General features: G+C 43.8%; 4 protein-coding genes across 23 annotated transcripts in view; all 4 read right to left on the bottom strand.

Moving 5' to 3' along the window:
• Positions 1 to 8,378: 8,378 nt before the first annotated feature.
• Positions 8,379 to 20,651, bottom strand: sumf2 (sulfatase modifying factor 2). The gene is made up of 9 exons (XM_035771631.2): positions 18,983 to 20,651; positions 18,741 to 18,888; positions 15,527 to 15,641; positions 15,352 to 15,396; positions 15,117 to 15,267; positions 14,840 to 14,895; positions 12,711 to 12,795; positions 9,548 to 9,689; positions 8,379 to 8,701 (listed from the first exon to the last, which is right to left on the bottom strand). Exons 1-9 carry the CDS (start codon positions 19,068 to 19,070, stop codon positions 8,623 to 8,625), a joined length of 909 nt encoding a protein of 302 aa, XP_035627524.1. The 5' UTR covers positions 19,071 to 20,651; the 3' UTR covers positions 8,379 to 8,622.
• Positions 20,652 to 21,528: 877 nt separating this feature from the next.
• Positions 21,529 to 31,089, bottom strand: LOC118384922 (serine-rich adhesin for platelets-like). Of its 2 annotated transcripts, XM_035771630.2 has the most exons (5): positions 30,909 to 31,087; positions 30,731 to 30,804; positions 26,947 to 27,164; positions 25,065 to 25,453; positions 21,529 to 24,619 (listed from the first exon to the last, which is right to left on the bottom strand). In XM_035771630.2, the coding sequence occupies exons 3-5, from the start codon at positions 27,155 to 27,157 to the stop codon at positions 23,282 to 23,284; spliced, it is 1,938 nt and encodes a 645-aa protein (XP_035627523.2). In that variant the 5' UTR covers positions 27,158 to 27,164; positions 30,731 to 30,804; positions 30,909 to 31,087; the 3' UTR covers positions 21,529 to 23,281. The 2 variants fall into 2 exon arrangements, with proteins under 2 accessions (XP_035627523.2, XP_035627521.2); XM_035771628.2 differs by lacking the exon at positions 30,731 to 30,804 and having other exon boundaries at positions 30,909 to 31,089.
• A 12,518-nt stretch (positions 31,090 to 43,607) lies between these two features.
• LOC118385730 (RAC-beta serine/threonine-protein kinase-like) lies at positions 43,608 to 57,688 on the bottom strand. 4 transcript variants are annotated; one of them, XR_008138865.1, is made up of 15 exons: positions 57,451 to 57,678; positions 54,367 to 54,522; positions 54,036 to 54,164; positions 53,639 to 53,750; positions 53,268 to 53,415; positions 52,638 to 52,769; positions 52,094 to 52,159; positions 50,946 to 51,014; positions 46,998 to 47,120; positions 46,582 to 46,710; positions 45,821 to 46,035; positions 45,236 to 45,323; positions 44,605 to 44,707; positions 43,846 to 44,504; positions 43,608 to 43,775 (listed from the first exon to the last, which is right to left on the bottom strand). XR_008138865.1 is itself a non-coding variant. In XM_052520590.1 (14 exons), the coding sequence occupies exons 2-14, from the start codon at positions 54,410 to 54,412 to the stop codon at positions 44,425 to 44,427; spliced, it is 1,440 nt and encodes a 479-aa protein (XP_052376550.1). In that variant the 5' UTR covers positions 54,413 to 54,522; positions 57,544 to 57,688; the 3' UTR covers positions 43,608 to 44,424. The 4 variants fall into 4 exon arrangements, 3 of the variants coding, with proteins under 3 accessions (XP_052376550.1, XP_052376549.1, XP_052376551.1); XM_052520590.1 differs by having other exon boundaries at positions 43,608 to 44,504; positions 57,544 to 57,688; XM_052520589.1 differs by having other exon boundaries at positions 43,608 to 44,504.
• Positions 57,689 to 66,185: 8,497 nt separating this feature from the next.
• The window catches only part of LOC118384925 (collagen alpha-1(XXIII) chain-like), a 118,276-nt gene continuing 112,921 nt past the window's right edge, over positions 66,186 to 71,540 (bottom strand). For 15 of the 16 annotated variants that reach the window (XM_052520602.1, XM_052520600.1, XM_052520598.1 and 12 more), the window contains 3 exons: positions 70,418 to 70,471; positions 69,205 to 69,291; positions 68,247 to 68,922 (listed from right to left, as the gene is read on the bottom strand). In XM_052520602.1, coding sequence (XP_052376562.1) covers positions 68,851 to 68,922; positions 69,205 to 69,291; positions 70,418 to 70,471 — 213 coding nt within the window. In that variant the 3' untranslated portion in view covers positions 68,247 to 68,850. The other variant, XM_052520605.1, reaches the window with a different exon arrangement.

A 71,540-nucleotide genomic window follows, 5' to 3' on the forward strand; every position in this document is an offset into this window, starting at 1 on the left:
TGAGGAAACACTGGATCCTCTTGCGCTTCATAGTCCATGGGATGATTGTTGAAGGCTTTCCCTGAGACATGTTTCAAGGTACGTCGTCTTAAGATATCTGAGCAGAAGTGTGAGATCCCTTGAATTAATACTCATATTTATACACAGGTAAATCAGAAAATGTGGAGGATTCTGGGTATGAAATGATGTAATAGTGGGACGTACCAAGTATAGGGGAGGGCAAAATGAGTCATTATATGTCAGGGGGTGGGACTAAATGCAGAGTCATCAATCAAAAGTTTGACAGAAGCCGTAGGATACTTCTCTCTCACTGACTGTACTATTGAGATGATCACCTTGTCCTGCTTCACCTTTACTCTCACACCTGACTGCTGTAGCTATTGTGTCCAAACTGACCTACTGCTATCCACTGCTTCCTCTGCTACTGGCCTCCCCTCTCCTGGTGACACTATGTGTAACTTTGACCTCCCATCACATAACTAGAGTATTACAAAAGCAGTATAAATAAGAGACAAACAAGAGCCTTTTGATAAATCGTTATTTTATTGATGAATGAAAATTTGACAAACAACAATTACATCTCGGCAAGTAGGATGTTTTTTATCCCTTGAAGGCTTCCCAGGCTGCAACCCGGTGGAAATCCTAGCGCTTCCTGGCAAACACATAGATGTTTGTCTTTCAATGGATGGCTGTTGTCCAATAAATGGTTGCCATCCAATTGATCCTGTAAGGAGCTACTTGCAATTTCAACTGAAGGCCCAGCACTCCACTGAGGAAACCTTGGATCTTCTTGCGCTTCATAGTCCATGGGATGATGGTTGAAGGCTTTCCCTGAGACATGTTTCAAGGTACGTCGTCTTAAGATATCTGAGCAGAAGTGTGAGATCCCTTGAATTAATACTCATATTTATACACAGGTAAATCAGAAAATGTGGAGGATTATGGGTATGAAATGATTTAATAGTGGGACGTACCAAGTACAGGGGAGGGCAAAATGAGTCATTATATGTCAGGGGGTGGGACTAAATGAAGAGTCATCAATCAAAGGTTTGACAGAAGCCGTAGGATACTACTCTCTCGCTGACTGTGCTATTGAGATGATCACCTTGTCCTGCTTCACCTTTACTCTCACACCTGACTGCTGTAGCTATTGTGTCCAAACTGACCTACTGCTATCCACTGCTTCCTCTGCTACTGGCCTCCCCTCTCCTGGTGACACTATGTGTAACTTTTCCCTCCCATCACCTAACTAGGGTATGGCAGAAGCTGTAGAAAAAAGAGACAAACAAGAGCTTCTTGATACATCATTCTTTTATTGACTAATCAAAATTAGATGAACGACAATTACATCTCGGCAAGTAAGATGTGGTCTCCCTTGAAGGCTTCCCAGGCTGCAGCCCATGTACTCCAGTGAGTTTATCAAGCACTTTCAATTCCAAGAGTCAAGTGTAGCAGATGGCAGCTTGTGACAGCTAGCTTCAGAGTGCAGATTTATGTTGGCGAAATGGTATTGAATCCAACATGCTGATGGCAGATGCTACACAATCAAAATATCTTCAGTGTCTTTGTCAATGGGAAATCCACATCCTGAGACATCCACATCGTCTGGCTTCAACACTCTGGCTGCAAGAGGTTCTGTTGGCCCCCAAACCCCTGTTGAGTATGGAACATTGAAAAACCTAGCAATTTTACGGGCAATGTTAAATGTGATTTAGCAAAGCACCTGAGTGAGTTGGGTAGGAAATTACACAGATACTTTCCCGGAGTGGACACAAGCAACTGGATTCGTTATCCCTGTCATGCCCTGTCTCCAGTCCTCTTACCTATATCTGAACAAGAGATTCTCATCGAAATTGCAACAAGCGGTTCTGTGAAAACTGAATTTCATGAGAAGCCACTGCCAGAAATCTGGATTGGGCTGCGCTCAGAATATGGGTCGCACTGTTAAAACACTGATTCCCTTTGCAACCACGTACCTATGTGAGATTGGATTTTCGGCCCTCAGTAGCATGAAAACCAAATACAGGCACAGACAGTGTGTGGAAAATGATTTAAGACTGAGACTCTCCAATACAACCCAACATTGCAGAGTTATGTGCATCCTTTCAAGCACACCCTTTTCATTAACCTGTGGTGAGTTATTCACAATTTTCCATGAACAAATAAGGTTCTATATGTAAGATTGTTATTAAATAAAGAGCAAAATGATTGATGATTATTACATTATTATTTGTGCCCAAGTGCTATAAGAGCTCTTTGTCACTTCCCACGAGCCGGGTTGTGACAAAAACTCCCACTCATTCTTGTTTAAACTTGATGTATTTTTCATATTTTTTTGTATATTCCAAATTATTATCTCTTTTTCCATGTTTAAATTAAATATACCTTCCAGTCACACGCCTCACTCAATGTGACACGGATCCGCTATTTTTTTAGCCCTATAGCCAAAACTTTCATCAGAAGGTAGCCAGCTAATTAGCTAAGTTACTAGCCATTTAATCATTGTTAGCCACTGATAGCGGCCTTTACCCTCTGCTCAGGTCAAGCACCAGACATTTTTTTAGCCTGGATAATACCTGCCAGCATCGGACTGTTTTTCTCCACTATAACGGCAGATTCCTGCCGACCATTGATCATCACAGCTACCTATGTTCAACTGAGTGACCCAGCCCCGAAGCTAGCCCTGAGCCAGGTGCATCTCCCGGCTAGCAAATTAAATTCCCACAAGTACAATACCTCTTTCGCCATCTGGCCCGGTCCCTTCGTCGACAACGCGCCCCGCCATACCACCACGACTGGTCCGCAGACATAATTCCATCAGCTGTGCCTTCAACCGGCCTTTGCCGGACGATGGAGCAGACGCTTCTCCTTACCCCGGACTGCTAACTTTAAACGCTGTGTCTCCTGCGTGCTAGCGTAGTAATGACTACCTAGCTGCTTCCCTGTTTCATCTATTGCTGTATACTGGACCCTATGATCACTTGGCTACATAGCTGATGCCTGCTGGACTGTTCATTTATTCCGGTACTCTACTTTGTTTATCTGTCTGCCCTAGCCCCGAACTCAGGCTCTGTGCGTAGTTAACCGACCCTCTCTGCCCATTCATCGCCATTTTACCTGTTGTTGTTGACTTAGCTGATTAGCTGTGGTTGTCTTACCCGTTGTTGACTTAGCTAGCTCTCCCAATCAACACCTGTGATGGCTTTCTGCTTCGCTTTATGCCTCTCTCAAATGTCAATATGCCTTGTATACTGTTGTTTACAATAATTATCATTGTTTTAGTTTACTGTGGAGCCCCTAGTCCCACTGTACATGCATTAGATACCTCCTTTGTCCCACCTCCCACACATGTGGTGACCTCACCCAGTATAACCAGCATGTCCAGAGATGCAACCTCTCTTATCATCACTCAGTGCCTGGGCTTACCTCCACTGTACCTGCACCCCACCATACCTCTGTCTGCACATTATGCCCTGAATCTATTCTACCACGCCCAGAAATCTCCTTTTATCCTCTGTCCCCAATGCACCAGACGACCTGTTTTGCTAGCCTTTAGCCGTACCCTCATCCTACTCCTCCTCTGCTCCTCGGGTGATGTGGAGGCTAACCCAGGCCCTGCGTGTCCCCAGGTACTCTCATTTGTTGACTTCTGTAATCGAAAAAATGCCTTGGTTTCATGCATGTTAACATCAGAAGCCTCATCCCTAATTTTGTTTTACTCACTGCTTTAGCACACTCCGCCAACCCCGATGTCCTTGCCGTGTCTGAATCCTGGCTTAGGAAGGCCACCAAAAATTCTGAGATTTCCATACCCAACTACAACATTTTCCGTCAAGATAGAACTGCCAAAGAGGGAGGAGTTGCACATCTACTGCAGAGATAGCTTGCAAAGTTCTGTCATACTTTCCAGGTCTATGCCCAAACAGTTCAAGCTTCTAATTTTAAAAATTAATCTCTCCAGAAATAAGTCTCTCACTGTTGCCGCCTGTTATAGACCCCCCTCAGCTCCCAGCTGTGCCCTGGACACCATATGTGAATTGATTGACCCCCACCTATCTTCAGAGTTAGTTCTGTTAGGTGACCTAAACTGGGATATGCTTAACACCCCAGCAGTCCTACAATCTAAGCTAGATGCCCTCAATCTCACACAAATTATCAAGGAAACCACCAGGTACAACCCTAAATCCGTAAACATGGGCACCCTTATAGATATTATCCTGACCAACTTGCCCTCCAAATACACCTATGCTGTTTTCAATCAGGATCTCAGCGATCACTGCCTCATTGCCTGCATCCGCTATGGTTCCGCGGTCAAACGACCACCCCTCATCACTGTCAAATGCTCCCTAAAACACTTCTGCGAGCAGGCCTTTCTAATCGACCTGGCCCAAGTATCCTGGAAGGATATTGACCTCATCCCATCAGTCGAGGATGCCTGGTCGTTCTTTAAAAGTAATTTCCCCACCATCTTAAATAAGCATGCACCTTTCAAAAAATGTAGAACTAAGAACAGATATAGCCCTTGGTTCACTCCAGACCTGACTGCCCTTGACCAGCAAAAAAACATCCTGTGGCTGACTGCAATAGCATCGAATAGTCCCCGCGATATGCAACTGTTCAGGGAAGTCAGGAACCAATACACACAGTCAGTCAGGAAAGCAAAGGCTAACTTTTTCAAACAGAAATTTGCAACCTGTAGCTCTAACTCCAAAATGTTTTGGGACACTGTAAAGTCCATGGGGAACAAGAGCACCTCCTCCCAGCTGCCCACTGCACTGAGGCTAGGCGACACGGCCACCACCGATAAATCCATGATAATCAAAAATTTCAATAAGCATTTCTCTACGGCTGGCCATGCTTTCCTCCTGGCTACCCCAGGAGAGCTGCCGCAGTCATCCCCCTCTTCAAAGTGGGTGACACTCTAGACCCAAACTGTTACAGACCTATATCTTTCCTGCCCTGCCTTTCTAAAGTATTTGAAAGCCAAGTTAATAAACAGATCACCGACCATTTCAAATCCCACCATACCTTCTCCGCTGTGCAATCCGGTTTCCGATCTGGTCACGGGTGCACCTCAGCCACGCTCAAGGTCCTAAACGATATCATAACCATATTCTTATTGGCAGACTCAATAGCCTTGGTTTCTCAAATGACTGCCTCGCCTGGTTCACCAACTACTTCGCAGATAGAGTTCAGTGTGTAAAATCGGAGGGCCTGTTGTCAGGGGCCCCTGGCAGTCTCTATGGTGCAACCACAGGGTTCAATTCTTGGGCCGACTATTTTCTCTGTATATATCAACGATGTCGCTCTTGCTGCGGGTGATTCCCTGATCCACCTCTACGCAGACAACACCATTCTGTATACATCTGGCCCTTCTTTGGACACTGTGTTAACTAACCTCCAAACAAGCTTCAATGCCATACAACACTCCTTCCGTGGCCTCCAACTGCTCTTAAACGCTGGCAAAACCAAATGCATGCTTTTAAATCGTTCGTTGCCCGCACCCGCCCGCCCGACTAGCATCACTACTCTGGACGGTTCTGACCTAGAATACGTGGACAACTACAAATACCAAATGTCTGGCTAGACTGTAAACTATCCTTCCAGACTCAGATCAAACATCTCCAATTCAAAATCAAATCTAGAATTGGCTTTCTATTTCTCAACAAAGCCTCCTTCACTCACGCCGCCAAACTTACCCTAGTAAAACTGACTATCCTACCGATCCTCGACTTCGGCGATGTCATCTACAAAATAGCTTCCAATACTCTACTCAGCAAATTGGATGCAGTCTATCACAGTGCCATCCGTTTTGTACCAAAGCGCCTTATACTACCCACCACAACGACCTGTATGCTCTAGTCGGCTGGCCCTGGCTACATATTCGTCGCTAGTCCCACTGGCTGCAGGTCATCTACAAGTCTATGCTAGCTAAGGCTCCGCCTTATCTCAGCTCACTGGTCACGATAACAACACCCAACCCGTAGCACGCGCCCCAGCAGGTATATCTCACTGGTCATCCCCAAAGCCAACACCTCCTTTGGCCACCCTTCCTTCCAGTCCTCTGCTGCCAGTGACTAGAACGAATTGCAAAAATCGCTGAAGCTGGGGACCTACATTTCCCTCACTAAGTTTAAACATTAGCTATCTGAGCAGCTAACCGATCGCTGCAGCTGTTCATAGTCCATCTATAAATAGCCCACCCAATCTACCTACCTCATCCCCATATTGTTTTTATTTACTTTTCTGCTCTTTTGCACACCAGTATCACTACTTACACACCATCGCTCATCATCTGCTCATCTATCACTCCAGTGTTAATCTGCAAAATTGTAATTACTTTGGCCTATTTATTGCCATACCTCCTCATGCCATTTGCACACACTGTATATAGACTTTATTTTTTTTCTATTGTGTTATTGACTGTACGCTTGTTTATTCCATGTAACTCTGTGTTGTTGTTTCTGTCGCACTGCTTTGCTTTATCTTGGCCAGGTAGCAGTTGTAAATGAGAACTTGACCTCAACTAGCCTACCTGGTTAAATAAAGGTGAAATAAAAATATATAAAAAGATTACAAAAAATAGTGTGTGTGGCAGACTTACAATGATGGCAAAAAAACACATTTGAGAGTGCGCTGACCCTGGGGCTAGAGGGGATACGCAGCTGGAGGTTGAATGTTTGAAGGGGTACGGGCCAATAAAAAGTTTGGGAACCACTGATATAGACTAACCTACCCGCACAGCCTACCCACACTGTGTCTGTGAGCTGTTGGCTAGTGTGCATGTGCCAAGACTGGAGGAGGCACAATTTCTATTTAACAAAACAGTTTGTGTCAAAACTATCGGTAGAGTTGAAAATGCGATGGAAACACATTGAAAATGACATTTTTATCTCAGTACATGAAAACATAAGTGAAGAAGTACATTTTGTGTGCACTAAGTCAGTTTGGTTGAAACACACCACTGGTGAGAAAATGTGCATATTTTCTTCATGTGGATTTTATGAAAATCTGTTGCCAATCAGATTGGAAACCTAGCTACTGCGCAGTGTAGGTAAGTAGTGTAGGTAGGTAAGGGATGAAGTGAAAACCTATAGGATAGCTCTCCGCGAGGTTGGTTGGGCATGAAATGACAGCAAGCTTTACAATACTGAGCCATGCTAACAGACAAGTGGGGCGGCAGGTAGCCTAGTGGTTAGAGCGTTGGGCCAGTAACCGTAAAGGTTGCTAGATTGGATCCCCGCGCTGACAAGGTAAACATCTGTCGTTCTGCCCCTGAACAAGGCAGTTAACCCACTTGTTCCTTGGCCGTCATTATAAATAAGAATTTGTTCTTAACTGACTTGCCTAGTTAACTGACTTGCCTACTTATCACACAGTTATACTTCAACTATATCTTTATTCACTTATTAATAAGGAAAACATGTCACACCACATACATAAGTGGATGATGTGAGTGCTCTGCAATAACGATGGCTGGTTGACGAACCATCCTTAGATGATTCGTTGAGAGCCCCGACACAAATATCTTTTATAGCAAAGATACACCCCCTTAGTCTACATGACAAACAACAGGTGTGTGGATTGGGTCAAAAGATTAGGATTTGTATGAAATAAATGAATAATTCACAGAAGACAGTATCTGCTGTAAAGACTGTTCTCATTGTGTGGAAACCAGGGTCTGGCCCCCAAAACAAGGTTCCTCTCATCATTATCCATTCCCGAGCCATCTCCACCCTGGTACCTCCTAGCACACAAACACCAACTCATGCTATGGAATGCGGTCTTTTAGGTTATCACCAAAGGCATCGTAAATCTACTGTCAGCATTAAATCTCCCAGAGGCCCTACTCAGAAGACCACGCACAGATGAGTGCTCTAAGAACCCTATGATCGCAAATGGTTAAAAGTAGTCCTTGTGCATAGAGTTGTATGGTTTGTTTCAAACATTTTAAAATGAATAATCTTAGTGTCGGCATCACTCTGTTACCATGGAATTGCCCTACAGCTCGGTTCAGTCCTACATTGTGTCATCACTTACAGCGAGGCTCCAAAAGTATTGGGACACTGACACATTTTGGTTGTTTTGGCTCTGTACTCCAGCACCTTAGATTTGAAATGATACACTTGACTATGGGAAGTTAAAGTGCAGACTGTCAGCTTTAACTTGAGGGTATTTTCATCCATGTCGGTTTGAACCATTTAGAAAATTACAGCACTTTTTGCTCATAGTTCCCCCATTTTAGGGGACCAAAAGTATTGGGACAAATTCACTTACTTGTATTTAAGTAGTCAAAAGTTTAGTATTTGGTCCCATATTCTTAGTGCACAATGACAAAGTGTGAAAAATGGTTGTAAGTAAGTACATTTTACAACATCTTGATGTAAAATCTTGTTTATTGCTTGTATTACAGTAGTTTGTAGAAAAAGACACATAGGTTAAGCAGATTGATTTGAGCCCAGGTCTCCACAGGAGAAAAATGTTCCTGCACATTATCAACATCATCACCACTGTCTGAGTCTTGACTTTACTAAATGCTATGGTCACTGCATAGTACCTATAACTGGTTGCTATCTTGCTCTCCCTTGTGGCATAATTTTTATCGTCTTCGTTTATTGGTCCCTACAGCTCCGTTTTGTCCTTCCTGGCAGCACACCTGAAGCCCAGGTTATCAGAAGCCGAGTCCGGAGTGTTCCCCATCCTGTAGAAACACAGAATCAAAACACAGTCCCATTTCAACACCCACACTTTCCAAGTCAAGTAACAGCAACTGATCCTCAAACCCTCATTCTATACATTGAAAACCGAAAGGTTACTGGATCGAAAACCCAAGCTGACAAGGTAAAAATCTGTCGTTCTGACACCCGGAGCAGGGCAGTTAACCCCCCCCAACAACTGCTCCCCGGGCGCCGATGATGTGGAGATTGGTTAAGGCAGCCCCCTGCACCTCTCTGATTCAGAGGGGTTGGGTTAAATGCGGAAGACACATTTAAGTTGAATGCATTCAGTTGGACAACTGACTAGGCATCACCCTTTCCCTTTCCATGACTTGGGGGTGAAATATATAACATTTCCAAATTTTTTAAAACTGGTATTTTAACAACTGCCGAATAGAAACATCAAATGGCTGCTGAAAAAGTTAATTGGGCCGGATAAACTGAAGTGGACTCGACCCGGGTACCATTAGCTGGAGCTCGGGTAATATAACTCTGACGGACTCGGGAAGAGCTCGGCCTGCATGAACCCCCTTCTGTCCGAGTCCATGCCGAGTCTCGGATTAGGCCTGAGCCCAGCGTGTTGACTGGATACAGTATGCCACAAGACCCTAACCCGCTTTGGTGCGCTCGGCCAGCTGTTTGACAAGCTGAATCATGCAAACCCTGCCCTTAACAGAGAATTACTAAAAAAATGTAATAATTGGAATGTTTCTAGTATATTACATGCAATGGGGGCATAAGACGTCCCGACCAGATTTCAACAAGTAAAATACGTCTTTATCACGTCGTATGCCTACTGGGTAAGCTTTGCATCCTAAACGTTCACTTGCCTGGTCGTGATTCGAGCCTTGTGATTGGCTGATCCATCTTCCGTGTCGATCCAGGAACCACCACGCAGCACGAACATTGGTCGTCCTCCAGGGAAGGGTGTAGATGTCCACTCCCATGCATTTCCTATCATGTCATATAGTCCTGAGGGAGGGGACAGAGAGACAAACTGATGACCAATTATAAATGGACCCCTGGCTCATTGTCCAATGTCTGTGGAGTCACTCTTACGTGACTTTTGTTCTTCAACCGGCAGTCCAGGCAAGATCATTGTGCTGTCACTTACATATACACTACTCCTGGCAACTACTCCTATACACTACCCCCTATACACAACTCCCTATACACTACCCCTGGCCACTACTCCCTATACACTACTCCTGGCCACTACTTCCCTATACACTACCCCTGACCACTACCCCCTATACACTCCTGGCCACTACTCCTGGCCACTACTCCCTATACACTACTCCCTATACACTACTCCTGGCCACTACTCCCTATACACTACCCCTGGCCACTACTCCCTATACACTACTCCTGGCCACTACTCCCTATACACTACCCCTGACCACTACCCCCTATACACTACTCCTGGCAACTACTCCTATACACTACTCCTGGCAACTACTCCTATACACTACCCCTGGAAACTACTCCTATACACTACCCCTGACCACTACCCCCTATACACTACTCCTGGACACTACCCCCCATACAATATCCCTGGCCACTACTCCCTATACACTACTCCCTATACACTACTCCTGGCCACTACTCCTATACACTACTCCCTATACACTACTCCTGGCCACTACTCCTATACACTACCCCCCTACTCCTGGCACTACTCCTATACACTACCCCTGGAAACTACTCCTATACACTACTCCTGGACACTACCCCCATACAATATCCCTGGCCACTACTCCCTATACACTACTCCCTATACACTACCCCTGGACACTACTCCCTATACACTACCCCTGGACACTACTCCTGGCCACTACTCCCTATACACTACTCCCTATACAATACCCCTGGCCACTACTCCCTATACACTACCCCTGGCCACTACTCCCTATACACTACCCCTGGACACTACTCCCTATACACTACTCCTGGCCACTACTCCCTATACACTACCCCTGGTCACTTCTCCTATACACTACTCCTGGCAACTACTCATATACACTACCCCTGGCCACTACTCCTATACACTACCACTGGCCACTGCTACTATACACTACTCCTGGCCACGACCCTGACCACTTCTCCCTATACACTACCCCTGGCCACTACTCCTATACACTACCCCTGGCCACTACTCCCTATACACTACCCCTGGCCACTACTCCTATACACTACCCCTGGCCACTACTCCTATACACTACCCCTGGTCACTTCTCCTATACACTACTCCTGGTCACTTCTCCTATACACTACTCCTATACACTACCCCTGGCCACTACTCCTATACACTACCCCTGGCCACTACTCCTATACACTACCCCTGGCCACCACCCCTGATCACTGCCCCCTATACACTACCCCTGACCACTACTCCCTGGCCACTACTCCCTCCCTATACACTACTCCTGGCCACTACCCCCTATACACTACCCCTGGCCACCACCCCTGGCCACTACTCCTGGCCACGACTCCTATACACTACCCCTGGCCACTACTCCTATACACTCCCCCCTGGCCACTACTCCCTATACACTACTCCTGGCCACTACTCCCTATACACTACTCCTATACACCACTCCTGGCCACTACTCCTATCCACTACTCCCAATACACTACTCCTATACACTACTCCTGGCCACTACTCCCTATACACTACTCCTCCTATACACTACCCCTGGCCACTACCCTGACCACTGACCACTACTCCCTATACACTACCCCTGGCCACTACTTCCCTATACACTACTCCTACTACTATACACTACCCTGGCCACTACTCCCTATACACTACTCCTGGCCACTATCCCCTATACACTACTCATGTTCTGTTATAATCTCCACCCGGCACAGCCAGAAGAGGACTGGCCACCCCACATATGCTCTCTCTAATTCTCTCTTTCTTTCTCTCTCTTGGAGGACCTGAGCCCAAGGAGCGTGCCCCAGGACGACCTGACATGATGACTCCTTGCTGTCCCCAGTCCACCTGACTGTGCTGCTGCTCCAGTTTCAACTGTTCTGCCTTGTTATTATTCGACCATGCTGGTCATTTATGAACATTTGAACATCTTGGCCATGTTCTGTTATAATCTCCACCCGGCACAGCCAGAAGAGGACTGGCCACCCCACATAGCCTGGTTCCTCTCTAGGTTTCTTCCTAGGTTTTGGCCTTTCTAGGGAGTTTTTCCTAGCCACCGTGTTTCTACACCTGCATTGCTTGCTGTTTGGGGTTTTAGGCTGGGTTTCTGTACAGCACTTTGAGATATCAGCTGATGTACGAAGGGCTATATAAATAAATTTTATTTGATTTTGATTTGGCCACTACCCCTGGCCACGACTCCTATACACTACTCCTGGCCACGACTCCTATACACTACTCCTGGCCACTACTCTTATACACTACCCTGGCCACTACTCCCTATACACTCCTCCTGGCCACTACTCCTATACACTCCCCCTGGCCACTACTCCCTATACACTACCCTGGCCACTACTCCTATACACTACCCCTGGCCACTACTCCCTATACACTACTCCTATACACCACTCCTGGCCACTACTCCTATCCACTACTCCCAATACACTACTCCTATACACTACTCCTGGCCACTACTCCTATACACTCCCCTGGCCACTACTCCCTATACACTACTCCTGGCCACTACTCCTATACACTCCCCTGGCCACTACTCCCTATACACTACTCCTGGCCACTACTCCTGGCCACTACTCCTGGCCACTACTCCTATACACTACTCCCTATACACTACTCCTGGCCACTACTCCTGGCCACTACTCCTGGCCACTACTCCCTATACACTACTCCTATACACTACTCCTGGCCACTAATCCTATATACTACTCCTGGCCACTACTATGTAAATCTGAATGAATTGGATATGGATCAAGAAAATGGTGATGCTCTGATTCTCCCATTACTAAGCTGGGTTTAAGGCTGTATAAAGGGATATTTACCAAAACTGTTCTGAGGAGGGAAAGCAGTGACAGGGGCGATACCATGGTAACCGTCCTCTGCTGTGTCTCCATCAGGGAAAAGGCCCTGAAACACACATACAAAACACAACAGGATAATAATATGTCTCATTTATAACAGGTCGTAATCAGTATAACGTCACAATAGTGTTCGATTTGGCTGCTGAGGAGCAAGGAGACCCTCCAGCTCCTCTAAAACAAACTACGTGCCGTTTTCAAGGGATTGTTAAATACATGTTATAGGCTAACTATTTAGGTGGGAATTGTGAAGCAAAAGTCCCAACTTTAAATCTTCATCATACTTCCTCTTATTATTATTCTGCACGCTACTCCTCTTACACCATTTAAGATAGTAATGCCATTCAAACTTAAAAATGTGCAGACTGGAATAGTGTGTGTGGTTGCATACCACTTTTTGCTATTATTTATACTTTTTAAACTACATTTTTTTGTCATTCTTTTTGTCCATCATCATTCACTTTAATTTTACTTTTGAAAAAAGTTCCCCATTGTGACATCATCACTTCCAACTTCCATTCACTGTAAATGCAACAAATCAGCAACTTTGACCACTTTGCTAAACACAAGCCGGATGGTATGACATCTTCCTCTACCTCTCTACTATTCAAATCAGAAATAATAACTGAATTATCTGGTTCCGATCAAACGTTACAGCCGTATAAGTGACCGCATCAACAACATTTTCTGGAACTTTTTATAAACAACTGACATTTTGGCCACTTTCTGAACAAGTTAGACAAAACGTTAGAGGTTATGACATCTTTGTCTACATTTCTGTTATTCACATCTGGAACAGAAATATCTTGTGCAGATCTAACGATATAGCTGTTTTAGTAATCGCATCAACAACTTTGTCTTAATTTTCTCAAACAACTGCCATTTTGACAACTTTCCCAACACTTTAGACAACAACTTAGGAGGATATGACACCTTGGTCTACTTCTCTGCTCTTCAAATCTGAAATAAGAACAGAAATATCTACTACCAATCTAGAGTTACAGCTGTTTTAGTAACCACATCAACTATTAACTGCTATGGAACTTTTCAGAACTTTCAATTTATAACAATGGGGGAGCACATTCTAAGCATGGAACTTTCAATTTATAACAATGGGGGAGCACATTCTAAGCATGGAACTTTCAATTTATAACAATGGGGAGCACATTCTAAGCATGGAACTTTCAATTTACAACAATGGGGGAGCACATTCTAAGCATGGAACTTTCAATTTATAACAATGGGGGAGCACATTCTAAGCATGGAACTTTCAATTTATAACAATGGGGGAGCACATTCTAAGCATGACACAAATCTTGGCAAAGGAGAAATGCTCACTAACAGGGAAGTAAACAAATTCGTGCACAAAGTTCGAGAGAAATCATCTTTTTTGTGTGCATGGAACATTTCTGGGATCTTTTAATTCAGCTCTGCTTGATAGGCAGAGCCCACAAATAATGGGAAATTAACCTAAACCACTCATACTTCTCAGGTATAGTTCACTTTTTATATCACTCAAATATCCAATTAATGGTGACCATGAAAGATATCGTGAGGCTACCCTCACGTATCTGAAGTTACATGATTAATTTATTTTTACTGATGAAAAGCATGCAGTTACTTGTTGTAATTGTTTTGCATGGAATAATCTGACATTTGAAGTTCTGACTCTGCGCTTCAAGAGGTGATGATATTACAACCAAATAATTAACATTTATTTAACAATGAAAACTGCAGTTGTCAATTGTTTTTGCAGAGCTGCGAGTCTCCTTGTCCCCCAGCAGACAAATTGAACACCGCACCTTAATGTGATATTTTATTGATAACGACATATGATGTGATATATGTGATACAACCTTACTGATGATTTAAGTCAACAGTACAAGGGATACTAATTGTAAACACTTTATAAATCGTGAATAAAATATTTTTGAGCAAATCCTAACATTGTGTAGGATGTAGGTTATGTAAGTTTTAACTTTGGCTTTAGAACACACAAACCAAATATATATTTGTAAAGAATTACTGAGAGGGTTGAGAAGAACGTTAGAATGTTCATTTCAGGATGGTGAATGTGATGTCATTCGTCTGACCTGCCACAGGTTGGAGCGGTTGGCCTGGAATTTGTTTCCCCAGGGATACGTTCTACCTGGAGCGAAGAAGGGGTTCTGTTATCAACATGGAATGGAGGAGGGCTGTTATAAATGAATGGCTATTAACACTTAACAAGATTTAGAATTCTAATTCCATGGCTTCTTATTATTTGGTGAGATATGTCTTATACTTTGTGGAGATCCACCCCAGCCGGCATTGTAATAAAGACAATCCCACTAGAATTTATTTTTTATTTTTTTAGCGAGCCCCACTCACCCTGCAGACCCCCACGTGCAGCCCACTCCCACTCCTCCTCGCTGGGCAGCCTCCTCCCCCTCCAGCTGCAGAAGGCCTGGGCATCGTTCCAGCTCACCTGGACCACTGGGGAGTCCAGACGCTCCCGGATCCCAGAACCAGGACCTGCAGGCTGGACAAACACATGGAGAGGAGTCAGGTAGTCCAGATATAGGTACAGGGGGGATGGGAAAAACTTAAAAAATTACTTCATTACCTGCCTCCAAAACACCCGCTCGACTGGCATCCACCAAGGTGCTGACTTCAGGGGTGAAAGGAGAGTTAATCATTATCACAATTCAGAAGGAACCCCCCTGAAAAAAACTACTTACCTTTCACCTATCAGTGTGAGAGATGTTTGATATGAAATGCAGAAGTGACTTTCAACACACCTCTATTTTCTCTGTGACTTTGCTCTTCAGCTCTTCAGACACAAAGTCCTGGAACACAAAACTCCAGCCGAAGGTCTCCGCTTCAGTCTTGTATTTCTGTGCCCTGACAAACTCCCTGGGATGAAGACAATAAACCACTTCAATATTCTCAGTTTGCAGTGTCAACTAGTGTACCCACATACAAACGGACCGAGCATAGACTGTCTTTTGGCCATCTTGGTGCGGACATGCCTCAATTTCAACGTCCACGGACATAGATTTTTTTGTCCGGACCAGATCTGAACCATTCATAGACGTCTGTGTTTGGTTCAGACCTGGTCCGGACCGGCCTCGATTTGGCCCAAACAGAGACGTACATTATTTCTCACAAGTTTGGACAGCATAGTACTGTAGAACACAGAAGAGTGTAGTACAATACAGTACAGTCAAGAAAAGTAAAGTACAGCACAGTAAAGAAAAGTTTACTCTGTTCTCTACTGAACTAAACCGTACTGTACTTTACTAAATTAAACTGTACCATAGTGTACTCTGTGCCATACTTCACTGTGCTGTTCAAACTTGTGCAACACATCAAATCAAAGTTTGTCACATGCGCTGAATACAACAGGTGTAGGTAGACCTTACTGTGAAATACTACTTACAAGCCCTTAACCAACAATGCATTTCAAGACATATAGTTAAGAAAATATTTACTAAATAAACTAAAGTAATTAAAAAAAATTCTAACTAACACAATAAAATAAATGAGCCTATATATATGTATCAAGTCAATGTGCAGTGGGCGGTACAGGTTATGTAATTTGTACATGTAGTTAGGTGTAAAGTGACTGTGTATAGATAATAAACAGCGAGTAGCAGCGGTGTAAAAACAAAGAGGGGGGGGGGGGGTTAAATGTAATAGTCCGGTGGCCATTTGATTAATTGTTCAGCAGTCTTATGGCTTGGGATAGAAGCTGTTAAGGAGCCTTTTGGTCCTAGACTTAGCTCTCCAGTACCGCTTGCCGTGCGGTAGCAGAGAGAACAGTCTATGACATGGGTGACTGGAGTCTTTGACCATTTTTTGGGCCTTCCTCTGACAAAGCCTAGTATAAAGGTACGTGGAGCGGAACAGGTGAACCCAAGAGCAGACTCAGACGAGAAAACTGGGATGAGGTAACCAAGGTATTTGTTGAAACACGGAGGGAAGATTGTGCACAGGCCAGGGGAAGCTCGGGCAGGTTGCCGGAAACCAGGTGCGGAGGCTGAGGCTGGAGCGAGAGCTGTTTGAACAGGGTAATCAGGTCCAAAGGGGAATCCAAGGGAGCGTAGAGTGGGGAATCCAGGACAGAGTAGCAGTACTGACAAGAAGTTGGACTGGAGACAGGGACCATAGTCAGAGCGGGTAGAACTGTAGCAGAGAGGAAAACAGCGTCAGGCAAGGGAAAACAGGCACAACAGGACAACAGGAACAAACGGCTAGTAACATGGACTGACTGAGCAGAGATTACGATCTGGCAATGTGGAAGTGGCAGGACTGAGTATTTGTAGGTCTTGATTATGGAACAGGTTGCAGCTGGTGGGGATCTGCTCTGACTCCAGCACACCTGTCACTGCCCACACAATCACAAACACAGGGAGAGAGCACTGGGGGAGTGGCAGCAGGTCAAGGAGACACAGGATGAGCACTAGAGGGTGTTGCAGGAGCAGATGTGACACTGGATAATAGGAAGCTTGGCCCCAGTGAAGTACTGGGCAGTACGCACTACCCTCTGTAGCGCCTTACGGTTGGAGGCCGAGCAGTTGCCATAACAGTGCAACCGGTCAGGATGCTCTCAATGGTGCAGCTGTAGAACTTTTTGTGGTTCTGGGAACCCATACCGAATCTTTTTAGTGTCTGAGGGAGAAAAGGTTTTGTCGTGCCCTCTTCAAGACTGTCTTGCTGTGTATGACCATGGTAGTTTGAGGGTGATGTGGACACCAAGGAACTTGAAACTCTCAAACCAATCAACTACAGCCCGTCGATGTGAATGGGAGCCTGTTCGGCCCTCCTTTTCCTGTAGTCCACGATCAGCTCCTTTGTCTTGCTCACGTTGAGAGAGACGTTGTTGTCCTGACACCACACTGACAGGTCTCTGACCTCCTCCCTATAGGCTGCCTCATTGTTGTCGGTGATCAGGCCTACCACTGTTGTGTCGTCAGCAAACTTAATGATGGTGTTGGAATCGTGCTTGGCCACGCAGTGGGTGAACAGGAGGGGACTAAACACGCACCCCTAAGGGGTCCACGTGTTGAGGATCAACGTGGCAGATGTGTTGTTGCCTACCCTTACCACCTGGGGGCGGCCCGTCAGGAAGTCCAGTGAGATTGCGCCCATCTGTGGATTATGCGAATTGGAGTGGGTCTAGGGTTTCCGGGATTTTGGATTTGATGTGAGCCATGACCAGCCTTTCAAAGCACTTCATGGCTATCGACGTGAGTGCTACGGGGCGGTAATCATTTAGGCAGGTTACTTGGGCACAGGGACAACGGTGGTCTGCTTGAAACAAGTAGGTATTACAGACTCAGTCAGGGAGAGGTTGAAAATGTCAGTGAAGACACTTGCCAGTTGGTCTGCGCATGCTCTTAGTACCCTGGTAAACCGTCAGGCCCCGCGACCTTGTGAATCTTTACATTTAGTTCATCCAGCACACTCTTATCCAGAGCATTCAACAGCAATGTACAGTATCACAGTCCTAACAAGAAAATAAAGAACATTACTGAGAATGTTATTGTAGTTGAAGTAGTCTGTCGGTTTATTCTGTAGGTTGGACTACTTTGAACATCATCACTGCCCGTTTTAAAGCTGGAAAAAAAGCTAATATAAGTCCATGTGACAGATGGGAGCAATAATATATATTGTATGTTGCAATCTTCCATTGGTTCCTCCTTCCTATATTAAATGGATAAAAGCATTGTCATTGTGATATAATCCTTACTTCCTTGAGAATGTATGTGCAGTTGAAGTATGGCCATAGTATAAATTACCAAAAAAAGACAGAACCGAAAATTAACCTGATTTCATTTTCCGGGGGAAAAAAAAAAGTATGTTCAACGTCCAGAAAATACACATTTTCAGTTTTTTCAATACTTAAAATTAACCCAACTTCAACGTCTGGAAAATACGTATTTTATACATCCTTTCAACGTAATGTTGCTTACTGGGAAGTATCATCATCGCTGTATCAAAGTAAGTTACCTGAAGTCAGAATTAGTGACGGGATATTTATCGATACTGAATGGATCGACTGTCACTTCTTTCGTGGGTGATTCTCCGTCCCTGCCGTCGGCTGAGTCCGTCCCCATCGTCATCTTTCCTCCTGGAATTTTCACCATTCCTTCATCGTCTGCAGAGTCAAAGATTTACAGTTGTGAAGCTGTATCTGTTGTATTATTTAATTGTGCCGGAAAAGTTGATTAGCATCAGTGAATGTTCCTTACCTGCGATGCAAGACAGAGCGTAGAGGCACAAAATAAGTACTATTCTGAGGTTCATGGTTATAAATTGATAAGGCGATCGTGTTTTCATAAACCAGTGGAATGTGCAGGTCCTGGGTAAGTACGTTCATGTACTTTGAGCACCATAGAGCCACGCTCTCTAAGTAGCCATTGTTTTCTGTATATATACTTCTTCAGCTTTACACTGAACCCTGAAACGATTACAGTCGGACTATTTTCACTGACGGACCGGAAACTGTGGTCCGACTGAAAAAAAAAAAACAGTTCCCCTTGGAAACAACGAAACGTCGACTCACTTGTGCATCATTTCCATATATAGTTCAAGCGTGTTAGCGTTAAATTAATCAGGAATTTTGTGTAAATCTGACTTGCCTTTCTCGTCACGCTTGGAGAACAAAGTTCCATAACTTTAGTCAACGTTTGGTATGGAATCACGGGTGTATTTGGGACAAATTCAGATAGATCCCTCTCGACTTTGTTCCGTTTGTGTTTTGCAACAGAATTGGCGTAATCTGTTGCAATTTCTGATCTCAGGCTAACATCCTCCTGTCCTCGGCTGGATTTCCCAAAAGCATCATAGTACTAAAATAATCTTAATTCCATTGAAATGAAATGAACGAAAGATGATTGTAGTGCAACGATTCTTTTGGGAAAACAAGCTCTGGTCTGGGCATAATTTCTGCCACCTGTAGGAGGAGGTTGAAGCTGATTTCGGCTTCGTCACTTTTGGCACAGCAGTGAGATAAAACCCTTTACAGTAATTACTTTTATAAGCTCAGTCTCTTGTGCACATCCCTCACTCCGTGTTGTTTAAACCAAATGAAAGGAGGACTGGTTACTCTGGGCTTGCTAGAGGCATCCTGCTGTATTCAAGCAGATGTTACTAGCCAGACCTCTCTCTGCAGACCTCTCTCTCCAGGACCTCAGGCATACTCCAGACGTAGAGGAGTCCATGACCTCAGAAAGTACTCTAGACTTAGAGGCGTCCAGGACCTCAGGCATACTCCAGACGTAGAGGAGTCCATGACCTCAGAAAGTACTCTAGACTTAGAGGCGTCCAGGACCTCAGGCATACTCCAGACGTAGAGGAGTCCATGACCTCAGAAAGTACTCTAGACTTAGAGGCGTCCAGGACCTCAGGCATACTCCAGACGTAGAGGAGTCCATGACCTCAGAAAGTACTCTGGACACTCATGCTGGCTTGAGAAGCCTCAGTGGAGAAACCAGGTAGACTAAGACAGTGAGCAGGTCAATGCCTCAGACATCTAAGAACAAGACGGCTGTTTTTATCCTTGCAACATGTGTCCCTCCAGTTAAAGATCAGGTGTCAGTCTGACTGTTTCTTTATTATCTCTGCATTATATCTGGGCAGTCCCAGGTTCACTATCTACAGTATGTGAAGTTTATCCAGGGTGGTCCTCCTGAGAAACAAACTACAGACACAAAACGAGATGCTGTCACCTTCACCCTGACTGGGGGTTCTGTTCTGGAACACTTTGTTGTTGACAAATCTGACGTGCTAAAGTTCTGTAGATAATAGCCCCTGGGCCAGAGGGCCAAAGAGGGATCCACATGTTTCAGCTTATTGATTACTGTTTTGGTGACTAACTTTAATTCATGGCTGTGATTACTACATTTGTTATAGTCCCTGTCTTTTATTCATGGCTGTGATTACATTTGTTATAGTCCCTGTCTTTTATTCATGGCTGTGATTACTACATTTGTTATAGTCCCTGTCTTTTATTCATGGCTGTGATTACTACATTTGTTATAGTCCCTGTCTTTTATTCATGGCTGTGATTACTACATTTGTTATAGTGCCTGTCTTTTATTCATGGCTGTGATTACTACATTTGTTATAGTCCCTGTCTTTTATTCATGGCTGTGATTACTACATTTGTTATAGTCCCTGTCTTTTATTCATGGCTGTGATTACTACATTTGTTATAGTCCCTGTCTTTTATTCATGGCTGTGATTACTACATTTGTTATAGTCCCTGTCTTTTATTCATGGCTGTGATTACTACATTTGTTATAGTCCCTGTCTTTTATTCATGGCTGTGATTACTACATTTGTTATAGTCCCTGTCTTTTATTCATGGCTGTGATTACTACATTTGTTATAGTCCCTGTCTTTTATTCATGGCTGTGATTACTACATTTGTTATAGTCCCTGTCTTTTATTCATGGCTGTGATTACTACATTTGTTATAGTCCCTGTCTTTTATTCATGGCTGTGATTACTACATTTGTTATAGTCCCTGTCTTTTATTCATGGCTGTGATTACTACATTTGTTATAGTCCCTGTCTTTTATTCATGGCTGTGATTACTACATTTGTTATAGTCCCTGTCTTTTATTCATGGCTGTGATTACTACATTTGTTATAGTGCCTGTCTTTTATTCGTGGCTGTCAGAGGTAGTCAGTGGCTTTTCCATGTCACTTACGTAATTCTGATTATGTAAATAGTTAAGCACCGATGGGGGAAACATCACCATATCACCCACATTAAACCACAACACAGACCTCCAAATAAATTAACTTGAAGTCATTTGTATTTATTGAATGAATTGGAGCTCTTTATTACATCATGTTAATGTCTACGTGTTCAGGAGCCTAAAGCAGGAGGGAACTACACCTGGTTTGACACAGTTGCATACATTTTATATCATCTTCAAATTCACTTCTAATTCTATCCACAATAACTGAAGTACTATAGTTTTGTGTTTTCATAGAGCCAGTCAAATTTCACAACTGTACAAGCTGAGATTGCTACATACATTTGACTTTCCAATGAATGATGCTATTGATTCTTGACAAATCTAACTTATACACTGAGTGTACAAAACATTATACATACCTGCTCTGTCCATGACTTGACTGACCAGGTGAATTGATGAAAGTTCAACTCAATATAAGGTAGTCATTCTTAATGTTTTGTACACAGTATAAATGCCTCATGAACTTCAACTGTAGATTCCCATCTGAACTGAAAATATAACCTTTTTATAATCTGTTGTTTGTAAACAATATAATTGTTTAAAAAAACACTTATAGCCTCAAAACATGGTTAAGACTATAATGTTGATCTCAACGATGTTCGGTCCTTGCATCCATAGCTATATCTCTTCTTTTGAGAGTGTTTACACTTCTTTAGGCAAAAACTTTTGTTTGAAATGCGGATTGCTCCTTTAATCCACCATAAAGCTGCAGACAAACATATATTACATGTATGGGCACGGACATGTATACCATAATCATAATCCAATCAGACTGCATTTTAGGTAACACACTTACAAATAGGATCAACGGAGCATACCAAATGATACAGAAATAACCAGTGATATCCCAGTGCCATGCACATCAAAATAGTCTGACTACTGTATAGCCTAACTACAATTCGATCAGGTATTATGACCAATGAGCCTCTAGTACAGTGTCTGTCTCCATGATATCTGACTCTAGTCTCATGTTACACCAGAATCTCTTCCCAACCCATGTCCTTGGATTCAATGAAGCGTGCAAAATATGCACATCCCAAACTTTCTACAACAACTGCTGGCTGGTAATATGACTGTGAACAAAGAGAGAACATGGCCCACAATATATAAAGCACTTCAGAGCTGCAATATACTAGGCTACATGCAGGCCATTCTTTATTCTGAGAATGGCTTTAACGCTCAAAATGACCAGAGAGCACAGTAGCACTGACCATGGCATGAGGGAGTTCATTGGAGACTACCCCGACGGTCGGTTGAGGTCAAAGTCCCCTTTCACACCGTCAGCGCCACTGAAGCAGTCAAGGAGCATCAGAAAGCCTGAGCAAACGGATAATGAAATGGTCTGTGTTCATTTTCCCATTATGTTGAAAAGCCCCTAGTATCCTCGTGTGCTGTTATCGTTTTACCAAGGGTTTTAAGAAAACTACAACCGAGAGAACCTTTCTATGTTGAATAATTCTATTCCATACATGTAATGATAGATGTGCTGGAATGTAATGTACTGAATTGGGTAATCCATTCATGGACCCTCATGTTTGTTTACAACGTCCCCTAAGAAGCATATTTGTATGTTCTCATTATTGAAATACCCTGGCTAATTAGATCAATAAAAGAAACAATATTGTGATAATTATTTAAGTGTGGTAGTAGAGTCAACAGCAACAACAAAAAAAGAGTCCATCAGATGTAGTACAGTTAAGGGTATTCACAGGTTTGCACAGTTCAGTGCATTCCCCTCGCTCCTTAGCTTCTCCCCCTACAGTGGCACATGCTCCTCCATCAAAATGTCCCCCATGGAGGCCCCTCCCCATAAGCTCTAGAGTAAATAGGCCCGGTGGGTGGAGCTATCCGGGGGCATGGTGGGGTCACACAGGGGCTTAGCGCCTCTCCATGTCTCCGGCCCCGCCTTTGGGGAGGGGGAGATGGAGAGATGGAGAGCAAGCTGCCGAGAACATCGGGACAGTCCTCTGGGTCAGGAGACAGGGCGAAAAGTGGCGACGGAGGTGATGTGCTATCGTCATGGTTACCAAGGGGCGCCGCCACCAACGGATTCTGAGACAGGCTACGCTTGTCGTTGTTATTACTGTCCCTGATGTCTTTCTGAGCCTCGTCTCCTTTCTCGGGACGGTTGTTGCTGTTGGCATTAAAGTAGGTCCAGTCGAGGCTCGGGTAGCGTCCCGATTGGGACATGGCTTGGAGCAGCTTGTCCATGGGGCTGGGACCTTCGTTAGGTCCTTGCTGGGTGGCCTCTTGGCCGGTCTGGGCCGCCAAGCAGAGTAGCTGGGCGTGCTGGCGGAGCTGGGCCAGCTCTTTCTCGGTGGCGGCATTCTGGCGCAGCAGCTCCTTGGTGCGCAGCGTGATGGCCAGCAGGCCCGACTGGCTCAGGATCTCTGCCGTGTTGAGGAAGCGCCGCTGACGCACCAACGAGCAGTCAGACAAGCAGTTGGACAGGTCTACTGTGGCCTCTGGGGCCCAGCTATCGGCGGAGGACGAGGAGGACGTGGTGGAGGAGGATTTTTGAGAGCTGATGACGGATGGGGAGCCAATACCGTTGGAGTGGGAGGGAGAGGGGCTGGGTTTGGCATGTTGGTGGCAGTAGTGAGATCCCTGCTGGGTGGAGGAGGCAGGGCCACCCATGGAATGGTGAGGGAGGTGGGAGGAGGAGCTTCGGCTGCTGCTGACTTTGTAATAGGATTGGGTTCTGCTCTCTCGCTGGTGGTGTTGGTGCTGCTGTGGTCGAAGATGAGTGGTGGTGGACACTGCTTCTCTCTTGTCCTCCGTACACACCCTCTTGCTCCGGCTCTGGCCCTCTATGCTCTTCTCCTTCACATCCCCTGCACCCTCTCTGCTCTGCTCTGAGCCTTCCTTCCTCGGGTGGGGGGCAATGCGGGGGTAGGAGTTGAGGATGGGGAGGTACGAGTTCTTGCTGTTATGGTTCTTGTTGCTTCTACTGCCCCCTTTCTTGGACTGTCCCTGTGGATTGTTGTGGGAAGGGACGGGGGAGGGTACCCCTGGTTTTTGGATGAGTAGGAGCTGGGTGGGGGCATTGGAACCAGACAGACTGTCCCATCCTCCCCCCCACGCCAGGGTTCTGTGCAGTAGTTGCTCTGGTCCAGACTATACCAACAGGAGGTTATAAACAGGGGTGTATTGTGACAGAGAAGACATGGGGAGGTGGTTACTTTCACAGATCACATTAAACAAACAGGAGCAGGAAGAGGATGAGGAAAGGATGCTATGAACAAATTATTGTCCCGAGGGTAACCTCAAGACAATGCAACCACTAACCAAACATTATGGTCATCTACAACGCTAACCAAACATTATGGTCATCTACAACGCTAACCAAACATTATGGTAATCTACAACGCTAACCAAACATTATGGTAATCTACAACGCTAACCAAACATTATGGTAATCTACAACGCTAACCAAACATTATGGTAATCTACAACGCTAACCAAACATTATGGTAATCTACAACGCTAACCAAACATTATGGTAATCTACAACGCTAACCAAACATTATGGTAATCTACAATGCTAACCAAAGTGTCTCACCGGTTTAACCACCAAGTTCTTGATGACGTAGATGGGGTTTTGCTCCTCAAACGAGGGCATGTTGTGGCCCAGGGAGCTGCTACTGCTGTGGGCCCGGTGGTTCAGGGAGCTGCTACTGCTGTGGGCCCGGTGGTTCAGAGAGCTGCTACTGCTGTGGGCCCGGTGGTTCAGGGAGCTGCTACTGCTGTGGGCCCGGTGGTTCAGAGAGCTGCTACTGCTGTGGGCCCGGTGGTTCAGGGAGCTGCTACTGCTGTGGGCCCGGTGGTTCAGGGAGCTGCTACTGCTGTGGGCCCGGTGGTTCAGGGAGCTGCTACTGCTTTGGGCCCGGTGGTTCAGGGAGCTGCTACGCTGGTCATCCAGATCATTCTGCACCGAGTCTGAACCAGTCTCTGGGGAAGGAGGTGAGAGAGAGAATAAATAAATAGAGAAAGAGTAAGAGATAAAGGGAGAGAAACGAAAGAGGGAGGAGATTCATCCTGTTGAGACAGCCACTATATACATGAGTCATTTAACAGACACTCCTATCCAGAGCAACTTAGTTGGTGCAATTCATCTTTTAAAGTAGCTGGGTGAATTTACGATACCATTATGACTCCTCTGATTCAGAGCAGTAGGTTAAATGTGGAAGACGTTTCGGTTGAATGCATTCAGTTGTGCAACTCATTAGGTATCCTCTTTCCCTTTCCTCCAGTATGTGCTGTACGCAAACCCAGCTGGTCCCAACGTTTTAATGATTCCATTTCCTGGTTGTAAAACTGTTTTTTTGTAGGGCTAAGACCATGAATTCATATTGGTACATAAATGAGCCCAATAATGGCAGTTGATCGAAAGGGTGCGTTTATTGCAGGCAAAGTGAGGGCTACCCTCAACAGATATGGGCTGCTCACACAAAGTGAAGGCATTAGGGCCAATGTAACGAAGATGAACAACATTTTTGACAATGTATGGTTACCAATACCATGTAGCATAAGGTTGAAATATTTCATTATTACAACTCATTCTCCTAAAACTATTTTAAACAATTACAGTGGTCTATAAATATGTTAAGATCATGTTGTGTGTTGTCTATAATAAATCCCTTAATGTAAAAAAATAAAGTAAAAAACCATTCCCATAATGCAATAATCAAACACTGCAGTATGGGAGGGAACAATATAACATCTCATTACAAAGAAAATACAGTTTGACATCTGAGTTATAATCAAACTAATATTTTAAATGGTATGTGTACTCTTTGCATGAATTGGTGGCATATCATTTTAATGAAAGATTTGTCAAATTAATGAGACTTCCATGTTTTACGTCTCAGTTGAATTGGTTTGTTTTGTATTAAATTCTACTTCCTTCAATTCAAATTTAGCTTCCTGTGGGGTGGGGCCAATTCATAGAGATGTGTAGAGAACACGTTATATCTGAGCCATTATGTTGTCTGTAAATTGAGATAGCCATTGAGGCTATCTCCATTTTAAAGCAGTCAATATTTGTATTCTTTTGACGTTTGAAAATTTATAAAACTAATATTGGCGACTTACCGCCACCTGCAGTAAATCTTGGGTCATAACTTTTTTGTGGCCACTAGATGGCGGTCATATAGCTTAAAGCCATTTACAAACCATAGGCAACCCAATTTAAAGAAAACAATACTCTGATCATTGGCTAATGGCTGCCAACTCATAGGAATCCCCACACAAATGACTACTTTAAAATGGAGGAAGACCTCAATGGCAGTGTCCATGCAATATGAGTTATTTCCATGTAATGATCTCTATACATCTCTATGGGCCAATTCAAATTGACCCCAACCCTGGGCCACATGGTGCCAATGTTTGCTGGGGGACAAAAAGAGAATATCTCTTGTGGCCAAAAGTAGAGAGTTACTCACCAGAGTATCCGGAGTCTTTCTCTGAGTCCTTCTCCGAGTCAGACAGTGACATCCTCCCGTTCATGCCCATTCTCCTACCCTCCTGGTCTCTGTGAGTGCCACACTGGGATGCCCGCAGAGTGGCACTGTTACTCTTATCCTTGGCATTCTTAGAGGTGCCCTGGGGTACGCGCTCGGGCCACTCCCCAAAATGTGCCTGCTCCTTTGGCATCACGGACCTTCAGGGAGGAGAGCAGTGAGAAACATGTACACCGCAATGACACCAGGTGTCCTCCTGATCAACTTGATGACTAATGCTCGGCTACGTGGCTGGTTCAGCTATAACTCAGTAGAGTAAAGATGCTTTCATATATCCCTACTGTGATTCGGGCATGGATATTACATATTATTAAAGCTCAACCTGAGGGTATCAGAATAGATATTTATGCTGGAGTACCAACACGATAGAGCAATGGTCCCCAAGAGGTTGATTGATTAAGGACATAAAATATAACATCTTACAGTTCCATCAGTTTATGCATCACGAATGTGGGGAGAAACATGGGACACCATTTTCTTACTTCCTAATGGTCTAAGCTATTTGCTGTTGCCACATAAAAAAAAAAGGATATACAAATCTACATCACCACAAAGCACATCCAGCATGACTTGAATAGCGAGTAATTGGAGTAAGCAGTGCTGACTAAGAGCTCACATGTTTGCTATAAGCCGCTGTAACGTGGCGTAGCCTATGAGTAAACACCCTAGGACCTGCATGCGGATGAGGGAGGAGTAACTTGATAAGATCATCTGTGGCTAGACAGCCTCTGTGCAAAGTACCTCCTCCAACCGTGTTATGTAATTGCTGGCTGGCAGTGGCACTATAGCTGCTACATAGAAATAACAACCCCCATTGACACGTGTGCACGATGCACAGAATATTTAGCATCCTCATAATATAAAAGCATTGCCTAGTACACAGAACGATTTAGTTTGGTTGTCAGGTCTGAAGACCATGGATCACTCATTGTTTCCTTATCATAATCTAAACGATTAAACTCCCGAGTGGGCGCAGCGGGTCTAAGGCACTGCATCTCAGTGCTAGAGGCGTCACTACAGACCCTGGTTCGACTCCAGGCTGTATCACAACCGGCCCGTGATTGGGAGTCCCATAGGGCGGCGCACAATTGGCCCAGCATCGTCTGGGTTTGGGCAGGGTAGGCCGTCATTGTAAATAAGAATTTGTACTTAATAAACATCTCTACAGATCGGTGTCCCACCCTTGGGACGGTTGCGCTAATGTTAGTAGCATAATGTTGTAAGTAACAAGAAAATGTACCAAGACATAGACATATCTTATATGGGCAGAAAGCTTAAATGATTGTTCATCTGACTGTACTGTCCAATTTACAGTAGCTATTACAGTGAAAACATACCATGCTATTGTTTGAGAGTGCACGGTTATGTACTTGAAAATGTAAATATTGACCAATTAGGCACATTTGGGCAGACTTGATACAACATTTTAAACAGAAATGCAATGGTTCCTTGGATCAGTCCAAAACTTTGCACATACACTGCTGCCATCTAGTGGCCAACATTTTAATTGTGCCTAGAGTCATTAGTCAGATAATGGCCTTTCTCTTGCATTTCAAAGATGATGGAAAATAAATATATATATATATATATTTTTTTTCTTCTTTGTATTATCTTTTACCAGATCTAATGTGTTATATTCTCCTACATTCATTTCACATTTCCACAAACTTCAGTGTTTCCTTTCAAATGCTATCAAGAATATGAATGTCCTTGCTTCGGGTCCTGAACTACAGGCAGTTGGATTAGGGTGTGTCATTTTCGGTCCTGAGCCACAGGCAGTTAGATTAGGGTGAGTTATTTTAGGGGAAAATTGAAAAAAAGGGTCCGATCCTTAAGAAGTTTTAACTGACTTGCCGAGTTAAATAACTGTTAAAAACTCAACTCCGCGATTTACGATGGATGGGCGAACTTGACCTCTGACGTCACATAAAAATTAAGTTTTTATCAAAAAATGACTGATTTCAGCATCCAAAGAATACACAGAAATCAGAGTGCTGAAATCAGGGTGCTGAAATCAGAGTGCTGAAATCAGGGTGCTGAAATCAGAGTGCTGAAATCAGGGTGCTGAAATCAGGGTGCTGAAATCAGAGTGCTGAAATCAGGGTGCTGAAATCAGAGTGCTGAAATCAGGGTGCTGAAATCAGAGTGCTGAAATCAGGGTGCTGAAATCAGAGTGCTGAAATCAGAGTGCTGAAATCAGGGTGCTGAAATCAGAGTGCTGAAATCAGAGTGCTGAAATCAGTCGTTTTTGATAGAAACTTCACTTTGTGTGATGTCAGAGGTCAAGTCCGCCAACAATAGTCGCCGCTCAACTCCATCGTAAATCGTGGAGTTGGGTTTAGTCAGCTAGACATATAAGCAAAAGACTAAAAGCCCTCACTAAGTTTTCATAAAGTAGTATTTGGGTCGTTCCACCAAAAAGAGTTCCTTTTGCATCCCTTTGATATTTTAAGTAGAAGTTGTGCACCAATATTGAATTTTAAAAGCCTGTTATATTAAATGAAGTGCCCTATTAATATAGACCACATGGATAAATCAATACATCAGACTTGCCCGAAATGCAGCATTTTGACATGTCCCACTGTGACCCACTTAACCCCAACATTTCTCCAGGTTTTGTACCATCATTGTAAAACCCAAGTTATGCTCCTGCTTTGAAAAAGTCAATTCTGAAGATTATTATTTATTTCATGTAATTGGTGATTAGTTTACATGTGTCCCTTATTTTAAGGTCAATCGTGTTACGTGAACTGAACTCTCGTTAATATGGTGAAACGATTCATTTTTAAAAGAAACAGTGAACTAATAGTCAAACCATAGTGTGAAAGCAGGTGAGCTGATTCTACTCTTTTTTTTTGCCATCTTCTGGTGTTTTGTGGTGGAAAACTGAGCAGGTTGAGCAGGCACGTGCGCAGATAGAGCTCTACCTGTACAGAGCACATGCCCCTTTCCCTTCCAGTCTCTAAAGTGCCCTTTTGTTTTGGGTAAAATAAAATGTACAGTTTTGGTCATTGTTGTTCTGAATCCATTGCCCCCAAGTCGTCATTCAATCTACATTAAATATGTTTTTATTTAATTAACCATTAAGATGCCATCTATTGTTTTTATGTAACTAAATAATAAAAGTCATAATTGCTCAACAAGTCTGTGACCACAGTTGTCAAATATATATATTTGTTGGTGCCCTTTTTACAGTTTCAGCACCTGCCCCCCATAAGGTCTGTGCATGGCCCTGGGGTCGGGTATAACACGTCAACCCGGTAACCCATAGATAGACATGCTAGAATGTTTTAACAATAAAATGGTCTTTGTGAAGCTTGCATTCAATTGCCACTCCCTGTTGCACACAACAAGCTTCCAATCCCCTGTCACAAGGGGATTTATGTTTGATTTTAGATGAAATCAAGACTGTGAGGTCAAACCTATTATTTTAGTTGGTACTTAACAGGTAGTAGAAATATTTTTTAAAAACTCGTAAAATTGGAAAACGTGTTTTTTTATGAAGTTGAACAAAGTTATTTTTGGGGACCAAGTTACGCCTCACAAAAGGCACTAAATTGGTAGCGTGACCTGTTTAAACAGTAGGCTATAGAGTTGGGGATATTGGAACAAACTCCTTAAATTATTAAACTGTTGATATTTGGAGATATGCATGCAAAAGTATGAAGTATAATCATTATGAAGCCAATGTTATAATTTGTCTTACCATTTATTCTGTCATTGTCCTTAAACCGTCTGCCTTGTCAACCTCACCGCCCTAGGACCTTACAAGCGTTCAGTCTATAGGCAGATACCAACCAAAGCATCTTTGAATCATGTAGATAACTGTTTTCCTCAAGTTTCAAGTCCTAGCTAGGGTACCATCCTGTAGAAAAATGTTTTACCTCCTGCTCGGTAGGGCATCCTCATCCAGAATAACAATGTAAAAGTATTTCAAACACCCGTTAATGTTGTCGCTGAGTTCTCGAGTCGATACATTGTAACTGGCAATGCACCTATACGCCCTGTCCGTACAAAAAGCGTCCATGATGATGTGCATTACGCATAGACCCTCCTCCTTATCTGAATAGTAATAGCCTAGTGGTGATGCCCCGGTCAGCAGTGACGTACCCATCATAGACAGCAGTGCTGTGGCCAATCCCGTGCGTAAACACGTGTGCGGGCGACAACATGGTTTAATCCACGTGAGGAGGTATACTGAAAGTAGGCGGGATTTAGGCTCAAATCAGAGCGAAGTGTAGGGGAGCGCATGTGTCTGCCACAGACGCGCGCGCGCACACACACACACACAATGCTATAACACAGTGTAAAAAAAGACACGTAGTCGCACACACACACATGGGCAGTAGGCTATTCATAGATACGTTACCAAATGACAATGAGCAAGGCATATATTTTTTACGTATTCATGTAGCTCACACTAGGCTCAAAACCATTCATGTAGGGATGGCACCATGTTGCATTTGAGATGAAATTGAACTAAGAGTTTATGAATGAGACATCGTCATAATCCTGTCGGGTATTTTCTCAGGTGTGCTGTGAAGCAGCTACAGCAAGACCCACATGGACGAGAGACCACAGATTTGAGTTTTGCTAGGGTGCGAACGTTATGAACGTGTGCGGCAACATGTGAAAGCATTTCAGAGGCGTGGCCAAGCTCCTCGAGCGCACATGTTCCACGCGGTGAGTGCGTAAAAGCACCAGGGTGGCTCGTGTGTCTCGGGGATGTGGTCATACACATTACATTCGCTGAAAACCACTCCAGAGACTGAGTACAATTTCATTACTCTGTTACACTATTCGTTAATGAACAACATATGCAAGGACATGGTAGTTATGTTTACACAATAAAGACCACATATATTATGAGCAATTATAGCCAACTTGATATCATTCATTCTGATTAATTAATTATTGTCATAAATTCTGGTTCTTGCTCTGTGTGAATAAATATGTGTGTATGTGTGTGTGTGTGTGTATGTGTGTGTGTGTGTGTATGTGTGTGTGTGTGTGTGTATGTGTGTGTGTGTGTGTGTGTGTGTGTGTGTGTGTGTGTGTGTGTGTGTGTGTGTGTGTGTGTGTGTGTGTGTGTGTTAGAATATTGAATAATATGTTGACAATAGTGATACAGTAAATCATTTTGTTGAATTTTGTTCACACATTCTTGGTAGGTCAGGAATGTATCAGTATCCTTGTTGCCGTCTACTACCGTTGTGCCCTATAGCAAGGCACTTAACCGTTTAAACAGCTCCATTGGTGCCGTTCGCTTCCCTGCCCCGACGTTTCCTACATGGTGACAGAAGTGGGATGGCGGAAGTGGGGCAATTGGAGTGTAGGGTCTGGACATTTGAGGGGACTGAGTAGTCAAAGCACGTGGACGTGACTTCCTGTTTGGAGGAGGCAGTGTAGCAATCCTCCCCGTGTCCTCATTAAGGACATTTCTCTCTAACAGGACAGATCAGGGGACATTACTCTCTAACGTGTCCTCTCGCAGTAAAAAACAGAGCAGCAAAATGCTTATGTTCCTAGTTCATATCAACCAATGCAGTAAATGTCAATAAACACACTCTAATAAAAAAGACAAGAAAAAAGAAAACATTTAGGACAGCAGTAGATATATAAATAGCATGGAAACATTATTAAAGTGACCCGTGTTCAGTTACTATGGACATAGAGCTGCAGACCCTATGTTGCAGGGTAGAGTACCCGGTGGTAGCCGGCTGGTGACAGTGTCAGGGGAAGAGTAGGGTACTGGGCAGAAGGCAGGGCACTAGGCAGAGGCAGTCTAGTGGTGGCTGTTGAACAGTCTGATGGTCTGGTGATAGAAGCTGTTTATCAGTCTGTCTGTCCCAGCTTTGATGCACCTGTACTGTCTCCGTCTTCTAGATGGTAGTGGGGTGAACAGACCATGGCTCGGGTGGCCAATCCAAATTTCTTCAGCCTCAGAGGTTGAAGAGCTGCTGTTGCCCCTCCTTCACCACACTGTCGGTGTGAAGGGACTCATCTCACAAGTTGAAGTCAGAAGTTTACATACACCTTAGCCAAATACATTTAAACTCAGTTTTTCACAATACCTGACATTTAATCCTATCAGAAATTCCCTGTTTTAGGAATGAGTTAGGATCACCACTTTATATTAAGAATGTGAAATGTCAGAATGATAATATCACTTTTGTATATTATCTACCTGACTTGCTTTGGCAATGTTAACACATGTTTTCCACAAGCTTCCCACAATAAGTTGGGTGAATTTTGGCCCATTCTTCCTGACAGAGTTGGTGTAACCGAGTCAGGTTTGTAGGCACACACTTTTTCAGTTCTGCCCACAAATTTTCTATGGGATTGAGGTCAGGGCTTTGTGATGGCCACTCCCATACCTTGACTTTGTTGTCCTTAAGCCATTTTGCCACAACTTTGGAAGTATGCTTGGGGTATTTTGTCCATTTGGAAGACCCATTTGCGACCAAGCTTTAACTTCCTGACTGATGTCTTGAGATGCTGCTTCAATATATCCACATCATTTCCCTCCCTCATGATGCCATCTATTTTGTGAAGTGCACCAGTCCCTCCTGCAGCAAAGCACCCCCACAACATGATGCTGCCAACCCCGTGCTTCACAGTTGGGATGGTGTTCTTCAGCTTGCAAGCCTCCCACTTTTTCTTCCAAACATAATGATGGTCATTATGGCCAAACAGTTCTATTTTTGTATCATCAGACCAGAGGACATTTCTCCAAAAAGTACGATCTTTGCCCCCATGTACAGTTGCAAACCGTAGTCTGGCTTTTTTATGGCGGTTTTGGAGCAATGGCTTCTTCCTTGCTGGGCGGCCTTTCAGGTTATGTCGATATAGAACTCGTTTTACTGTAGATATAGATACTTTTGTACCTGTTTCCTCCAGCATCTTCCAAGGTTGATGCTGTTGTTCTGGGATTGATTTGCACTTTTCGCACCAAAGTATGTTCTTCTCTAGGAGACAGAACGCGTCTCATTCCTGAGCGGTATGACAGCTGTGTGGGCCCATGGTGTTTATACTTGCGTACAGTTGTTTGTACAGATGAACGTGTTACCCTCAGGCGTTTTGAAATTGCCCCCAAGGATGAACCAGACTTGTGGAGGTCTATATTTTTTTTTCTGCGGTCTTGGCTGATTTCTTTTGGTTTTCCCATGATGTCAAGGAAAGAGCCACTGAGTTTGAAGGTAGGCCTTGAAATACATCCACAGGAACACCTCCAATTGACTCAAATGATGTCAATTAGCATATCAGTGCTTCTAAAGCCATGACATCATTTTCTGGAATTTTCCAAGCTGTTTAAAGGCACAGTCAACTTAGTGTATGTAAACTTCTGACCCACTGGAACATTACAAGTTAAATAATCTGTCTGTAAACAATTGTTTGAAAAATGACTTGTGTCATGCACAAAGTAGATGTCCTAACCGACTTGCCAAAACTATAGTTTGTTAACAAGAAATGTGTGGAGTGGTTGAAAAACTAGTTTTAATGACTCCAACCTAAGTGTATGTAAACCTCCGACTTCAACTGTATATACTGTATTCTATACTATTCTACTGTATCTCATTCACTTAATGTTTACATATCTGGCATTACTCATCTCATATGTATATACTGTATTCTATACTATTCTACTGTACCTCATTCACTTAATGTTTACATATCTTGCTTTACTCATCTCATATGTATATACTGTATTCTATACTATTCTACTGTATCTCATTCACTTAATAATGTTTACATATCTGGCATTACTCATCTCATATGTATATACTGTATTCTATACTATTCTACTGTACCTCATTCACTTAATGTTTACATATCTGGTATTACTCATCTCATATGTATATACTGTTTTCTATACTATTCTACTGTACTATTATTATTACCTTAGTCTGTTCTACTCTGACATCACTCGTCCGTATGTATATAGTCTTAATTCATTCCTACTTAGATGTGTGTGTATTGGGTATATGTTGTGTAATTTGTTAGATATTACTTGTTAGATATTACTGCACTGTCAGAGCTAGAAGCACAAGCATTTCGCTACACCCGCAGTAACATCTGCTAATCACATGTATGTGACCAATAAGTTTTGATTTGAGGTCCTCAGTGATGTGCCCGATGAGGAACTTGAAGCTTTTGACCCTGTCCACTAAGGCCCCGTCGATGTGGATGTGCTCTCTCTGCTGTCTCCTGTAGTCTATGATCAGCTCCTTCGTTTTATTGATGTTGATGGAGAGGTTATTTTCCTGGCACCACTTTCCCAAGGCACTCACCTCCTCCCTGTAGGCTGTCTCGTCATTGTTGGTAATCAGGCCTAACACTGTAGTGTCTTCAGTAAACTTGGTGATTGAGTTGGAGACGTGTGTGATCATACAGTCATGGGTGAACAGGGAGTACAGGAGGGGGCTAAGCACGTATCCCTGTTGGGCCCCCATGTTGAGGATCAGTGTGGTAGAGGTGTTGTTGCCTACCTTCAGCACCTGGGGTCGGCCTGCCAGGAAGTCTGGGGGCCTCATTTATCAATATTGTGTAAAAACTATAACTTACGAACGAAATTTAGAATGTTCTTATGCATATAAAAAGTGTTATTTATCAAACAATCCTACCATCATTATACACACACTGGTAGGAGATCATCATTGATACATACTAATTGTTCTCAGCCTTAGTGCTCGTGCATGGCCGTAGCTATTTTAATTTGAAACCATATAGGGTCAAATTCATCCCTTTTACAGCCCATGGGGAATACACAACACTTCAAAAAGCAAGTGCTGCAGACACTAGTTTGGTCTTATCTTGATTATTGTCCTGTGGTCATGTGGTCCAGTGCTGCAAAGAAAGACCTAGTTAAGCTGCAGCTGTTCCAGATCAGAGCAGCACGTCTTGCTCTTCATTGTAATCAGAAGCCTAATATAAATTCTATCCATGCCAGTCTCTTTTGGCTAAGAGTTGAGGAGAGACTGACTGCATCACTTCTTCATTTTATAAGAAACATTGTGTTGAAAATTCCAAATAGTTTCCATAGTCAACTTACACACAGCTCTGACACACACACTTACCTCAGCAGACATGCCACCGGGAATCTTTTCACAGTCCCCAAATCCAGAACAAATTCAAGAAAGAGTACAGTACTATATATAACCACTATTGCATGGAATTCCTTTCCCATCTCATATTGCTCAAATGAGCAAATCTGGTTTTAAAAAACAGATAAAGCAACAGCTCACGGCACAACGCCTCTCCCCTATTTGACCTAGATATTTTGAGTGTACAATATGTGTTGATATGTAGGCTGTGTGGGTCATTTTAAAATGTATGTAATTCTGTCCTTGAGCTGTTCTTGTCTATTACTGTTCTGTATTATGTCATGTTTTCTCCAGGAAGAGAAGCTGCCTCTTTCGCAACAGCTAATGGGGTCCTAATAATATACCAAATACCAGAAGTGTCCATTACCAAAACCCCCAGGGTGGATAGCACATGGATGTGCACCTAAATGGCATGCGTTTGCCTTCTTAAAGTAGGTTTTAAGTCCTCGCAAATATTATGAGATTGGTTTTGAGAAACAATATCTGAGGAGCCAATCTGTACTTTCTGCAAAAAATAGTCCCGCCTATAAAAAACAAACCTGTCTCTAAAACCGCGCTCTCTGCTAAATGAAGCATGCCAAATCTTCCAATAGACCAAGATCAACCATCTCTCATTCAATTTCCCATCATCTCAGTTTTTATAGTATGTCTACAATGGTTTCACTTTCCTACAGGTCTCTAATTTAACAGATGACTGTACTTTACGTGGATTATTATTGTAACAAATGCACCAATGTGGTCAAATTATATGATATAGTCTGTCAAGATAGGTTGCTTGAATTCACAATGGAAATACAATGAAATCGAAAAATGATTGAATTATTTATTTCACACTTTGTTATGTTACATCCTTACTCTAAAATGGATTCAATTGTTTTTTTCCCTCATCAATCTACACACAATATCCTATAATAACAAAGCAAAAACAGGATTAGATTTTTTTTGCAAATGCATTAAATATAAAAACTGAAATATCACATTTACATAAGTATTCAGACCCTTTAGTCAGTACTTTGTTGAAGCACCTTTGGCAGTGATTACAGCCTCGAGTCTTCTTGGGTATGATGCTACAAGCTTGGCACACCTGTATGTGGGGAGTTTCTCTCAATCTTCTCTGCAACTGGAGCTATTTTCAGGTCTCTCTAGAGATATTCGATTGGGTTCAAGTCGGGGCTCTGGCTTGGCCACTCAAGGACATTCAAAGACTTGTCCTAAAGTTACATCTGCGTTGTCTTGGCTGTGTGCTTAGGGTCATTGTCGTGTTGGAAGGTGAACCTTCGCCCCAGTCTGAGGTCCTGAGTGCTCTGGAGCAGGTTTTCATCAAGGATCTCGCTGTACTTTTCCATGTTCATCTTCCCCCAATCCTGACTAGTCTCACAGTCCCTGCCACAGAAAAACATGCCCACAGCATGATGCTGCCAACGCGCTTCACTGTAGGGATGATGCCAGGTTTCCTTAAGACGTGATGCTTGGCATTCAGTCCAAAGAGTTTGATCTTGGTTTCATCAGACCAGAGAATCTTGTTTCTCATGGTCTGAGTCTTTAGTTGCCTTTTGGCAAACTCCAAGCAGGTGGTCATGTGCCTTTTACCGAGGAGTGGCTTCTGTCTGGCCACTCTACCATAAAAGCCTGATTGGTGGAGTGCTGCAGAGATGGTTGTCCTTCTGGAAGTTTCTCCCATCTCCACAGAGGAACTCTGGAGCTCTGTCAGAATGATTGGGTTGGTGGTCACCTCCCTGACCAAGGCCCTTCTCCCCAGATTGCTCAGTTTGGCCAGGCGGCCAGCTCTAGGAAGAGTCTTGGTGGTTCCAAACTTCTTTCATTTAACAATGATGGAGGCCACTGTGTTCTTGGGGACCTTCAATGCTGCAGAAATGTTTTGGTACCCTTCCCCAGATCTGTACCTCGACACAATCCTGTCTTGGCACTCTACATACTGTACCTTGACATCATCGCTTGGTTTTTGCTCTGACATGCACTGTCAACTGTGAGACCTTATATAGACAGGTGTGTGCCTTTCCAAATCATGTCCAATCATTTGAATTTGCCACAGATGGAATCCAATCAAGTTGTAGAAACATCTCAAGGATGATAAATGGAAATAGTATGCACTTGAAATCAATTTCGAATCTCATAGCAAAGGGTCTGAATACTTATGTAAATAGGTTTATTTTATTTTGAATAAATTAGCAAATATTTCTAAAAACCTGTTTTTGCTTTGTGATTATGGGGTATTATGTGTAGATTAATGAGGGGGGGAGGGGGAATATTTAATCTATTTTAGAATACAGCTGTAATGTAACAAAATGTGAAAAAAGTCAAGGGGTCTGAATACTTTCCAAATGCACTGTATTTTTCCCATTCGGACTACGCTTGACAAGCAGTTGCCTTATTCCACCACACACTCAAGAAAACATTCATATTGATAAATCTTACACTTTGTGTGGAAATTAAACTACTCATGATTTACGCACAGATTTGTGCCTACGCATGACTGATAAAACAAGGCCCCTGGTCCCAGTTGCACAGGGAGGGAGTCAGACCCAGGACCCAGAGCTTAGTGATGAGCTTGGAGGGCACTATGGTGTTGAAGGCTAAGCTGTAGTCAATGAACAACAGTCTTACATACGGTACCAGTCAAAAGTTTGGGCACCTACTCATTCCAGGGTTCTACATTGTAGAATAGTGGTGAAGACATCAAAACTATAAAATAACACACATGGAATCATGTAGTAACCAGAAAAGTGCTAAACAAATCTAAATATATTTAATACGAGATTCTTCAAAGTAGCCACCCTTTGCCTTGACTACAGCTTTGCACACACTTGGCATTCTCTCAACCAGCTTCATGAGTTAGTCACCTGGAATACATTTGAAATAACAGGTGTGCCTTGTTAAAAGTTAATTTGTGGAATTTCTTTTCTTGATACATATGAGCCAATCAGTTGTGTTGTGACAAGGTAGGGGTGGTATACAGAAAGTAGCCCTATTTGGTAAAAGACCAAACTCATATTATGGCAAGAACAGCTTAAATAAGCAAAAAGAAACACCAGTCCATCATTACTTTAAGACATGAAGGTCAGTCAACCCAGAAAATATCAAGAACTTTGAAAGTTTCTTCAAGTGCAGTTGCAAAAACCATCAAGCGCTATGATGAAACTGGCTCTCATGAGGACCACCACAGGAAAGGAAGACCCAGAGCTACCTCTGCTGCAGAGAATAAGTTCATTAGAGAGTTACCAGCCTCAGAAATTGCAGCACAAATAAATGCTCCACAGAGTTCAAGTAACAGAAATATCTCAACATCAACTGTTCAGAGGAGACTGCGTGAATCAGACCTTCATGGTTGATTTGCTACAATGAAAACATGACTAAAGGCCACCAATAAGAAGAAAAGACATGCTTTGGCCAAGAAACACGAGCAATTGCAATTCTTTTCTTCTTTTTGGTGGCCTCTAGTCAAATTTTAGATTTTTTTCCAACGCCATGTCTTTGTGAGCCACAGAGTAGGTGAACAGATGATCTCTGCATGTGTGGTTCCCACCGTGAAGCATGGAGGAGGAGGTGTGATGTTGTGGGGGTGCTTTGCTGGTGACACTGTCAGTGATTTATTTAGAATTCAAGGCATAATTCAAGGCACACTTAACCAGCATGGCTATCACAGCATTCTGCAGCGATACGCCATCCTATCATTTGTTTTTCAACAGGACAATGACCCAACACACCTCCAGGTTGTGTAAGGGCTATTTGACCTAGAAGAAGAGTGATGGAGGGCTGCATAAGATGACCTGGCTTCCACAATCACCCAACCTCAACCCAATTGAGATGGTTTGGGATGAGTTGGACCGCAGAGTGAAGGAAAAGCAGCCAACAAGTGCTCAGAATATGTGGGAACTCCTTCAAGACTGTTGGAAAAGCATTCCAGGTGAAGCTGGTTGAGAGAATGCCAAGCTTGCAAAGCTGTCAAGGCAAAGGGTGGCTACTTTGAAGAATCTCAAATATATTTCGATTTAACACTTTTTTGGTTACTACATGATTCCATGTGTTATTTCATAGGTTTTGATGACTTCACTATTTTTCTAAAAGTAGTGAAATAAATAAAAACCCTTGAATGAGTAGGTGTGTCCAAACATTTGACTGGTACTGTAGATATTTCTCTTGTCCAGGTGGGATAGGGCAACGTGCATCGCAATGGCGATTCTGTCGTCCGTGGATCTGTTGGGGTGGTATGCAAATTGTAGTGGGATTAGGGTGGAGGTGATAAAATCTTTGACTAGCCTATTAAAGCACTTCATGATTACATTATAGCATGAATGTGTATATAGGCAATACAGTACAAATGCAAGCATGCGCAGACATACAAGCACACAGCTGTCTCACAAAACACAAATACACACAATTTAAATTGAAATAATATTTCATTGAATTAAACATTTATGTATGTTGAATGAGTAGCTATGTCTTCAAAAGGGGTCAGGGAAACAGTGAGGTGGAAAACAACAGAACAAGACAAAAACAAAAAAACAATAATAGTTAAGTCTCAGAAACAATTTCCAAACGGCACACAATGGACACAAGGCTCACATGACTATCAGGACAGAGAAAAACCTGGATCTCGTTGACCAGTGACTGTCAGCAGTCAGACAGCATACGAAGAGGAGCAGGCGTGATCACTACATTCAACACACACCTGATGTTGTGGCCAGAACGGAGCCCCGTCACTGATCCACTCAACACCACCTGTGCGGACATTTTTGATAGTACAGCAGACGTTTATGACATTTGAAAAAGGAAAACGAAGCAACAAAATAACAAGAATAAAACATACAAATCTCATAATTCGAGTAAAAAGAGGTCTGCTTAAGTAACTAAGTGCTAGTCGACCGTTGTAAATCACATGCCTGGTGCGTCTCGATCAAAGACCAGATGTGTTGAGACAAGTCCTGAACTAAAAACAGGATTTACAAATCCGTACCTACACACCTTGTACAGTAATTCATTCATACATTTTCTCTGTAGCAACTTTGTGTTCTGTTCACAACGATCCCAGTCAAAAAAAACTCAATACTAGTTCATTTCACTGAATTGCAGTTAAAGTAGTACTCCCTCCTGCATCGCGGTTTTTGGAAATACAGAGTAGGTTTTTGAGCTCCGAGTCGGAAAAACTCTGTTGTGTGATGTCGCCAATTATTCTACTGATACCAATGCACGTCAAGGTCGCTTACATTTGAGCGCTCACACGACTTCACTGACATACGCACACATACAAACACAAAATGACATACGCACACATACAAACACAAAATGACATACGCACACATACAAACACAAAATGACATACGCACACATACAAACACAAAATGACATACGCACACATACAAACACAAAATGCAGACATTCAGTTTTGGTTGTCCCACCTTTTCTCCAAGCACACAAACACATTGACAGAGAAACAGCTTCATAGTTTACCACGACCGCCCTGCCCCCCTCCAGTAGGACCACTTCAACACTATTGGTAACAGCTAGTTACAGAAAAGAGCACTTGGATAAATCACAGAAATATGACTCCTTATAAACTGTAACAATGAGAGAGTGAGAGAAAACTTTTCTTTCTCATTTGTGAAAACAAGAATCACTTCAGTGTTTTTTTTTCTTCTACCCAGCAGTGTGAGTGAGTGGGTTAGCGTGAGAAGGACGAGGGGGTACAGAGAGGGGAAAAGAGGGAGCGACAGACACAGAACGAAAATGAGAGAGCGAGAACAAGAAAGAAAGAAAACTGAGTGTAAGAGATCAGTGTCTCAATTCCATCCAAATCAGAGGAGCAGTAGTGTCCTATAGGACCACCTATAGGTCCTAGTCCTCCCTGTGAGGAGCAGTAGTGTCCTATAGGACCACCTATAGGTCCTAGTCCTCCCTGTGAGGAGCAGTAGTGTCCTATAGGACCACCTATAGGTCCTAGTCCTCCCTGTGAGGAGCAGTAGTGTCCTATAGGACCACCTATAGGTACTAGTCCTCCCTGTGAGGAGCAGTAGTGTCCTATAGGACCACCTATAGGTCCTAGTCCTCCCTGTGAGGAGCAGTAGTGTCCTATAGGACCACCTATAGGTCCTAGTCCTCCCTGTGAGGAGCAGTAGTGTTCTATAGGACCACCTATAGGTCCTAGTCCTCCCTGTGAGGAGCAGTAGTGTCCTATAGGACCACCTATAGGTCCTAGTCCTCCCTGTGAGGAGCAGTAGTGTCCTATAGGACCACCTATAGGTACTAGTCCTCCCTGTGAGGAGCAGTAGTGTTCTATAGGACCACCTATAGGTCCTAGTCCTCCCTGTGAGGAGCAGTAGTGTCCTATAGGACCACCTATAGGTACTAGTCCTCCCTGTGAGGAGCAGTAGTGTCCTATAGGACCACCTATAGGTCCTAGTCCTCCCTGTGAGGAGCAGTAGTGTCCTATAGGACCACCTATAGGTACTAGTCCTCCCTGTGAGGAGCAGTAGTGTCCTATAGGACCACCTATAGGTACTAGTCCTCCCTGTGAGGAGCAGTAGTGTCCTATAGGACCACCTATAGGTCCTAGTCCTCCCTGTGAGGAGCAGTAGTGTCCTATAGGATCACCTATAGGTACTAGTCCTCCCTGTGAGGAGCAGTAGTGTCCTATAGGACCACCTATAGGTCCTAGTCCTCCCTGTGAGGAGCAGTAGTGTCCTATAGGACCACCTATAGGTCCTAGTCCTCCCTGTGAGGAGCAGTAGTGTCCTATAGGACCACCTATAGGTCCTAGTCCTCCCTGTGAGGAGCAGTAGTGTCCTATAGGACCACCTATAGGTCCTAGTCCTCCCTGTGAGGAGCAGTAGTGTCCTATAGGACCACCTATAGGTCCTAGTCCTCCCTGTGAGGAGCAGTAGTGTCCTATAGGACCACCTATAGGTACTAGTCCTCCCTGTGAGGAGCAGTAGTGTCCTATAGGACCACCTATAGGTCCTAGTCCTCCCTGTGAGGAGCAGTAGTGTCCTATAGGACCACCTATAGGTACTAGTCCTCCCTGTGAGGAGCAGTAGTGTCCTATAGGATCACCTATAGGTACTAGTCCTCCCTGTGAGGAGCAGTAGTGTCCTATAGGACCACCTATAGGTCCTAGTCCTCCCTGTGAGGAGCAGTAGTGTCCTATAGGACCACCTATAGGTCCTAGTCCTCCCTGTGAGGAGCAGTAGTGTCCTATAGGACCACCTATAGGTCCTAGTCCTCCCTGTGAGGAGCAGTAGTGTTCTATAGGACCACCTATAGGTACTAGACCTCCCTGTGAGGAGCAGTAGTGTTCTATAGGACCACCTATAGGTCCTAGTCCTCCCTGTGAGGAGCAGTAGTGTTCTATAGGACCACCTATAGGTACTAGTCCTCCCTGTGAGGAGCAGTAGTGTTCTATAGGACCACCTATAGGTACTAGACCAGTGCTGCCCAACCCTCTTCCTGGAGATCTACTGTCCTGCAGGTTCAGTCCAACCCTAATTTAGCCGTTCTGATTCAGCTAGTTAAGGTCTTGTTGAGCAGCTAATTAGTAGAATCAGGTGTTTTAAATTAGGGTTGAACTGAAAACCCACAGGACGGTAGATCTCCAGGAAGAGGGTTGAACTGAAAACCCACAGGACGGTAGATCTCCAGGAAGAGGGTTGAACTGAAAACCCACAGGACGGTAGATCTCCAGGAAGAGGGTTGAACTGAAAACCTCCAGGAAGAGGGTTGAACTGAAAACCCACAGGACGGTAGATCTCCAGGAAGAGGGTTGAACTGAAAACCCACAGGACGGTAGATCTCCAGGAAGAGGGTTGAACTGAAAACCCACAGGACGGTAGATCTCCAGGAAGAGGGTTGAACTGAAAACCCACAGGACGGTAGATCTCCAGGAAGAGGGATGGGCAGCCCTGTACTAGACCTTCCAGTGAGGAGCAGTAGTGTCCTGGATGATATGCTACTGCTGCTGATGTTGACGACGTGAGGTATTGACTGAGGTCCTGTGCAGTTCACAGGCTGCTGTTGTGCGTGACTGTAGTGTAGACGGGGTTTGAGCAGACAAGATGGCTGCAAGACTAGGCACTTAAATCCCCGCTGTGACCAGAGATCCATTGGCCTGTGGAGTCTCAAGCTTGCAGTCTTTTTTTTTACAAGAAAGTGTGTGTGTGTGTGTGTGTGTGTGTGTGTGTGTGTGTGTGTGTGTGTGTGTGTGTGTGTGTGTGTGTGTGTGTGGTGGATGAGAGTGTGAACTGATGCGCTATGCATATCTTCAGTGTGTATGGTAAAGACAGGGTCACTCTCGTATGCTGGCAGAGTAAGAGAACTGGGGGAAGTGTGCTGGCTGGTTGGGGATGCCACAGTCCAGGTTGGTATCTAGAACACGAAGAAAACACTCAGTCAACATCACCTCTAAAAGCATGCTTGGTGGCATATTGTGTCACACACACACCAACAGGCACACACATGAACTCACACTTGTCTGGAGGCGTGACGGTGATGGTCTGTGCCGTGAACTCGTCGTCGAAGTAACGTGTATCAGTCTCTGACGTCACCTGAGGCTTGAAGGGCGGAGTCAGCTGAGGAGGGAGAGAGCAAGCAGTGATTGATTGGCAAAAGGTCTGCTTGGCACTCAGCATCAAGAGGGATTAGGGTGTAAGGCCCTGCGATAGACTAGTGTCCTGTCCAGGGGGCGTACTTGTATTTCAAGCTTCCTCGCGCTACAGAAACAGACTACTTACTTTACTTATTTATGATGCAAGGTCATTCAGGGATCAGTCAGATGGCAGTCAACGTGGAACTAGCCCATTGTGATATCTGATCCTCCCAGCATGACTGCAAAAACTGCGGCAGGTAGCCTAGTGGTTAGAGCGTTGGGCCAGTAACCGAAAGGTTGCTGGATCGAATCCCAGAGCTGACAAGGTAAAAGTTCTGCCCCTGAACGAGGCAGTTAACCCCCGGTAGTCCGTCATTGTAAATAAGAATTTGTTCTTAACTGACATGTCTAGTTAAATAATGGTCATACTTTTTTTTTTTTTTAAATCAAAGACCTGGAATGCCACCATTTATTGACTGTAGCGCTAGGCTATCAGCCTCCAGTCACTCACCTTTCTATCTACCACGTCCTGCCAGTTGATGGAGGTGAAGAACTTGTGGGACATCACTTCTTTGGCATCATCCGGTCCTCCCCCTAACCTGTCAATAACACAAATCAGAGGTTGCTTCAAATGGTGCGCTCATACTTTTGGTGCACTGCTTTTCTGAAGAAGAGCATCTCATGTTTGGTGCACTGCTTTTCTGAAGAAGAGCATCTCACATTTTTTTTTGTCAGAGCTCGAAATAGTGATCATTTTGGTTGCATATGCTACTGAATGTTTTGCTGGAAGACCTGGAATTTTTATTTGGGAGCACCAGTGTGCCGAGGAAAAGAAAACAAACTGAGCATAAACCCAGGGCTTGTTTCTATCCTTTAACTAACCTTGTGGGGACACACAATTGATTTCCTAACCCTTTCACTAACCCCAAAACCAAACCCTAACCTTTAACCCCTAACCTTAACTCTAAAAACTTTGTAGAAATAGCCTTTTTCCTTGTAAGGACTTGAGCAAATACCCAGCCAAACACAAATGGGGTCCTCCCTGACCAGGCCGGTCAAACGGTCACACCTCCCACCCCCCCCAAGCACCACGTACCTTTGCTTGGGATCCTTTTTGAGCAGGCCGCTGAGCAGGGCCCTGCCCTCTGGGGCCAGGTTCTTGGGGAATCGGATCTCCTCCATGAGGATGAGCTCAAAAAGCCGCTCGTGGTCTTGATTGTAGAAGGGCAGCCGACCGCACATCATCTCGTACATGACCACGCCCAGGCCCCACCAGTCCACTGCCCGGCCGTAGTCATTGTCCTCCAGCACCTGGACGGGCAGGGAGGGAGGGAAGGAGCTTTGTTCACAGTGCAGGTCTTAATGCTCAAAATCAGATTTTTTTTGTCTGTCTAAACAACAATTTGCAATTGACCAGATTGGATTTGAGTCACTTCAAACTGCCACTTTATGGGTTCTTCAAAAGGAATGTTCCAGAGGCAATCGATTGATAAAATTAGCATACAGTATGAGGTATCTTTCTACCTAAATACTCACTGCATTAACATAAAACATAAAAACAATGGATTATCAGATTATCAAGCCAACTCATCTTAAAGTAATAAATGGCCCCAATAAAAACAAGTAGTTCTTCCAGGAACACCACAGTGAGTCTAAAATGGTCTCTCTCCTTGTCTTACTTCCTGCATTTGTACTGCTACAAAAAGAGAAGACATTTTGCAACGGGAAATTGAAAAAGTTATTCCCTATTAGTTTGTGTTTTCTTACGTTTGGTGCTTAATGAACACAGCTAAGGTTGTATGACAACTGTGTAGCATGTGCTTGTGCCACTAGCCATGCCCGGCAGCGGGCCCTCACCTCCGGCGCCAGGTACTCCGGGGTGCCGCAGAAGGTCTTCATGGTGGCACCGTCCGTGATGCCCTCCTTACACAGCCCAAAGTCTGTGATTTTAACATGTCCGTCATTGTCCAGCATTAGATTCTCCAGCTGAGAAGATGCAGCGAGATGGATGAAACAGAGTTTCAAAACATTATTGAGACAGTTCTAACATTATAAAGAGAACGACAGCCAGTTTGAATAGTTGGAGCGGGGAATTTAACTCGTCTCCAGTGAGGAGAGGACTGTGTCTAGGCTGGGCGTTTGGCACCATTATTATCACCATTTAGGAAAATCACATGACTGAAATATGAAGGCAGAATGTGTGTCACTCGGTTCAGGAAAACCCAAGTCCTTAGATGAATATGAAAGCAGGACAGAATCTTCACGGTGCCTACCTTCAGGTCCCTGTACACCACGTCACGAGAGTGGAGGTACTCCAACGCAGATACGATCTCAGCGCCATAGAAACGGGCCCGGTCTTCCGTGAACACACGATCCCGAGACAGGTGGAAGAAGAGCTTAGAGGGAAGAAGAGAGGAAAAGAGAGAGTGGGGGAAAAAAAGGATTGATTTGAGATGTTTTGATATAACACTTAGTTACACCACAATTTAAAAAAAATACCTTTTACAAAATTAGCCAAATCCATTCAAAACGGTATAGTATTTAATTGAATGAGAAGGTTCATGTCACCATTTAGATTTGAGTCATTTAGCAGACGCTCTTATCCAGAGAGACTTAGTTAGTTAGTTAGTGTGTTCATCTTAAAAGGACAAGTGTAGCAAAAAAACATTATTTTACTGTGTTTTATATACACCGAGGTTGAAATAATAATGTAACATTGTCAAAAAGAAGATAATGCCCTTTATGTGTGAGAGCGGTTTGAAAAAAAACTCCTGACATTTCAGCCTGTTTTGGTGGGATGGAGTTTTGGCTTTCCATGGTGACGTCACCATTAGTTTTTCTCAGTCGCTTTGGTGCGTTTCTTAGATCAAAAGTGCAATTCTTGATACTACTTGTACAAATTCCAAATCATCTAGTCACTTGTGCACATCATTAAAGCAATGTCTTATTCCTTTAGAGCAAATTGCAATTGATAATGTACAAGTGTCAGCTTTTTTCCACATTATCAATTGGTCATGTTGATCAAAATGTAGTAGATGGTTCTGTTGAATAGTCTTACCCCTCAAAACATCTAGGCATTAGTTCCTTGAATAAGCCATTACATGCAAAATTGTTGAACTATTTGTCAAAAACTGTCAAGCATAGTTTTACACATTTATATTAGACCTTTTGTACAAAAACGTGAATTGATGAATCATGCAGGTGAAATTGACCCTCACTCATGAAGGAATGTAAAGTGTTAGTTCAACCAACAATCAACCAGTTGTCTAAATTTCTCAAAAATGCATCTCATGAAGAATCAATTGGCAAGTATACATAGACAGACCACAACACAGAGTTGCAATTTTCCAATAATGGATGGACCAGGAAATGAACAGGGTCAACAGCCAAGAGGAGGAGGAAGAAGAGGAGCAAGGATGCATGGTGGAAGGCAAAACAGAGGAAGAGGCAGGAGAGAACATAGGCTCCACCCGGCACAGCCAGAAGAGGACTGGCCATCCCTCATAGCCTGGTTCCTCTCTAGGTTTCTTCCTAGGTTTTGGCCTTTCTAGGGAGTTTTTCCTAGCCACCGTGCTTCTACACCTGCATTGCTTGCTGTTTGGGGTTTTAGGCTGGGTTTCTGTACAGCACTTTGAGATATCAGCTGATGTACGAAGGGCTATATTAATACATTTGATTTGATTTGATTTAGGCGCATATCTGATGACATAAGGGCCACTATTGTAGACCATGTTGTCAATCATGGCCTTACAATGGCTGAGGCGGGTCGAAGGGTGCAGTCGAATATTGGGAGATCAACCGTGTCCTCAATAGTTCAAACGTTTTGAAGAGAGAACAGGTATGTCCACCAATGTACAGTGCACTGTTACTGTATATAAGCAGTATACTGTATACTTCCTACAATGCTTCATATTACAGTAGTCCACTTGTATTTCACAGCATACAGAAATATACTCTATACAGATACATACTGCACCTTACATGCACCCACCTGTATGTTTTACAGTAAAATGTGTGTTCGCATAGTTTTTGTCTATTTTCCCCACATAGGACTGCAAGATTACCTCAAACCGGTGGCAGAGGACGCCTTTTCACACCTCAACAGGAGGAGGCTATTTGCACCATGGTCCGAGCAAACAATGCCATGAGACTCAGGGAAATACAAAGGACCATTATAGAAGACAACGATGTCTTTGAAAACATCCATACGGTTAACATCTCAACCATCGACAGGTTGCTGCATAGAAACCAGATGAGTATGAAACAGCTGTACCGTGTACCATTCCAAAGGAATGAGGACAGAGTTAAGGAGCTACGGTACCAGTATGTACAGGTAAAACATATCTATGGAACTACTTTACAGCAACATTTTATAGAGATACATAGTACAGTAAGCATAAACTGCACACATTTCCATTGCTGTGGAAGGAACATGCAATATGCAACATGTTATGTCACTCTTCCTTACCAAAACTAATTCAACTGTGTGTTCTGGGATATAGCGTATAATGGAGTTGGAATCAAGTTAACCCTCCCACATGCAGAAGACGGGGTCGGAATATCATCGGTCACAGAGCTACTGTGGATTTGCCAGGCCAACGGGGAGGAAATATCACCATGTGTGCTGCTATTTCGGAGCATGGTGTCCTAACCCATATCCCTCTTATAGGGCCATACAACACCCAGCATTTACTCAACTTTTTAGAGACTCTCTACAGGGCTCTCATCCCTGATGATGAGAGGGGTCTTTTTAGAGAGGATTTGCCAAAGTATGTGGTCATTTGTGATAATGTGAGTTTCCATCGATCAATCATAAGGCAATGGTTTGTGACCCACCCGAGGATGCTCATAGAATTCCTCCCACCTTATTCACCATTCCTTAAGCAAATTGAGGAGTTATTTTCAGCATGGAGGTGGAAGGTGTACGATCGTCAGCCACACACACAGATGACCCTGCTGGCTGCAATGGATGCAGCATGTGAGGACATCACAGTAGACGCCTGCAGAGGATGGATAAGGCATTCCAAAAGATTCTTTCCACGTTGCATTGGAAGGGAAAATATCCGGTGTGATGTGGATGAGAATATGTGGGCCGACAGACAGGAATGTCTGGATGTGTAGAGACAGCACAACAGTGCTGCGGGCAAAGTTGTGCCTTAGGGGTGGTTTCCTGTGTTTCTTTCTAATTTAGTTTTTTTTCCTTTGTGCCCCTTGGGTTGTCTAGTCTCTTTCAATCAATAACCCACATACAGTAATATGTACATAGTACTGTTGAAATTGATATATGCCATAGAAGTGCAGCCTTGTGCATTTTCAATACAGTAGCTGTCATCCAAACTGTAGCCTAAGTTTACATCAGGTAATACTGTCAAAGTACACAGTTACATTGACAACATGCCTAAACATTTTGACGACCTTGTTCGTGAACAATGACTCAATGACTTATCATTCTGATGACACTGACATGATCATTGGCATGAATATTTACTTTTGAGAGATGTACTAAGGATTTTTAGTGACTGACTAGCTTTAGAAACATATCTATTGTATGTTGCAATTTGTACAAATTGTTCTGAGAAATGCACTTATTATTTTGCACATGTTAGGGATGATGTGAAAAATGCACCAAAGCGACTGAGAAAAACTGTAATAAATAAATTAGTTAATAGACCAATTAGAAAGAGAGTTTCAAACTTCTCTGCCAATAACAACTAGTTTTCCCCTCCCCACTCCCAGACAGTCCTAACTAAATTTGTGGTTCAGAAATTGCTTCTTTTTGACCATTTTAACTGAAAACACAGTAAGATTCTTAAATTGTTACCCAGAAATGATTTGATATTGAAATACAAACATCTGCATTGGCCCTTTAAGATAGCTAGATGAGACGACCACATATCACATTCATAGTAACTACCAGCAAAGTCAGTGCTAGTAAGAAAAGACAAGTGCAGAGTAAGATTCACCCTCATCTTAATCCTGGTGACACAAAGGGTGCACATTTTGGGTTTTGCCATAGCACTGTTTTGAAAAAGTGTCTTGTAATAGAGATTTGTGTCTACTGTTTTGCAAAAAAAGTGTTTATCATTTGCATTTAGTGTGAAAACAATGTGAAATTACAATCTGTTAATTATTGTTTTGGCCATGTGGATCCCAGTGTCACAGCAATCGAAAAATTGTGTGTGTGTGTTCATGTGTATCTGTGTGTACATTGGGACACCCACCTCTCCTCCGTTGGCGTATTCCATCACAAAACATAATCGGTCATGAGTCTGGAAAGCATATTTCAGTGTCTGGAAGGGTGGAAGAAGACAATTGATCAATGTCCTCCTATTAGATCAGATGTTTCTTTATCGTCTGATGTTCACTGATATTTGCTTTAAGTACCAGAAAATACACTGTGATAAGTAAAGATTAACAACAAAAATATAGAGACGTGTCATAGGCTAGGCATGACAAATACAAATTCATGAAAAAAGGCAGGACAAAAATGACAGCTTTTACTATCAACAGCCCATCTCCAGTCCTCCGGTCCCCCCAACAACCCATCTCCAGTCCTCCGGTCCCCCCAACAGCCCATCTCCAGTCCTCCGGTCCCCCAACAGCCCATCTCCAGTCCTCCGGTCCACCCAACAGCCCATCTCCAGTCCTCCGGTCCTCCCAACAGCCCATCTCCAGTCCTCCGGTCCCCCCAACAGCCCATCTCCAGTCCTCCGGTCCACCCAACAGCCCATCTCCAGTCCTCCGGTCCTCCCAACAGCCCATCTTCAGTCCCCCAACAACCCCTCCAGGTCCCCCAACAACCCATCTCCAGTCCTCCGGTCCCCCCAACAGCCCATCTTCAGTCCTCCGGTCCCCCCAACAACCCATCTCCAGTCCCCCCAACAACCCATCTCCAGTCCTCTGGTCCCCCCCAACAACCCATCTCCGGTCCCCCCAACAACCCATCTCCGGTCCCACCAACAACCCATCTCCGGTCCCCCAACAACCCATCTCCAGTCCCCCAACAACCCATCTCCAGTCCCCCAACAACCCATCTCCAGTCCTTTGGTCCCCCCAACAACCCATCTCCGGTCCCACCAACAACCCATCTCCGGTCCCCCCAACAACCCATCTCCGGTCCCACCAACAACCCATCTCCGGTCCCACCAACAACCCATCTCCAGTCCTCCGGTCCCACCAATAGTACACATTTCTGTAGTAAACCCAGATAAGCACACCTGATTTAACTTGTCAACTAATCATCAATGAGATGAATCAGGGTAGTTTGTCCGGGGCTACAACCACTGCTCCCCATGACTATACAACACGTGTGGGGGTTCCGTTCTGGACCTGCACATGTAATGAGGTGAGAGGAACACGGAGCACTCACCGTGAGGAAGGGATGCCGGGTGTTCTGTAACACTCTGCTCTCCGTAACCGTGTGCGCTACCTCGTCCTGGACACACAGATCAGAGGGTCAGCCTTTTACAGCAACACATACATAAGAATCACGGCTCAGTCATTGTCAAATAGATTCCCTCCTTCACAAGTCACTGAAACCAGGGTATGTTCAGAAGGTATTACTGGAAACATGAGAGAACACAGGACATTACAAATTTGCGCATTGGCGGCTCCTTGTATGAGATGAAGCCCGGCGATGCAAGTGTTAAGACAACGTTAAGAAACACAAAATACTAGAAACAATTAAAATATCCTTTGCTTATAACATAAATATACCACGGCTGTCAGCCAATCAGAATTCAGTGCTCGAACCACCCAGTTTATTAAACAAAATATACCACATACTATGCACAATAAAGAACTATTAAGACTACAGATCAGGCCTAATGGATACGGATCGTCATTCCCCAATAACAAACCGATGGCCAGTAGTCACCACTGTAAAGTGGTATAGGTTAGGCCTATTTCGTTACCTTAGCGATGATGACCTCCTTGCGCAGGATCTTCATGGCGTAGTGCATCCCCGTGGCTTTCTCCTTCACCAGGATCACCTTGCCAAACGTGCCCTTCCCCAGCAGCTTCAGGTAGTCAAAGTCACTCATCGTCTGACAACACAGAGACAGAGTTGGACAATCAACTCTCTTATCTTGGGTGACCCAGCCCAGCCAAACACATTCACAATGGGAAGGATGGACAGTGGTAGTGATGATGGTGTGATACTTCACAAAACAGATCAATCACACACCTGCGCAGGAACAAACCAGGATTCAACCATTGTGGAAGAACAATTAGCATGTATTTGTGTGACTCTTACCTTTACCTTGTAAGCATTTGTATCGGTCATATGCACAGTATATGTTACTGCACACACACTCACTTTAGAGTTGGTCTTGGACATGGCACACACACACACACACACACACACACACACACACACACACACACACACACACACACACACACACACACACTTTAGAGTTGGTCTTAGACATGGCTACACACACACACACACTACTTTAGAGTTGGTCTTAGACATGGCTACACACACACACACTTTAGAGTTGGTCTTGGACATGGCTACACACACACACACACACACTCACCACTTTAGAGTTGGTCTTGGACATGGCCACCTCCATCTCCTCAATGCTGCTGCTGTCGCTGGGAGAACCAAACAGGTCCATGGGCTCCTCCTCCTCTCGTACCTTCAACCCATTGGCCACCGCTTGGATGGCACGCATCCACCCCTCTCTTGACACACACACACACACACACACACACACAATGTGCAATTACTACACCATAGTGAGCTTGTAGGATTCCTTTGAACCACGAAGAGTTTGTCCGTGACACAGACAGAAACATATCCCTCCCTCCACCTGTTGACTACTGTTATTCCTCCTCCCCACTGTCTACCTACCCTTTCCATTGGCCCCTTCTCACACCTCATAATTTACCCATATCCCCTCCTCACCTCTCTGCATTGCTTTCTACGTGGAAGGTCCTCTCGATGACAGTGGTCCACTGAAGGCAGCGGATAACGAAGGTGTTCGGCTTGGGCCGCTCCGTTTTCATCAGCTGGCATTCTAGGACGAAAGAGGAGACAGAGAAGAGGAATCAAGCGTTACAAATGTTTTAATGCCTCAATCCATTGTTTTTACCTCTGTTGTTTCATTTACAAAGTGTGAACTATGAAGATCCCCAACGCAACATCCAGGCCTGCAAACATCAAAACACTCCATTTAAGTGTTCTGTACAGAGGTGATGAGAGGACAGCAGGTCCTGCTCTGTAAACCCTGCTACAGAACCAACACTGCACAGAGTCCCCTGTGACATCATCACCAATAGTTTTCACTAGGAGGGACCCTCACCTCCCACTGAGAAATTGTTGAGAGGGGGCAAGCTCTGGTCGGACAGCTCAGGCTTCTCTTTGTAGCCGATGAAGGAGCCGTCACTCTTCAGGATGAAGTAGCGCGGCCTCCAAGTCTTGATGTACTCACCTGCATATAGAAACAAGTGGGCTTGAGTATACAGCACCCGAAAACCCTCATAGCCTAGTCTCTGAGGTTAGGCACAATGCACATTCTTCGGATTAGAATGTGTCGAGACATGTATGGCTTTGTCAGACAATGTTATTGAAATTGTGTTTGAAAGTGATTATATTACATTTGCTGTGAATAATAAGAAATGGAGGGTCCTTACCTCTCTTGTGGAGCCATCCTTCCCTGACTACGCTGGCCTCATTCATAGTGAAGGGTGGAAAGGTTGTGGAAGGGGGTAGAGGTGGGGAATGGGAGGGGGGCCTGGGTAACTGTTGGACTGGTCAGGAGGATGTCAGTGTAAACATTGCCCCACCACCTAGACAAAAAATAAAACAACATGAGAGAATATTAAATGACAGCTAACCTAGATGTGTTTGCAAGACATAGCCTACACAGAGTATGAAGAGATGAGCAGAGATTGACAGTGTTTTGCATCCAAGATGATTTTCCTGGCAAAGAATATTACTGGCGCCTAACCTGTCTGGCTAAATGACAAAAAACTAAAACTTTTATGAAACATAGCTTGTATTTGACAATGGGGCAAAACTAGGGGTGTCGTTCTGCCGGGGCGTGGAGGAGTGGCTTGCCTTCACTGTTTTCTATTGGAGAATACACGGAGCTGGTAAAACTATTTCCGGAAAATGTATTCTGATAAATTATACTACCACAAAAATTCCATGAAAAACAATAATGTTGGCATCTTCCCTGTGCTCTTACTGCGGTGGCGACAATGATTAAGAACTATAGGCTACATATGCGCGATGCGGAGGCCCGTCGGATGCTTGACCACTTTGGCCAATCAAAACTAAGAAAAATAAATCCTAATTCACAGTGGGTCTGCCTTGATGCTCATAAAACTCCACGGACCACCTCTTGCGCAGTGGAACCCAGAACGATTTGTGACCACTTGGTTATGGGGACACCGTTCTGCTGAGGACATCCAACCAGGTGGCCACCGCAAAGCCCTCTCTGGAAGTTGCTGTAGCCCTGTTTGGGATATCTAGCCTACATTGGATATTGGTTGAGACGCAGGTCCCGTTCTACACTGAACAAGAATAGAAACGCAGAATATAAAGTGTTGGTCCCATGTTTCATGAACTGAAATAAAAGATCCCAGTAATGTAACATACGCACAAAAAGCGTATTTATCTCAAATATTTTGCACAAATTTGTTTACATCCATGTTGAGCATTTCTCCTTTGTCAAGATAATCCATCCACCTGACAGGTGTGGCATATCAAGAAGCTGATTAAACGACATGATCATTACACAGGTGCACCTTGTGCTGGGGACAATAAAAGGCCACTAAAATGTGCAGTTTTGTCACACAACACAATGCCACAGATGTCTCAGGTCGAGGGAGCATGCAATTGGCATGCTGAATTCAGTATTGTCCACTAGAGCTGTTGCCAGACAATTTAATGTTAATTTCTCTACAATAATTATCCTCCAACTTCGTTTTAGAGAATTTGGCAGTATGTCCAACCGGCCTCACAACCACGTGTAACCACGCCAGACCAGAACCTCCACATCTGGCTTCTTCACCTGCGGGATCCTCTGAGACAAGGATATATGCATTGATTGAAACAAGATACAAGAAAGGCTAATAGTTTGTTAAAACCATCTGCTCTAATTCTCTCTTGAAACAGTCATTCAAGAATATCTAAATGCATATTCCCGTGAAACTGATGGAGATCAATGAAATGATTGGCATGGAGATTAAGTTTGAACGTTTCACCGGTAAAACGTGAATAATGATGGCATATTTGAGGCCTATGCCTAACTTGGTGTTTGAGGATATTAAAAAACTAAAATGTTTATGAGACAATGTATGTGGGCATAGGCAGACGTTGCAATTGAAGGATGCATTGTTTATAATGATAGGTTATTCAATTGTTTACATCTGTCGGTACAAACTTTGATAGAGGACAATATTAGGTAAATTCTTTAAACGCGCTCCCTCACCTAAAAAAAAGCACTAAACACTATACCACTGGGCAAGACTTGTGCTGCAAGAACACACAATTCTCATTTAAAAACAGCTGGGAACTCGTTAATCTCCGACTCCAGTGCATTCAAGACAACAGGGAACTCGGAAAAACGAACCCCGACTGGGAAAAACATTTTTCTAACGGTGATCCAACTCGGAATGCCAACTCGGGAACTAGGGCCTCTTTCTATAGCTCTGACTTTCCGACCTGAAGATCAATTACTTCATGACTTGACCTCGTATTTTTCCGAGTTCCCAGTTGTCGTGAAAGCACCAATGGATCAGAGAAACGTGCCAGTGGGTACCAGCAAGCACAGCGGGATCAAGTGTTGCAATGCAACGGGTGTCCAGACGACATCGATTTGGCCAGCTAGGTAGGCGCCTGGCAGACACGCAAATCAGCTGTCAAAACTATAGCTAACTAAAACCTGTTTTGCTTGAGAGCTAGCTAGCTAACTCAGGACAGGCTGAAACTTGATATTATATATATATATATATATGACGTTATATATACACATACAGATATCTGGAGCGCAATGACTAATCAATAACTGCTATTTCGTTGACAATCGATGTGTAATGGATCGACGATGGACCTGACTGTAGCAAGCTATAATAAGAATAGCAAATTAAATTCACTTAAATAGATAGGGTTCAATTGAAATGGCAAGGCACAAACGGGATAAGAGCGTCTGCTAAATGACTTAAATGTAAATGTAATGTCTGAATGTTGGATAGCCGCTTCTATCTCGACCGAGCTAGATCAGCTAAACACGTTTTTGGTAAACAGCTCACAACGACACTAACTTTAGTATCATCATAGCAGCTTGCTAACGGTGGCTAGTTGGCAAGTCCAGCTTCAACTCTGAACAGGGACCGACAACAACACCTGTCACTTTCCTACCAGCAACTGAAACTTGAACGTACACGTATAACGTCTTACAACTTCACTTCCCCATGTACTCGTTATCAAGGACCTAGTTGGCCTATATTGTAAACAAACATGAGAAACCTCTACTATAACCTTTTTGACGTTAGCTAGCTACGCTAGGTTTCCATTTGCTCCCCGCCATTGGCCTCTTGAGAATAAAGTAGACACGGATGAACCTCGTCTGTTCCTCGAGTGCGATATGGGAATGGCCCACCGACTAACTATCTCTGTGCAACGAGGACGTCTCGGGATGGTTGTTTTCAGCAAGTTATCGATCCTGCACCTTTTATCCCTGTGTAGCTAACGTTAGCTAGTTACGTTACCTGAGTTTCGCCTGCTTGCTGCAGTGGTGTGGGTGCACTAGTATGAGCCGTAAAAAATATATATACATGCGTATTTATACGCTGTTTTCTCACTTAGCCCCACGTTGTTCTTGTTTATTTGATAGACTCAAACCAGTACAGATACAATCTTTGTTACAGGCCATCCAAGAAGGAATCCCAAACAGGCAACAACAACAAAACAAAAAAATACGTATTTGGGACACGTTGTGCGTCAGCCCGAGCAGATGTCCCCCTGTGTCTGGGCCCGTGGCGAAACGGCCTTGCTATACGGGATCCTTGGGACGTCCTTACCCCCCCATTGAAATGTAAAATGTTTATCAAATCAAATCTTATTTGTCACATACACATGTTTAGCAGATGTTAATGCGAGTGTAGCGAAATGCTTGTACTTCTAGTTCCGACCATGCAGTCATATCTAACAATTTAACAACTACCTTATACACACAAGTGTATGGGAATGAATAAGAATATGTACATTAAAATATATGGATGGGCGGACGGCATAGGCAAGATGCAGTAGATGGTATAGAGTACAGTATATACATATGAGATGAGTAATGTAGGGTATGTAAACATTATATAAAGTGGCATTGTTTGAAGTGGCTAGTGATAGATTTATTACATACATTTTTCATTATTAATGGGGCTACAGATGAGTCAGTATGTTGGCAGCAGCCACACAATGTTAGTGATGGCTGTTTAACAGTCTGATGGCCTTGAGATAGAAGCTGTTTTTCAGTCTCTCGGTCCCCGCTTTGATGTACCTGTACTGACCTCGCCTTCTGGATGATAGCAGGGTGAACAGGAAGTGGCTTGGGTGGTTGTTGTCCTTGATGATCTTTTTGGCCTTCCTGTGACATCGGGTGGTGTAGGTGTCCTGGAGGGCAGGTAGTTCGCCCCCGGTGATGCATTGTGCAGACCTAACTACCCTCTGGAGAGCCTTACGGTTGTGGGCGGAGCAGTTGCCGTACAAGGCGGTGATACTGCCCGACAGGATGCTCTCGGTTGTGCATTTGTAAAAGTTTGTGTGTTTTTGGTGACAAGCCAAATATCTTCAGCCTCCTGAGGTTGAAGAGGCGCTGTCTGTGTGGGTGGACCATTTCAGTTTGTCCGTGATGTGTACACCGAGGGACTTAAAACTTTCCACCTTCTCCACTACTGTCCAGTCGATGTGGATAGGGGGCTGCTCCCTCTACTGTTTCCTGAAGTCCATGTGTCTCTAATTTGGTCATACATTTGGCAGGAGGTTAGGAAGTGCAGCTCAGTTTCCACCTCATTTTGCGGGCAGTGTGCACATAGCCTGTCTTCTCCTGAGAGCCAAGTCTGCCTTTGGCGGCCTTTCTCAATAGCAAGGCTATGCTCACTGAGTCTGTACATAGTCAAATATTTCCTTCATTTTGGGTCATTCACAGTGTTCAGGTATTCTGCCACTGTGTACTCTCTGTTTAGGGCCAAATAGCTTTCTAGTTTGTTCAGATTTCATTGTAAATTCTTTCCAATGTGTCAAGTAATTATCTTTTTGTTTTCTCATGATTTGGTTGGGTCTAATTGTGTTGCTTTCCTGGGGCTCTGTGGGGTCTGTTTGTGTTTGTGAACAGAGCCACAGGACCAGCTTGCTTAGGGGGCTCTTCTCCAGGTTCATTTCTCTGTAGGTGATGGCTTTGTTATGGAAGGTTTGGTTCAAGCTGCTACCAGAGTACATCTCTGTAGTCACGGAGACACTGACCACTCTCTGAAGCTGCTACCAGAGTACATCTCTGTAGTCATGGAGACACTGACCCCCCCTGAAGCTGCTACCAGAGTACATCTCTGTAGTCATGGAGACACTGACCCCCCCCTGAAGCTGCTACCAGAGTACATCTTTGTAGTCATGGAGACACTGACCCCCCCCTGAAGCTGCTACCAGAGTACATCTCTGTAGTCATGGAGACACTGACCCCCCTCTGAAGCTGCTACCAGAGTACATCTTTGTAGTCATGGAGACACTGACCAGTCTCTGAAGCTGCTACCAGAGTACATAACGGTAGTCATGGAGACACTGACCACTCTCTGAAGCTGCTACCAGAGTACATCTCTGTAGTCATGGAGACACTGACCACTCTCTGAAGCTGCTACCAGAGTACATCTATGTAGTCATGGAGACACTGAACACTCTCTGAAGCTGCTACCAGAGTACATCTCTGTAGTCATGGAGACACTGACCACTCTCTGAAGCTGCTACCAGAGTACATCTCTGTAGTCATGGAGACACTGACCACTCTCTGAAGCTGCTACCAGAGTACATCTCTGTAGTCACGGAGACACTGACCACTCTCTGAAGCTGCTACCCGAGCAGATGTCCCCCTGTGTCTGGGCCCGTGGCGAAACGGCCTTGCTATACGGGATCCTTGGGACGTCCCTACCCCCCCATTTAAATAGAAATTTAAAATGTTTATCAAATCAAATCTTATTTGTCACATACACATGGTTAGCAGATGTTAATGCGAGTGTAGCGAAATGCTTGTGCTTCTAGTTCCGACCATGCAGTAATATTTAACAATTTAACAACTATCTTATACACACAAGTGTAAAGGAATGAATAAGAATATGTACATACAAATATATGAATGAGCGATGGTCGAACGGCATAGGCAAGATGCAGTAGATGGTATAGAGTACAGTATATACATATGAGATGAGTAATGTAGGGTATGTAAACATTATATAAAGTGGCTAGTGATACATTTATTACATTACATATTACATTTTTCATTATTAATGGGGCTACAGATGAGTCAGTGTGTTGGCAGCAGCCACTCAATGTTAGTGATGGCTGTTTAACCGTCTGATGGCCTTGAGATAAAAGCTGTTTTTCAGTGTCTCGGTCCCAGCTTTGATGCACCTGTACTGACCTTCTGGATGATAGCAGGGTGAACAGGAAGTGGCTCGGGTGGTTGTTGTCCTTGATGATCTTTTTGGCCTTCCTGTGACATCGGGTGGTGTAGGTGTCCTGGAGGGCAGGTAGTTTGCCCCCGGTGATGCATTGTGCAGACCCCACTACCCTTTGGAGAGCCTTACGGTTGTGGGCGGAGCAGTTGCCGTACCAGGCGGTGATACTGCCCGACAGGATGCTCTCGATTGTGCATTTGTAAAAGTTTGTGTGTTTTTGGTGACAAGCCAAATATCTTCAGCCTCCTGAGGTTGAAGAGGCGCTGCTGCGCCTTCTTCACCACACCGTCTGTGTGGGTGGACCATTTCAGTTTGTCCGTGATGTGTACACCGAGGGACTTAAAACTTTCCACCTTCTCCACTACTGTCCAGTCGATGTGGATCGGGGGCTGCTCCCTCTACTGTTTCCTGAAGTCCACGATCATCTCCTTTGTTTTGTTGACATTGAGTGTGAGGTTATTCTCCTGACACCACACTCTGAGGGCCCTCAACCTCCTTCCTGTAGGTCGTCTCGTCGTTGTTGGTAATCAAGCCTACCACTGTAGTGTCGTCTGCAAACTTGATGATTGAGTTGAAGGCGTGCATGGCCACGCAGTCATGGGTGAACAGGGAGTACAGGAGAGGGCTGAGAACGCACCCTTGTGGGGCCCCAGTGGTGAGGATCAGCAAGGTGGAGATGTTGTTTCCTACCCTCACCACCTGGGGGCAGCCCGTCAAGAAATCCCGGACCCAGTTGCACAGGGCGGGGTCGAGACCCAGGGTCTGGAGCTTAATTGACGAGTTTGGAGGGTACTATGGTGTTAAATGCTGAGCTGAAGTCGATGAACAGCATTCTTACATAGGTATTCCTCTTGTCCAGATGGGTTAGGGCAGTGTACAATGTGATTGCGATTGCGTCATCTGTGGACCTATTGGGGTGGTAAGCAAATTGGAGTGGGTCTATGGTGTCAGGTAGGGTGGAGGTGATATGGTCCTTGACTAGTCTCTCAAAGCACTTCATGATGACGGAAGTGAGTGTTACGGGGCGATAGTCATTTAGCTCAGTTACCGTAGCGTTCTTGGGAACAGGAAAAATGGTGGGTCATGGTGGGTATTCGGTCATGTTTCTGGTCACCTTGACCTGATTAAAAGCAGTGGTTCGTGCTTTCAGTTTTGTGCGAATGCTGCCATCAATCCACGGTTTCTGGTTGGGGAAGGTTTTAATAGACTCTGTGGGTACAACATCACCGATGCACTTGCTAATAAACTCACTAACCAAATCAGCGTATTCATCAATGTTATTGTCCGACGCTATGTGGAACATATCCCAGTCCACGTGATCGAAGCAATCTTGAATCATGGAATCCGATTGGTCGGACCAGCGTTGAACAGACCTGAGCACGGGCGCTTCCTGTTTTAGTTTCTATCTATAGGCTGGGAGCTACAAAATGGAGTCGTGGTCAAATTTTCTGAAAGGAGGGCTTTCAGAAAAGAAAGTTAGAATAAGTTAGAATAACAATGATCCAGGGTTTTGCCAGCCCGGTTCGCGCATTTGATATGCTGATAAAATTTAGGGAGCATTGTTTTCAGATTTTAAATTCTCCAGCTGCAAATTTCAATTTGAAATGGTTAAGATAAGGGTTAAGACAGTGTTTCCTAAACTCTGTCCTTGATTATTAGTGTTGATTGTTAGTGCTAGGGGGAAAAACATGCTCCCCTTGGGTTAGGATAGGGACGTCCCAAGGATCTCAGATTGCCCGGGACTGTTTCGCCAGGGTCCAGACGTATAGGGGGACAACTGCTCAGGCTGACGCAACTGGTTCACACACATCTCCACCCAGGGAGTCGTCCCATACAATTTCAAGGAAGACACCAACCACCCTCTGAAGCTACTACCAGAGTGGAGACAGCGAACACTCTCTGAAAATGGTACCAGAGGACTTCTCTGTAGTCGTGAAGACACCCAACACTCAATAAAAAAATTTGTGGGGGGACTTTATTGGAATGGAAACATATGTTAACATTGCCAAAGCAAGTGAAATAGATAATAAACAAAAGTTAAATAAAAAATAAAAAATGAACCCTAAACATCATGCTCACAAAAGTTACAAAATAATAAAAACATTTCAAATGTCATATTATGTCGATATACAGTGTTGTAATGATGTACAAATAGTTCAAGTAAATAAATAAACATAAATGTAGGTTGTATTTACAATGGGGTTTGTTCTTCACTGGTTGCCCTTTTCTTGTGACAGCAGGTCACAAATCTTGCTGCTGTGATTGCACACTGTGGTATTTCACCCAATAGATATAGGAGTTTATCAAAATTGGATTTGTTTTCAAATTCTTTGTGGGGGTCTGTGTAATCTGAGGGAAATATGTGTCTCTAATTTGGTCATACATTTGGCAGGAGGTTAGGAAGTGCAGCTCAGTTTCCACCTCATTTTGCGGGCAGTGTGCACAAAGCCTGTCTTCTCCTGAGAGCCAAGTCTGCCTTTGGCGGCCTTTCTCAATAGCAAGGCTGTACATAGTCAAATATTTCCTTCATTTTGGGTCATTCACAGTGTTCAGGTATTCTGCCACTGTGTATTCTCTGTTTAGGGCCAAATAGCTTTCTAGTTTGTTAAGATTTCATTGTAAATTCTTTCCAATGTGTCAAGTAATTATCTTTTTGTTTTCTCATGATTTGGTTGGGTCTAATTGTGTTGCTCTCCTGGGGCTCTGTGGGGTCTGTTTGTGTTTGTGAACAGAGCCACAGGACCAGCTTGCTTAGGGGGCTCTTCTCCAGGTTCATTTCTCTGTAGGTGATGGCTTTGTTATGGAAGGTTTGGTTCAAGCTGCTACCAGAGTACATCTCTGTAGTCATGGAGACACTGACCCCCTGAAGCTGCTACCAGAGTACATCTTTGTAGTCATGGAGACACTGACCCCCCTCTGAAGCTGCTACCAGAGTACATCTTTGTAGTCATGGAGACACTGACCACTCTCTGAAGCTGCTACCAGAGTACATCTCTGTAGTCATGGAGACACTGAACACTCTCTGAAGCTGCTACCAGAGTACATATCTGTAGTCATGGAGACACTGACCACTCTCTGAAGCTGCTACCAGAGTACATCTCTGTAGTCATGGAGACACTGACCACTCTCTGAAGCTGCTACCAGAGTACATATCTGTAGTCATGGAGACACTGACCACTCTCTGAAGCTGCTACCAGAGTACATATCTGTAGTCATGGAGACACTGACCACTCTCTGAAGCTGCTACCAGAGTACATATTTTAGCGTGGCCTTTTATTGTCCCCAGCACAAGGTGCTCCTGTGTAATGATCATGTTGTTTAATCAGCTTCTTGATATGCCACACCTGTCAGGTGGATGGATTATCTTGGCAGAGGAGAAATGCTCACTAACAGGGATGTAAACAAATTTGTGGCCAAAATAGGGAACATTTCTGTGATTTCTTTTGATTTCAGCTCATGAAACATGGGACCAACAATTTATATGTTGCGTTTATATTTTTGCTTAGTATAAATGGTTTCAGACCGTGAAAACAATTGCTATCACAGTCTGATGAATGAAACCACCAGCCCCTTTACAGTGTGAACGTAATATATAGTGAATTATGTACACGTAAATGTAGAAGATATTTTCCAAGAGATACGTTTGGCAAATGTATCTCTTACTTTTCCCTGCCCCCCACCCAGATACTGTGTTGATTGGTGGGCTGGAGGTCAGTGCTGTGGAGCAGCTGCGTTTTGTGCGTCCGAAGTTTGTGGAAAATGTGTCAGAACCTACTATTAAACGTCTCCTAGATGGGCTGCTGCAGGAGAAAGTGGTCAATGACTACGAAAAAAAAGACTCCGTGAATGTGATCGCTGAGAGGGAAGACAAGGCACGTGCCATCATCGACATGGTGCTGAAGAAAGGAATTAATGCATGTCTGATTTTAAAAACACTTCTGTGTGAACAGAACTCCAACGTTTCCTGTTTCTGGCTCCACTTCACCATCTCTCTGATCCCCACGTCCCCTTATCGCCTCCCATTGTCCTCCCCTGCCCTTTTCCTGTTTCTGGCTCCACTTCACCATCTCTCTGATCCCCACGTCCCCTTATCGCCTCCCATTGTCCTCCCCCTGCCCTTTTCCTGTTTCTGGCTCCACTTCACCATCTCTCTGATCCCCACGTCCCCTTATCGCCTCCCATTGTCCTCCCCCTGCCCTTTTCCTGTTTCTGGCTCCACTTCACCATCTCTCTGATCCCCACGTCCCCTTATCGCCTCCCATTGTCCTCCCCCTGCCCTTTTCCTGTTTCTGGCTCCACTTCACCATCTCTCTGATCCCCACGTCCCCTTATCGCCTCCCATTGTCCTCCCCCTGCCCTTTTCCTGTTTCTGGCTCCACTTCACCATCTCTCTGATCCCCACGTCCCCTTATCGCCTCCCATTGTCCTCCCCCTGCCCTTTTCCTGTTTCTGGCTCCACTTCACCATCTCTCTGATCCCCACGTCCCCTTATCGCCTCCCATTGTCCTCCCCTGCCCTTTTCCTGTTTCTGGCTCCACTTCACCATCTCTCTGATCCCCACGTCCCCTTATCGCCTCCCATTGTCCTCCCCTGCCCTTTTCCTGTTTCTGGCTCCACTTCACCATCTCTCTGATCCCCACGTCCCCTTATCGCATCCCATTGTCCTCCCCCTGCCCTTTTCCTCTGTTTCTGGCTCCACTTCACCATCTCTCTGATCCCCACGTCCCCTTATCGCCTCCCATTGTCCTCCCCTGCCCTTTTCCTGTTTCTGGCTCCACTTCACCATCTCTCTGATCCCCACGTCCCCTTATCGCCTCCCATTGTCCTCCCCTGCCCTTTTCCTGTTTCTGGCTCCACTTCACCATCTCTCTGATCCCCACGTCCCCTTATCGCCTCCCATTGTCCTCCCCCTGCCCTTTTCCTGTTTCTGGCTCCACTTCACCATCTCTCTGATCCCCACGTCCCCTTATCGCCTCCCATTGTCCTCCCCCTGCCCTTTTCCTGTTTCTGGCTCCACTTCACCATCTCTCTGATCCCCACGTCCCCTTATCGCCTCCCATTGTCCTCCCCCTGCCCTTTTCCTGTTTCTGGCTCCACTTCACCATCTCTCTGATCCCCACGTCCCCTTATCGCATCCCATTGTCCTCCCCTGCCCTTTTCCTCTGTTTCTGGCTCCACTTCACCATCTCTCTGATCCCCACGTCCCCTTATCGCCTCCCATTGTCCTCCCCCTGCCCTTTTCCTGTTTCTGGCTCCACTTCACCATCTCTCTGATCCCCACGTCCCCTTATCGCCTCCCATTGTCCTCCCCCTGCCCTTTTCCTGTTTCTGGCTCCACTTCACCATCTCTCTGATCCCCACGTCCCCTTATCGCCTCCCACCATCATCTCTTTTTATTTTCTCTCTTCCATTGTCCTCCCCCTGTCTCCCTCCCATAGTGGTTGTCCAGGTACATCACCTCTCTGATCTCCAGGGCCAGAAGACTCCTGTTCCTGCACTGTGGACCCCACTATCCTAAAGTACAGGAGCTCCAGGCTATAGTTTGCGGTGGCTACAACCTACTAAAGGGGTGATGTCTGAGGTGTGACTCTTTTTTAGTTAACCTTTATTTAACTAGGCAATTCACTTAGGATGTTCCTGATATGTATTCCGTAGTTATATATCTAAAACAAATGAGTTAGCTTCTTATAACATCAATTGAAGTAGGCCATGAACGCCTATGACCTTACCACCGACAGTAGATAATAAAATACAACTCAAACTTCATAATTAAAAAGACAACAATGTCCATTTGAAATAGTATTTAATATGAACGACAACTTAAATACTGCATGTATCTAGAACAAACAATAATTAGCCCAATAAGCCCACCTGGTAGGTTTGAAAATATGTATTTAATTTCTACCTTGATGTCAGATGTAAAAAGTCCTGACCCTTTTTTAGGCTTGCTATCATTCATTTGACATGAACATCTAAATCTGACTGTTTGAATAGCTCTAACTTTTTCAGGGGCTATATGTATGAAATGAAAATGTATGTACCTTGAATATAAGACAGATCCAAGGAATTTCCACGAAACCTACACACAGGAATATCCCATTATATTTATCTACAACGTTTTACAGTGTTCTGTGTCAATGAACTGGTTAGAGCACTCAGAGGAATGAGAAAAGCATTTGATGCAACAACTTTGAAACCATTACAAACATTCTAGAACATTTTAAACCAAAATATTGATCTAAACATGAAACACATTTAAGAAAACGTCTATACAGACAAAGGTTAAATCTCAAAAGCCATCGAAAGATCATGGTATTAAAACATCATTTCAGATGTGATTCATTTTTACACACATTATGACATAAACACACAACCTCATGTAATGGATAACACACTGCTAAGTGATTTAGAAGTACTTGAAATAAATCCATTCATCTAAGCTAGTGTGTGTCTGTAATTTGTTGTGAGGGATCTGGAGTTTGAATCCAGTCCCTCCAGTACCAGTTAGGATTGCAGCTGAAGAGTGAAAGCCATATTTCCTCCATGCTGGTGTAGCCGTCTGTCTCTGTCCAGCGCAGTCAGTCTGTGTGGCTCCTGTGCCTCCCCATACCTCTCTCCTAAGGTTGGGATAGGCACCTGGCATTGGGTCCCTGCCATGAGGACTGGTCCTTTCAAAGCAAACAGCGATCACAGGAGTGATGGGGTAGATGTGTTTGCAAGGTGCAGGCTGAGTTGTACACTCCAATATGGGAACACTAGTGAGCCTGTTAGTCAGAATCAATGATTTATTTCTCCCCGTATAGATAAAAGCAGCAACATTTGTCCATCCGGTAGGTGTTGAGTGCATTTGCTGCTGCTTTCCGTTTGTCACCAGTCTCCCCTCTTTGTGTGCATGATATCCTTCTTGTAAGTCATCTCTAAACTAAAAAAACTAGTTTTCTTTTCATATGCAAAAAGTAAAAAATATTGATTGTGACCCACAATCTAAATTCCAATACGAAAAACTCAATATATTAAATTAGAATTGGCAACAACAACAAAAAACAACACTTGAGTTTTATTTGAAAAATATATATCGATATGTACAGATCCCAGGTCCCGGGTCCCGGGTCAGTCATCACTGAAAAAGAGCAAAAGCAGAGACACACATTCACTAGCAGGCAAATAATACTGTACAATGACACCGTACACTATGTAAGATGAAATATAAGTTCTTAAACACCCCTAAAGGCGTCTGAATAGTTCCCATCTGAAACAGTTTGTGCATACATTATGACAACATTTTGTGCCGTTTTTCTTCTTTATGGCATTCAGCAAGGTTTTTTTTCGGCTGTTTGTGCACACAAATGTTTTCTCGAGGCCAAAGCCGGTAGCCGAAGTCTACGCCCCTTCGTCGGTCATTGGTCAACAGTAGGGATTCTTCGATGAAGTGTTTGTTGTCATTCAACGAGAGACGACATTTTTTCACATAAAAATACTGCACCAAACATCTTATTTAGATGTAAAATTGGGTGACTAAGATCTCTTCGGCAAAAACGTCAAAATTAATGACAGATTTCTTGAGTTATCTTAGATGAATTCAAACTATTTTGAGGAAGTGTATACTGACTACGGCTTCTCAAGATACTACAGTACTATTCCCACTTTTTGTATTTTTTTTAAGAGAAGGCCTTTTAAGGGACTAAGCGAGGCACAGATGTTCACTTCCCTTAGCTAGGAGCAAACCGAACCTAGTATGCAGATACCTTAATACAGCCTAACACCCAAAAAGGGCTTCATAGAAGTAGTGTTGCTGTACAAACCTTATGCCAACACCCAGGTATGGGTAACCCATCCCGACCCTGGGGACAGAAAAGAAACACACGCCGCATCGCCAACAGATAAACACAGATGGTCTGTAACAACACAGGGCTAGGAGGAGGGATATCTAACAGCACACAGCAGTCATGCTGTCAAACCATCCATTAAACTAATACCATGTTACAGTGGTTAAAAACAGTGACATCCCAGCTCATGATTCAGTAGCTGACGTAACATCGTAAAACACTGACAACATTACTTCACATAGGAGGAGCACAACACCGATGTCACAACATTACACACTACACCCACGGTGATAAGAGTTTAAACACTGTTTCTGTTCAGCTAGACTACAGGCAGGGACGAGCACATTCAGCACAGTAAAGGACAGGTAGCTCTGCTGCAGTGGTAGACATGCTGGCCCAGGTTATCATGTTTTGAGGATCTGACTATTGTGTTATGCCGCTAACATTAGACTACCAATTAGGAGACCCAGTGTCTTGCTGGTTTGTTGCTGGCTAAGTATGTCTAACTAGGGAGTGAAAGGGAGGGGGGCTAAGTATGGCTTCCACTGCATCACAGAAAGCAGGAAGACAGACAGGGGATGGGGTTAATGAGGGGTGGAGGACAGAAAGACAGAAAGCAGAAATACTATACCAGGGGGCAAGGGGCGCCTGAGGGTTGCCCCGCCTCCCCAGGGTGTTCTCCACCCCCATTGGTGCCCTGTCAGCAAGAGCCATTCCGAAAATGTCACTCCTTCATTCAATTGATACAGTACTGTGTATACTGTCTGTCTATAGCCACTTACTCAAGTCCTGACCTCAGTCATACAAACATCTCAGTCATATATAAACATTTCCATTATGTAAACAGCTCATATACCTATAAATGTCTACACTCCAATGAAACCTAATAATTGTGTTATTTAGAGAAAGAAAGGTGTGAATGAAAAGGCAGTGTTAGAGTGAAGAGTGAGTGGAGAGGAGACAGGAAGAAGTGTCATACCACAGGACAGGGCTGGTCCAGTCCAGGAGGGCCTTGTTCGCCCTTCTGTCCCTTCAGTCCCTTCTTTCCCAGCATCCCCCTGTCACCCTGAGAGAGAAGAGAGACAAAACAATAATATATCATAATTAGGGCTATTAGAGTTATTCAGTTAACTTAAGTTAACCTTTTGTCATTTTAGTGTATAATAAAACAAATATATATTGCATAGTCTGAAAACATCTAAAATGCACTGAAAATATCCAAAATACATAATATATACAAATAAAAACAACAATGTGATGTCAAAACAAGTTGACATTGATGTTAAATAAATTGTGCTTCCTCAATTTACCTGATTTTGCTAACCGTTACTTTGGAAAAAATCAAGACGTCACTTTTCTTGTAATGATTTTTGTAATTTGAGCAAATTCTGAATTTGCGATTATTCGTGATTAATCAAAGCAAATCCTGCGATTAACCAGATAAATTGTTTTTCATCATTTGGCAGCCCTAATAATAATAATAATATATGCACTTCAGCAGACGCTTTTATCCAAAGCGATTTACAGTCTGGGCTGCATACGTGTTTTAGGTATGGGTGGTCCAGGGAATCAAATCTACTATCCAAGGTTAGCATGAGCCGTGCTCTACCAACTGAGTTACAGAGGCCCACAGAGGAGTCTCTCATCGAGCATTTATTTATTCTCCAGATTACACTATAACTAAATAATCCTCCTACTCCTCACCTCGACACCCACCCCAAAACTACGTAACCAGCACTTGTACTTGACCCCCTTTCTAGCTCTGACTCTACTGATCAAATCCAATTGTATTTGTCACATGCACCGAATACAACAGGCGTAGTAGACCTTACAGTGTGATGCTTACTTACAAGCCCGAACCAACAATGCAGTTAAAAAACAAAATATGAATAAGAAATAAAAGTAACAAGTAATTAAAGAGCAGCAGTAAAATAACAATAGCGAGCCTATATACGGGGGGTACCGGTACAGAGTCAATGTGCGGGGGCACCGGTTAGCTACGTTATTGAGGAAAAATGCTCTTTGCTTGTGATATGTGGATGTCCCACCGAGCTATCTTAAGATGAATGCACTAACTGTAGTGGCTCTGGATAAGAGCTTCTGCTAAATGACTCACATGTAAATGGCTAATGTTAGGTAATAGAAGATGAATAAACACAGCCACAGTAGCCACTGTTGTGTCTGATACCCACCTTGTCTCCTCTGCCCCCCCTCTCCCCCTTTTGTCCCATCAGCCCGGGGAAACCCTGAAAGAGGTGGTGGTTAATGAGGTGTCTTTAAGAGATTTTGTTAGTTGTTAGTGTCACAAAAAAAACACAATTTGGCCCCCATAAGAATACAGTTGAAAAGCCTTGTCATAGCTGTTCCACTCCGTATTTAATCTTGCTCTTGTGACTGACAGGGTTCAAACCAGCTGTCCTGCATGTCACAAGACTGTGGCATAGAGGGGAACAGAAGGCACATCGCTTATAGACAAAATTTGAACCGCCAAATCCATAGGAATAAAATAAATGAAACATGCCATGATGGCTCCAGAGGCCGCCAGAAGCTTCTGTTTACCACAGAGACCATTTCATTCTATCTGTACTTTTCCTGGCTGGCAAAGTACCAGGATGTTGTCTCTGGTTTTCAATCTGAATTTAGAGAACTGAATTTAGAGAACTGAATTTAGAGTACTGAATTTAGAGAACTGAATTTAGAGTACTGAATTTAGAGTACTGAATTTAGAGAACTGAATTTAGAGTACTGAATTTAGAGTACTGAATTTAGAGAACTGAATTTAGAGAACTGAATTTAGAGTACTGAATTTAGAGTACTGAATTTAGAGAACTGAATTTAGAGTACTGAATTTAGAGTACTGAATTTAGAGAACTGAATTTAGAGAACTGAATTTAGAGTACTGAATTTAGAGAACTGAATTTAGAGAACTGAATTTAGAGTACTGAATTTAGAGTACTGAATTTAGAGTACTGAATTTAGAGTACTGAATTTGAAAACTGAATTTGAAAACTGAATTTGAATGCATTTGAGAAGTTGACATTATGACATTTTGATAAACTTTAATTATACCGTAGTTTGTAAACTTGATACACAGAAAATTAATGCAATATCTACCATATTGAAATTTAATATTCAATTAAATGTAAATCGAATGATTAAACTGAATGCAATATTCACTCAACTCAGTTTCAAATCAAAGTTATTTTATGAATTAAATTATTTAATTTGTGCAATACAAATTCTAAAATATTAAATTCAATAGCCTAATACAAATTCTAAATTATGGAATTCAAATGCCATTTAAGGTTGGCATGG

This window comes from Oncorhynchus keta, chromosome 6 (assembly GCF_023373465.1).
Source record: "Oncorhynchus keta strain PuntledgeMale-10-30-2019 chromosome 6, Oket_V2, whole genome shotgun sequence".
NCBI lineage: Eukaryota > Metazoa > Chordata > Actinopteri > Salmoniformes > Salmonidae > Oncorhynchus > Oncorhynchus keta.

Excerpts from the sequence above, each read along its gene's own strand:
- LOC118384922 (XM_035771628.2), bottom strand. The coding sequence starts at position 31,063 with ATGCACATCATCATGGACGCTTTTTGTACGGACAGGGCGTATAGGTGC. Across the intron at positions 27,165-30,908 it reads GATGCCCTACCGAGCAGGAG|GTCCGTGATGCCAAAGGAGC; the intron begins GTAAAACATTTT and ends TCCTCCCTGAAG. Across the intron at positions 25,454-26,946 it reads GAAAGACTCCGGATACTCTG|AGACTGGTTCAGACTCGGTG; the intron begins GTGAGTAACTCT and ends CTCCTTCCCCAG.
- sumf2 (XM_035771631.2), bottom strand. The coding sequence starts at position 19,070 with ATGAAAACACGATCGCCTTATCAATTTATAACCATGAACCTCAGAATA. Across the intron at positions 15,642-18,740 it reads GTCACTAATTCTGACTTCAG|GGAGTTTGTCAGGGCACAGA; the intron begins GTAACTTACTTT and ends TCTTCATCCCAG. Across the intron at positions 15,397-15,526 it reads AAGTCACAGAGAAAATAGAG|TCAGCACCTTGGTGGATGCC; the intron begins GTGTGTTGAAAG and ends TCACCCCTGAAG.
- LOC118385730 (XM_052520590.1), bottom strand. The coding sequence starts at position 54,412 with ATGAATGAGGCCAGCGTAGTCAGGGAAGGATGGCTCCACAAGAGAG. Across the intron at positions 53,751-54,035 it reads CAACAATTTCTCAGTGGGAG|AATGCCAGCTGATGAAAACG; the intron begins GTGAGGGTCCCT and ends CTTTCGTCCTAG. Across the intron at positions 45,324-45,820 it reads AAAAAGGATCCCAAGCAAAG|GTTAGGGGGAGGACCGGATG; the intron begins GTACGTGGTGCT and ends TGTTATTGACAG.